General features: G+C 35.4%; 7 protein-coding genes across 17 annotated transcripts in view; 3 read left to right on the forward strand and 4 right to left on the reverse strand.

Annotated features, from left to right (window-relative positions):
- The first annotated feature begins 14458 nt into the window (after nucleotides 1-14458).
- Nucleotides 14459-16908, forward strand: LOC112282948 (putative galacturonosyltransferase-like 6). 4 transcript variants are annotated; one of them, XM_024521172.3, is made up of 2 exons: nucleotides 14459-14963; nucleotides 15143-16908. In XM_024521172.3, the coding sequence occupies exon 2, from the start codon at nucleotides 15279-15281 to the stop codon at nucleotides 16401-16403; it is 1125 nt and encodes a 374-aa protein (XP_024376940.1). In that variant the 5' UTR covers nucleotides 14459-14963; nucleotides 15143-15278; the 3' UTR covers nucleotides 16404-16908. The 4 variants fall into 4 exon arrangements, with proteins under 4 accessions (XP_024376940.1, XP_024376942.1, XP_024376941.1 ...); XM_024521174.3 differs by having other exon boundaries at nucleotides 14532-14988; nucleotides 15152-16908; XM_024521173.3 differs by having other exon boundaries at nucleotides 14649-14988.
- Nucleotides 16909-18320: 1412 nt separating this feature from the next.
- Nucleotides 18321-20614, forward strand: LOC112282177 (H/ACA ribonucleoprotein complex subunit 1-like protein 2). The gene is made up of 5 exons (XM_024519525.3): nucleotides 18321-18692; nucleotides 19008-19156; nucleotides 19482-19597; nucleotides 19748-19797; nucleotides 20006-20614. The coding sequence occupies exons 1-5, from the start codon at nucleotides 18545-18547 to the stop codon at nucleotides 20182-20184; spliced, it is 642 nt and encodes a 213-aa protein (XP_024375293.1). The 5' UTR covers nucleotides 18321-18544; the 3' UTR covers nucleotides 20185-20614.
- A 1493-nt stretch (nucleotides 20615-22107) lies between these two features.
- LOC112282178 (uncharacterized) lies at nucleotides 22108-25566 on the forward strand. The gene is made up of 6 exons (XM_024519526.3): nucleotides 22108-22598; nucleotides 23468-23624; nucleotides 23963-24013; nucleotides 24259-24351; nucleotides 24656-24715; nucleotides 25412-25566. The coding sequence occupies exons 1-6, from the start codon at nucleotides 22438-22440 to the stop codon at nucleotides 25433-25435; spliced, it is 546 nt and encodes a 181-aa protein (XP_024375294.1). The 5' UTR covers nucleotides 22108-22437; the 3' UTR covers nucleotides 25436-25566.
- Nucleotides 25567-25892: 326 nt separating this feature from the next.
- LOC112282176 (COP9 signalosome complex subunit 4) lies at nucleotides 25893-30772 on the reverse strand. Of its 4 annotated transcripts, none has more exons than XM_024519523.3 (15): nucleotides 30577-30772; nucleotides 30005-30096; nucleotides 29720-29870; nucleotides 29228-29379; nucleotides 28992-29095; nucleotides 28574-28634; nucleotides 28358-28450; nucleotides 28024-28233; nucleotides 27712-27756; nucleotides 27369-27437; nucleotides 27083-27174; nucleotides 26922-26964; nucleotides 26721-26780; nucleotides 26457-26516; nucleotides 25893-26248 (listed from the first exon to the last, which is right to left on the reverse strand). In XM_024519523.3, exons 3-15 carry the CDS (start codon nucleotides 29859-29861, stop codon nucleotides 26174-26176), a joined length of 1206 nt encoding a protein of 401 aa, XP_024375291.1. In that variant the 5' UTR covers nucleotides 29862-29870; nucleotides 30005-30096; nucleotides 30577-30772; the 3' UTR covers nucleotides 25893-26173. The 4 variants fall into 4 exon arrangements, with proteins under 4 accessions (XP_024375291.1, XP_073390303.1, XP_024375289.1 ...); XM_073534202.2 differs by having other exon boundaries at nucleotides 30380-30772; XM_024519521.3 differs by lacking the exon at nucleotides 30005-30096.
- A 14965-nt stretch (nucleotides 30773-45737) lies between these two features.
- LOC112282557 (uncharacterized) lies at nucleotides 45738-46481 on the reverse strand. The gene is made up of 2 exons (XM_024520294.3): nucleotides 46302-46481; nucleotides 45738-46134 (listed from the first exon to the last, which is right to left on the reverse strand). Exons 1-2 carry the CDS (start codon nucleotides 46453-46455, stop codon nucleotides 45902-45904), a joined length of 387 nt encoding a protein of 128 aa, XP_024376062.1. The 5' UTR covers nucleotides 46456-46481; the 3' UTR covers nucleotides 45738-45901.
- A 927-nt stretch (nucleotides 46482-47408) lies between these two features.
- Nucleotides 47409-50267, reverse strand: LOC112282556 (acyl-coenzyme A thioesterase 2, chloroplastic). Of its 2 annotated transcripts, XM_024520292.3 has the most exons (7): nucleotides 50170-50267; nucleotides 49508-49900; nucleotides 49185-49362; nucleotides 48714-48958; nucleotides 48362-48595; nucleotides 48114-48242; nucleotides 47409-47961 (listed from the first exon to the last, which is right to left on the reverse strand). In XM_024520292.3, exons 2-7 carry the CDS (start codon nucleotides 49862-49864, stop codon nucleotides 47797-47799), a joined length of 1308 nt encoding a protein of 435 aa, XP_024376060.1. In that variant the 5' UTR covers nucleotides 49865-49900; nucleotides 50170-50267; the 3' UTR covers nucleotides 47409-47796. The 2 variants fall into 2 exon arrangements, with proteins under 2 accessions (XP_024376060.1, XP_024376061.1); XM_024520293.3 differs by lacking the exon at nucleotides 48362-48595.
- Nucleotides 50268-68031: 17764 nt separating this feature from the next.
- LOC112282017 (uncharacterized) overlaps nucleotides 68032-70981 on the reverse strand; it is a 13677-nt gene continuing 10727 nt past the window's right edge. For 3 of the 4 annotated variants that reach the window (XM_024519120.3, XM_024519121.3, XM_024519124.3), the window contains 2 exons: nucleotides 70268-70809; nucleotides 68032-70074 (listed from right to left, as the gene is read on the reverse strand). In XM_024519120.3, coding sequence (XP_024374888.1) covers nucleotides 68329-70074; nucleotides 70268-70809 — 2288 coding nt within the window. In that variant the 3' untranslated portion in view covers nucleotides 68032-68328. The remainder of the gene's footprint in view (nucleotides 70075-70267; nucleotides 70810-70981) is intronic. The other variant, XM_024519123.3, reaches the window with a different exon arrangement.

Raw genomic sequence — 70981 nt, forward strand, 5'->3', positions numbered from 1 at the left:
GCCAACTTATTGACCACGTTTCAAATCCAAAAAGTCAATTAAAAAGACCTATGAAGTCAAATGAGCATCTAGAAAGTTTCTAGGAAGCTTCCATATTAAATACTATAGAATTAACTTACTTTTACCTACTTTTACTTACTTCTACCTATTTCTATATGTAATTATTAGCTTACATGATTATGGCCATGTCATCACCCCCCCTTCTAGGGACGAGTTCCACAGGGAGCGGTCATCATATGTTGAGAAAATCTATGATGCGATGCATTGTATTCTCCACATACTCTAATCTCTGTTCTCTTCGAAGATGATTGATAAGGCCTCTCAACCATCGGTAGTATCCCATACCAGGGCGGGAAGACCACCCAGTTATTTGATCATTGTTGAGGCCTTCGTAACTTCCTTCGAATAGAATATTTGGAACACTATCAGGAGTTGTTCCTACTTCTAGCAAAATCACCAAACATCGGGAGTTCCTTCCCAAATCGTGATACCAAACGCGTTGTATCTCACCATCTATTCGAGGAAAACCATCTCATTCTTGAGGATATTCATCCCGATTGCATCGTCTTGAAGGTTGTGACAATCGTAATGTCTCATCCGACAGGTCAGCAAATAAAGGCTCTAGAATTGAATTCGCTGGTTGTTGGTTCTCCATCTCCTGAGCGCCACTATTACAACGAAGCTACGAACAAGAATTGAAAGTAGAATGTTATCTTGCCTAGATGTTGTTTCTTTTATAAAGAAGATTTTCATCTTGTTTTTGATGGATATCGTCGATGAAAAGCCTCCACCGCCTTTGCTGCATTTATAATATTCTTTATTGGCTCCTATGTGTATTCACTAATATTATATCCGTGCCAATGGATAAGATATTCTAATTTATTTTGCCGTCTCCTTGAATCTAAGACTCCTTCCTCTTCAAACTCTTCATTATTGTCCACTTCTATAGGAGGAGGTGGAGCTTGTCATCTTCTTGATATGTCTACTATCTTGTATGGTTCAAGAAGAGACACGTGGAATACAAGATAGATTTTCATTGACTCTGGTAGATGTAAACGATATGCAACTGGATTGATTTGTGCAGAAATAGAAAATGGTCCCAGCCTTTGATAGTCCAACTTGTCACAAGGACGAGTGGTCTTGATATTGCGATGAAGTAGCCATACCTTATCACCCAAGATGAATGATGGTTGTTCCTTTCGATAGACATCCGCATTGGCCTTTTGTAGTTCTTGAGCCTCTTTTAACTATGTCGTTATCGTTGCATATAGCTTTGATAAATGAATTGTCAAATCTTTCGCAGCAGGATTATCAACTTTTGAAAAGTCAAAAGTAACAAGTCGTGGATGATAACCATAATAAGCAAAAAAAGGTGTTTGTTTTGTAGAAGAGTGTACTGTGTTATTGTAAGCAAACTCTGCCAATGGCAAAAGAGTTGTCCAATCATCTTGTTGGTAATTAATGGTACATCTTAAATATTGATCCAAAACTTGATTAACACGCTCCGTTTGTCCATCAGTTTGAGGATGGAATGTCGAAGATAGTTTTATATCCACTTTAAGAATCTTAAAAAGAGTCCGCCAAAAACTTGATACAAATTGAGTTCCCCTATCTAATATAATATCATTGGGTAATCCATGATAGCGATAGATATTGTCAAGAAAGAGCTTAGCTGTTTCTTCACCTGTGATAGTTTTTGTACATGGTACAAAATATGCCATCTTGATAAAACGATCTACTATAACGAATATAAAGTCATAAGAACCTGAGATTGAAAGATCCATGATGAAGTCCATAGAAACAAAAGACCATAGTTGTTCTGGAATGGGTAATAGCTGAAGAAGTTCAAAAGGTTGATGACGAGGAGTTTTCGATCTTGAGCAAACATCACATGATTGTACAAAATCTTTAACTGCCTTCCACATTTCAGGCCACCAAAAATCCCTAGATATCAGCTCCAAAGTCTTATTATATCCAAAATGTCCTGCTGCTCGGAAGTCGTGATGAGCTTGAAGAACACGTAAACATGCTTCTCCTTCTGGAACATATAGGCGTCCTTCGAAATAGAGTAGGTTGTTTTTGAATTCAAATTTAGATAGATTATGAGATTTGAAAGAATTATTCTTGATATCATGAACAAGAGAGTCTGAAGACATACTTAACTGGACTTGCTTAAGAAAAGTTAAATCAACAATCAATGTTGATTTTATTACTTGAAGATGAAATTATTCCGGCTTCAAGAGAAACGTTCTTTGATGCTCAAAAGCTACATCTCCTTCTTATGGTGCAAGATAAGAACGTCTAGACAAGGCATCGGATAAACCTTGTTGTTTTCCTAGCCAATAAGTGATGATGAACTCGAATCTTGATAAAGACATACTCCAACGAGCTTGACAACGATTTAATATGTGTGTTGACATAAAATACTCGAGGTTCTTGTGATCAGTATATATGGTGACTGTTTTGGAAGCGCCTTCTAGATAATGATGCCATTCTTGAAAAGAATCTATAATTGTAAGAAGTTCTTTGTCATGGATCTCATAATTGATTTCTGCTGCTGAGAATTTTCTTGAATAAAAGGCTACTGGATGAAGTTTGTCATCTACTCCCATTTGTGATAAAACCGCACCCAAAGCCAAGTGTGATGCATCTATTTCCATAAAGAATGTCTTGGAAAAATCAACACGATACAAGATTGGTGCACAAACAAACGCTGTCTTCAAAGATTCAAAAGCAACTTCCGCTTCTTGATTCCACTAGAGTTTGTCTTTTCAAGTCAAACGTATAAGTGGAGCTGCAACTCGAGAGAAGTCTTTGATGAAAATCCGATAGTAGTTGGCAAATCTCAAAAAACATTGGACATCTCTTACCGTTTTTGGGATCTTCCAGTCTATAATAGTTTGAATTTTCTTAGGATCCATCATAAGTCCATCATTTGAAATGATGTAACCTAAGAAATCGACTTGAGTAGTGTAGAATACACACTTTTCTATCTTGGCATAGAGTCCTGCATCTCTTAATTTTTGTAACACATGACAAACATGAAGTTCATGTTCTTTTGGATTCTTAGAATAGATCAAGATGTCGTCTAGATAACATACCACAAAATCGTCTAAAAACTCTCGAAAAACATCATTCATTAGATGTTGAAAAGCTGCTGGTACATTTGTAAGTCCAAAAGGCATGATGTTGTATTCAAAATGTCCATACCTAGTTCAAAACGCAGTCATCCATTCACCTCCTTCTTTGATGCGTACTAGATTGTATGCTCCCCAAAGATCTATTTTTGTATAGATCTTAGCTTGATTCAACTGATCAAGAAGTCTGGATATTAAAAGTAGTGGATACTTATTTTTGATGGTAATCTTGTTGAGTCCTCGATAATCAACATACATCCGCAATGATTCATCTTTCTTCTTCACAAATAGGATTGGAGCTCCTGCCAGAGATTTAGAATGGTGTATGAAATTCTTGGCTAGATTTTCTTCAATATACTCCTTGAGTTCAGCCAACTCATTTTGTGATGAACTATAGATTGGTCCAAATGGCGGTTGTGCTTCTTCTTGAAGGACAATTGAACAATCATAGGGACGATGTTCCAGGAGTGTATCCGCATTCTTTTTTTCAAATACATCTTAAAATTCATGATATTGGCTTGGAATGCCACTTGAAGTCTTTTCACCAGTAGAAACGAGTGTAGCATAAATAATATATGGTGATTCTTTCATAGCAGCATGCAAGAAAGCTTTTGCACCTATAAATATAGATTTAATTCAACTAGACTTATGACTCTCTACTTGTTTAACTACACTGTTAGTTATACTTTTAGAGAAAGTAAGAATTCGAGAAATCCAATCTATTTGAGGGTTGTATTTTTCTAACCACGATAAATCTAAAATGACTAGATTAGAGGGAGATCTAATGATATTAAATACTACAAAACTATTATGACCATTGATTATTACTTCTATAAGAAGGGTTTTGTGAGTAATATCTCCAAAAGATAATGGACGACCATCTATGACTTCTACATGAACAGGTTTAGTTTTCTTTACTAAAGATATGCTATGTCTTTTAGTAAATTCTTCATCTAAAAAATACGCTGAGGCTCCTGAATCTAACAAGGTAGAGACTTTTTAATGTTTAGGTCCTAAAATAATATTTAATGTAAAACAAGGAAAGGGCTCTGAAGAGAGAATAGGACCTTTATTAGAAGTTGTGCAAGGTTCCAGCCGCATGGTCCCTATTGTAGATGGACAAACTCGTTTTTTGACATATTATCTTCTTTCACAGCCATACTCCTCATTTTGTGATTGCGTCATTTCTTTGGACAATGTTGAGCAGTGTGCTTTGGTTCTCCACAATATAAACATAATCTTTCTTGACGACGACAAGTCTTTTCTTGCTCAATAAGAGGTTTGAAATGTATTGCATCAATTTGCATATCCTCTACTTTCGAATGTATGTGTTGAAGAGGTGTTGGTGTTGCCATTGAATTATAGTAACGTTGAGGTCCACTTATACTGTTCTCAGATCGGAATTCAAAAAATCAATTGTCGGACTTCACAGCAAAGTCAATTGCTTGACTCAATGTTTGAGGATCGGATAAGTTGAACATTAATTTTTTTACCTCATATTATAATCCGTAGAAAAATTGGCTAATAAATGCAGCATTATCCCACTTGATATCAGTTACAAGTTGTCGAAATTGTGAAGCATATAACGTTACTGATCGATTGCCTTGTCGTAAAATACGGATCTTATTGGTTGCAATACGAATTGCATCATGTTCTCCATACATGGATCGAAACTCTGCCAAAAAAGCCTCTAGATTATCCAATATTGGATCTCGTCGTTCAAGAAAAGATGAAAACCATGATAGTGCCGAACCTGAAAGAAGTGTACCAATGAATCTAACTTGTGATCCTGGAGTTGGATAGCTTTGGGGTTGAAGTTCAATCACAAGTTGTACTTGATTGATAAATCCTTGAAACTTGGATCTGGTGCCATCAAACTTCTCGAGTAGGGTAATTCTTGGTTCTCTAACATTGGAAGGGCATTCCACCATAAGAAAAAGGACATGGTTTGGTGCAGATGTTGAAGCAGCTCCAACCATTTCTATATCTTCACTTCTTGCCAATCTTGTTGCTCCTTGTAGTGGTAAATTGAGTTGATGCATTGCAAGCATTAACTCCCTCAATTGCTCTTGTATTTGTGCCATTGCACTCTTCATTTCAAGAAGTTCTGCCATGATAATATTTAGAAGAGAGAAGATGTCTTAATATCGCTCAAGACAAATAGAAGAGAGGACTTGCGGACAAAGAAAATACTAAGGACAATATCAGTTTAGAAGAAGGTAATCCGTAACTTCTAATACGCTTATATCTTATAAAAAAAAAAGGAATAATCCACTCTTAATCAAGATTAGACAAAGCTCTGATATTGTAGGTGTACTCTTGTCAATCTGTCAAGGACAAGAACTCGATGAAAAAATAATTCAGACAAGTGAGCCTTCACTCAAAGAAAGGCAACAAAATATAATTAAATAAGTATGTATATTGAAAGAAAAACTGGAATGGCTATTGTGAAAAGACAAGAAAATTAGAGATCCTTGAAACTAGACTGGAAGCAAGAAAGGAGTTGACAAGAGTGAAGAAGCCTTCACTCTTGTCTCTATATATATTCTCTAACTAGGGGCTACGTGGCGACGTTCTATTGGACCTCCAATATGTGTTGACTTTGTAGGGCACATGCCTTGACTTACAAGGCAAGTTTTTCTACGTATACGCCACATAGTTAGCTTGATCTTCAAGCTAACAACATGTGTGGCACATGGCCAACTTGTTGACCACGTTTCTAATCCAAAAAATCAATTAAAAATACCTATGAAATCAAAGCAGCATCTAGGAAGTTTCTAGGAAGCTTTCATATTAAATATTATAGAATTAACTTACTTTTACTTATTTTTACTTACTTCTACCTATTTGTATATGTAATTATTAGCTTACATGATTATGGCCGTGACACGCGATCAGCATCTTCTAAGAAATATTCATCTTTCAATGCATGTGAAAAAACCTCCCATGAATTTCCATTACGATCCCTAATCGATGTAATATGGTCTCTTATCTCCGATATTGTGGCAAGTCCAAATAATTCAACCATTTTCTTCTCAAAAACTCGATTTAATTCCATTTCACGAACATAACATCTTAAATACCTTGAAATATTCCTTCCATCAAATTGACCAATTTTATTGACCACTGCTTGTAATGCTTTGGTTCCCAAAGCTTCTTTTTGATCATTGCTTTATTGTTGCTGCATTGATAATGAGAAGGCTTAAAACATACTAGCAATAGACGGATCCATGTGCATACCTTGTCCTTTAAAAGAATCCCCATCAGAAACTCCTCCAAAAGATCCTTCAAAAATTTTATTTTCGTTCTCCATAAAATAAAATTAAACAAAATCCAATACCTTCTACATCAAGCTTTCATGTCGAGTTCACCACTTATATCGTATTACGTCCTATCTTACTTGAGAATGTGCCAGGCATTTGGCTATAGGAGGTAGTATGGTGTTTCGCTAGTATTCAAGCACTCTATCGTGTTCTTGACTACCCAAATACAATCTATATCAGATTGCAATGTAAAAGCTTAATTCCAATATAAAACGCCTAGAGACCCTATATAACTTCAATCTCTTTTGTTATTTTTATTTTATTTTATTTATTTTTTATTTTTTATTTTATCTTTATCGTTAATTATCTTAATCCTAGACCGTGAACTTCAGCAAGCTGTGATCCTCAATCTATCCTTCCGACTTATTGTGAAATATCTATCGCTAGTGTCCCAGCAAGCCCTTTCGAATGCTCAAGAAGTTCTAGTTCAACCCCGCTTATAGATTATGAGGCTATGCTATAATCTGCATCGATGTCCCTTGGCCGCTCACCAATATTCCTCTTATCCCTATCGGTAGGTCCCCAGTTATCATAGAAATCCTAAACAACCCCCCAATTTACCAACTTCCAATACCTCTTTAAACTGTTAGCAGATATCCTCTATCCGTACAGTCAGATTAACACAACCACACATGCATTCAACATACTCAACCTTCTAGACAACTCTGAATTTCAACCACAGAAGTATCTCCCATTTCATCAACAATCAAGAGTACCAATCTTTCCTCTCTTACAAAAAAAAATCCAGTTCACCAATATAACACTCACTTTCAGCAATAGTGGCCTCAGTCTTTCCAAAACCCTATGAAGAAAAAAAAATCCCAATTCTCTATCTTTTTCGAAGCATGAAGCTAGCTCTCGGATCCTTAAAACCCTGATTCTCTCATTTCCATTTCTTAACCTATCCTCCCTTTTAACCTTGAGAAGATCCTATTCTTCTGCCTTGGACTCTCCGAATTGGAACAGCCGATGGAGCTTTCTTCCTCATTTTTGCCTTTAAGAGATCTTTTTACCGAAAAGATGTTCCCGGAATGGTACAAAGAACAGAACAACCTGAAACGAAATCGAAGCCCGTAATCAGACCACATTGGGTTGCCCGACCAAGTCAGGTCTCATATTGGATAAGAGGCCCATAATAGGACCTGGATTAGAGGTCTTTTGAAATTGGATTTAATTGGCTCTTCGAACCAGGCTCACCCGTCGTTGAATTGGTCCTCACCCTTTCTGTTGATTCCCATTATTGAAATCGAACGGAGCATTTCGTTACTGGTGAGTATGCCTCGACTGACTATAACGAGGTGGCTGAACCTGACATCTCAGTATTTGTACTGGAATTGGCCATCGCTTCTAACACCCAAGGTGACTAAATATTAATAAATCTTCTTCATTTATATTTTCATCATATAGACGTGTTACAACATGACAGCGCTACTTGCTCTCCTGCGATTGCTTCATCCAGGTCCTGAATTAGATTCTTGTCTTTTTGTTGGCCTCTGGTAAGTACTACGTTCACCACCTCGACATGATGTACTAGTGAGTCTCGTTGAACAAGACCTTTATCCTCCACCAATTGGCTTATTTGCATTTGTTGATCCAAGTTATTATAATTAAAAGGTGCATTGCACCGCTGATAAGTGTGACCAGACTGCTTATAATTTCTACATTTTGAAGTATAGTCATCACTGGCCCTTGGATTAGGACATTCACTCGTATAATATCCAATTTGTCTACAACGATAGCAACGAAGTGGTCTCCTGCCAGCTCCTTCAGGGATATTGGGTGTCTCTACTGGAATATAACGGCTAGGTCTATTCCATGTTGGATGAATAAAGGATCCTAATTGACTTATTATTACTATAGATTCTAGCATTGGCTTCGTCATGGGTGGATATTGATGGTATCTTGGTTGGTTCATCGCCAATCCGTGAGTATTGGATACACCTTCTTGGTGAAATTTAGAGTTTCAGAAATTGGAATAATTCTTGTTTTGTTTATTTGCTCGATTTCCATTTCAGCCAAACTTATTATTCGTTTGTACTTGATTGACATCCCATGAAGTTGGTTGAGTCATTATTTGTTACTGAGTTGTTGTTGCTTCCATAAATTCTAACAGTTGGTGGTAATATATTTACCCTCACAAAAGGTACATTGTACAGTCATTTGGGGTGGTGAACGACATTCTGTTATTAAATGAACTTGCCCCTTATAACTGCTGCACCAGACATTGGAACGCATATTGGTTGGTTTATGCCTTTTTTCTTTATCCTTGGCCAGATTCACAGCCAATTCATCCATTTTTTTTGTCAATGTTAATAGCAATGACTCATTGGGATCCCTTGATATCAATACATTTGACAATTCCTTCATAGGTATTGATTTTTGATATGTAGAATAAGGTACATACGGGTGTGATGATGATGGTAGTACAGCCTACAATGGAATGACATCCGCTATTCCTTATGGAACTGTACCATAATCATTCTTTTCCAGATAACTTTCCGATGCATCATTCCAATTTGTCATTTGATAACCTCCTTGAGATGGAATCATTGTGGCTCCAACTATTAAGTTCTGGTCATAGTGACATTCTTTCCATACTTTTGTTCGCTCAAGAGATGATGCAATGGTGGTTGATTGGGCCTCCTTTACAAACATCTTCAATTCTAGTGGATGTAGTCCATTAACCAATATGGACAACACAAACAATTCCAGTATTTGGTTATTTGGCCATTTTTGAAGTATATCTGCTACACGACCATAATATGATTGTACTGCTTTCCTTGATACTATTTTGCTGTTAATTAATTTTTCTCTAAGACGTTCTTCAAAACCAATTAGTCAAAAATGGATTAAAAATATATTTTTTAATGCCTCCCAATTGATAAATTGTTCCACATGTTGGCAGTTATACCACTCAAACGCTATGTCTTTCAATGTCGCTGGTAGCCATCTTAATCAAATATCTTCTATTCTTCCATTATTGGCTACACATGTCGACAAGAATTGAGACAAATGTTGATTTGGATCCACACTTGGTAAACTCCAAAAAAATAGGTAATAGTGTGATGCTAGTTGTTCGATCACCAACTGCATCCATTTGAATTGCAATCAAAATTACTAGTCCTCTGGACGCCATTAAAGATGTCGATGTTCTGCTCAATTCCTTATTAAAATAAAAACTATTCTCGCAAAAGTCTTTTTCAGACTTCCAGGCATTCTCGATTGACTATTATTATCCTCAAATAATTTTACTAGTTGAATAGGAGGTGAAAATGACAAGTTTTGATATACTCTGAATTGGTCTTTATTAGCAAGTGATTTATGCCAATCTTCAGAACCAGTCTTGTTAGAATCAAACATATCTCCAATTAGAAAAATACCCAATGGGATATCTAATTCCTCTATGCCTTCTTCGCTTTCCGTTAACGACTTTGAGAGGTATGCTGGACTATTAGCAGCGCTCCACGTGAGTGCTCTTGGTAATTTCTTTAATGGTATGTACTTCTGAAATATTAGAGGCTGATTGTCTTCTGGGTACGATTGAATATACTGACAGGCATGCAACCACGGCTTAATCCAACTTTGTCAATGTTTCTTTTTCAATTTATGATCTCACTCATTATGCAACAAATTTCTTACTTGCGATCTCTTTGTTCTTTCCTTTGATTGCTTTATTCTCTTTGTTGTTAAATTCTCATTCTTAATACCCATATTCTTTCATTATTTCTATTGAGTTTGCTTTCGAATCTCCTTTACTACTTCGGCAATTAATTCCTAATACTCAATAATGTTCTCAATCTTCGGCAGTGGCACCAAAATTTAATTGTCGTTTTATTTATTTTGGAAGAAACCTCCCAGAATAAACTTGTATAGGGGAATTCGAACAAAAGAAAAGACCATGTATATGAGCTCGAATTTTTAGGGTCACACAATTAACCGCTACTACTGAATGTTTACCATACCGAAGAACACTTAATTTTTCTTCCTACTGTCTATTGTCTCATATCAATACGATAACAACCACGACATCGATTTCAGTATCCTATATAATTCACAAATATATAAGCATAATCCAAACCCTGGAACAAACAACTTCCTATCCACAGAATCCGATCGAGACAATTCTTTTGATTATAATTCCTCTCCACTGAACTTAAAACCTTGCGATAAACAGTGACTGGAAACTTCCATACATCATCAATCTTTGACAACAATAGATAAATAGTGATCCATAAATAACTTCGTAAATCAAACATTGATTCACTAAATCAATTTTCTTCACTAGAATCAACACTAACACAAAAGAAACAAGAAAATTAAGAAGAAGAGATAGCACCAAGCTTATCCCCGACTCATGACTATCACAGTTTGGCATTTTCTTCCTTTCCCATCCTCTTTATATTACTCCAAGATACCAACTCATATACTATGGATGATAACTACTTTTTCTGACTATTCATCCATTTTACCTACTAAACCACCTTTTCAGCAGTTATCTATCCATGTTTACACTATACACTAGATATCTACATTTTAAAAATAACTACTTATTCTATAGCTTGGAATGCCACTTCAAGTCTTTCCACTAGTAGAAACAGGTGTGGCATAAATGACACAAGGTAATCCTTCTTTTGTAGCATGCAAGAAAGCACTTGTACCTACAAATATAGATTTAAAAATATAGATTTAATTATACTAGATTTATGACTTTCTACTTGATTAACTATACTCTTAGTTATACTTTCAGAAAAGTCAAGACTATGAGAAGTCCAATCTATTTTAGGATTATATTTTTCTAGCCATGATAAATCTAAAATGATTGGATTAGAATGAGATCTAATAATATTAAATATTATAAAGTTAATATGACTATTAGTTGCTATTTCTATAGGAAGAGTTTCATGAGTAACATACCCTAAAGACAACGGACGACCATCTCTGACTTCTACATGAACAGGTTTAGTTTTCTTTACTAAAAATATATTGTGTCTTTTAGCAAATTTTTCATCTAAAAAACATGTTAAGGATCGTGAATCTAACAAGGCAGAGGCTTTGAGATATTTAGGTCCTAGAATAACATTTATTGTAAAACATGGAGAAGATTTTGAGGAGAAGATAGGACCTTCACTAGGCGTTGTACAAGGTTCCAGCCGCACGGTCCCTATTGTAGTTGGATAAATTCGTTTTCTGACATGCTATCTTCTTTGATTGTTGTATGCCTCATTTTATAATTGCGTCGCTTCTTTGGTCAATATTTAGTAGTGTGCTTAGGTTCTCCACAATATAAGCACAATCCTTCTTGATAATGATGAGTCTTTTCTTACTCAGCAAGAGGTTTGAAACGTACTGCATCAATTTATATATCCTCTAATTCTGAATGTGTGTTGAAAAGATGTTGGTGTTGCTATTGAATTATAGTTACGTTGAGGTCCACTTGTACGGTTCTCATATTGGAATTCAATAAGGCGATTGTTGCACTTCACAGCAAAGTTAATTGCTTGACTCAATGTTTGATGATCAACTAAGTTGAGCATTAATTTTTTTACTTCATATTGTAATCCGTAGAGAAATTGGCTAATAAGTGCAGCATCATTCTACTTGATATCTGTTGCAAGTTGTCAAAATTAAGAAACATATAATATTATTGATCGATTATCTTGTCGTAAAATATGGATCTTATTGATTGCAACACAAATTGTATCATGTTCTCTATACATGGATCGAAATTCCACCAAAAAAACTCTAGATTATCCAATATTGGATCTCGTCATTCAAGTAAAGATGAAAACCATGATAATACTGAACTTGAAAGAAGCATACCAATGAATCTAACTTGTGATCTTGAAGTTGGATAGCTCTGGGATTGAAGTTCAATCAGAAGTTGTACTTGTTTGATAAATCCTCGAAATTTTGATCTGGTGCCATCAAACTTGTCGAGTAAGATAATTCTTGATTCTCTAACATTGGAAGAACATTCCACCATAGGAAAAAGAACATGATTTGGTACAAATGTTGGAGCAGCTCCAATCATTTCTATATCTTCACTTCCTACCAATCTTGTTACTCCCTGTGGCGGTAAATTGAGTCGATGCATCACAAGCATTAACTCCCTCAATTGTTCTTGCATTTGTATCATTGCATTCTTCATTTCAGCAAGTTCTGCCATGATAATACTTAGAAAAGAGAAGATGTCTAATATTGCTCAAGACAAATAGAAGAGAGGACTTGAGAACAAAGAAAATACTAAAGACAATATCAGTTTAGAAGAGGGTAATCTGCAACTTCTAATATGCTTGTGTCTTATCAAGAAAAAGAAATAATCCACTCTTAATCAAGATTAGACAAAGCTCTGATATTGTAAGTGTAGTCTTGTCAATCTATCAAGGACAAGAACATCATAAAGATAAATAAACAAGTGAGACTTCTCTCAAAAAAAAGATGAAAAAATATAAATAATTTAATATATATATTAAGAAAGAAACTGGAATGGCTATTGCCAAAAGAAAAGAAAACTAGAGACCCTTGAAACTAGACTAGAAGCAAGAAAGGAGTTGAAAAGAGTGAAGACGGCTTCACTCTTGTTTCTATATATACTATCTAACTAGGGGCTATGTGGCGACGTTCTATAGGACCTTCAATATGTGTTGACTTTGTAGGACACATGCCTTGACTTACAAGGCAAGTTTTTCTATATGTGGGCCACATAGTTAGCTTGGTCTTCAACCTAACAACATGTGTGGCACATGGCCAACTTGTTGACCACGTTTTTAATCCAAAAAGTCAATTAAAGATACTTATAAAGTCAAAGTAGCGTCTATAAAGCTTGTAGGAAGCTTCCATACCAAATATTATAGAATTAACTTACTTTTACTTACTTTTACTTACTTCTACCTATTTATACATGTAATTATTGGATTACATGTGTATGTCTGTGATACCTCCAACATTAAAACTTAAATTGGTGCTATCATCTTTGGAAGGCGTAAAAAGAGTATTACAATCTAAGAATTTAGTAACATAGTATGAATCTTGAGAATCAGCCTTGAAACTGATTTCAACTTAATCGCCACAAGTAACGTCTCTGTTTTTTCTCTCCTCACTCGACTCCTCTTAGCAAAGCATCGAGAGATACCTTGAAGTCACAAACATCAAGACAATAAGAATTAACCAACAAACTATGTCGTATGAAGAATAATTGGAGCATTTGAAAAAAAAAACTCATAATTACAGGCAGAAACACTCCCACAATGAACTCTATAACCTTCATAGAAATAAAATCCTTATGTGTTGTTTTGTTGTCACCCCTCAGGAAAGAGTTGAACAAATTAGTGTAAAATTGGGGCTTACAACATAGTAGATCCCATCGTCAAATCCAAACGGGTGACTTTGTAACAAGGGAGGGTGTTAGAACATTCATCGTACGTAGCCATCTTCATTGACTTCTATCATAGACAAAACTTAGATCCTGGAATCATGGTGGCTTACCCTGTACCCAGTGTGATTGCAAGTGCATTTATATCTATGATTGCTACAGCCGTAGTATGTAAGTCTCGCACCATTTCTATATTATTGTTGTTATTCTTTTTTATCTTGTATTCGCCTCTCAAGGTGGCCATAATTCTTGCTACGTTGAGAACACAGTAGTTGATGAAGGATGCAGTGATGGATGTTCTCAACAGTGCTGCAGTGATCAACTTAATTCTTGATACGTTGAGAACATCGCAGTTGTTCATGGAGGAAGATGCACCACCGACACGGTAGCATCAGGACAACTGACAGCTGGCTGAGGTTGTGGGTGACGTGGAAGGTGACCTGTTCCTCCGCGCGAGGCTTTGCCAGCAGTGCTGAGCTGAAACCGCGTGTCCTGAATTTTCCTTCAACGCCGCTGCATCATCTCTCTCCTCCCCCTCTTTCCCCCTCTCGTCCCTCGTCCGCGTTGCCACCCTGCTTACGTCCATCCGTCCGTCCTTCCTCCCTTCCTTGTTACACCCTTCGCGCGCAGTCACCAGGTCTGCTACATCTGCCGTTTCCTTCCTCTCATGTCCGCGTTGTTTCTGCAAACTGACTTGGCGTATTCGAATAGAACGTGTGCTTCTTTTTGCTTTTTCGCCTGGATAGGTTCACACTGCCGCACAGGCCTACCACTGTTTAAACATCAACAGCATTTCATGTAGTGTAACTTCAATGCATAGAGTTTGGTGAGATCAGTAGCGGCAGAGCGATTGAGTATTGATTGACGTGAGAGTGTGGATTCTTTTTTTTGAGTACGGAGATTTGAATTCTATGTCCGTCGATTGAGGAAGTTTACGGTAGTGGAGTTCGCTACATATTCTTTCAACCTGCCTGTCGACGGAGTTGCTTTTTGTGAGCGGCGTTGTGGGAGGTGGTGCGACCTCCGAGGATTCAGCATTTCATGTTTTAATTGCTGTAGCGAGACTTTAGGAAGAGGCTTACGAATCGCTGGAATGTTGAAGACAGGTTTCACCTAGCGATGAATCGACATGTACGTATTGATCGTGTGATTTGAGGTGAAGGTTTTGGCACGACACTCATTGGGATATAGTTCGTGAGTTATAGGGAAGCTGTTGCATGTTTTGGATTGAGAGCTCGCAAGGTTAATGAGTCGTTAAGCCTAGTTGAGCTGTAGGGAAGAGTTTGGCTAACACGGACTTTGGGTTCTAGTGGCAGCAGACACTATGACGGATTCGAGATATTGAAGAGTACGACCGAGGATATAACTAATTGGAGCTTGTACTTCACTGAGTGTTTTCTCCGTTTCCGATTCTAGCCTACCAATAATTTTAGAGAAATAAAAATCATGGTACATAGACAAGGCAATAGACCACTTCTTACCTGGCCATTAATAATCCTCTCCCTTCTATCGTTAGTTTCTGCCACAAGAGTTTCGCCATTCGACTTTCGGGTGAGGCCTGAGCTGCACTCAGACCGTTCACCTGAACCTCAAGGGCCTCAATCGTACGCTGCGTCAGAGTCGGCATGGCCATCATTCAGAGAAGCACCGGTGTTTCGGAATGGGAGGCGTTGCGCTTTTGTCAACAGAACAGGGAACGACACATGCGATCCAAACTCGGTGCACATTGCGATGACGCTTGATGTAGAATATTTGCGAGGCTCAATAGCTGCCATCTTCTCTATCTTGAAGCATACAGCGTGCCCAGAGAATGTTATTTTTCACTTCTTCGCCGCGAATCGAGATGAGGAACTGCGATTTCTCGTTTGTTCTATTTTCCCTTTCTTGAGATTCAAGGTGTATCACTTCGACGAGGCGCTGGTGAACTCTAGAATTTCGCCGTCCGTGCGACCGGCGTTGGATCATCCTTTGAATTATGCGCGGAGCTACATGTCAGATATTCTAGAGCCCTGCATACAGCGAGTTATTTATCTGGACTCGGATCTCATCGTGGTGGACGACATTGTGAAGCTCTGGGGAACCAAGTTAGGACCTCATGCCATCGGCGCTCCAGAGTACTGCCATACCAATATGACGAAATATTTCACCGACGCATTCTGGGCAAACAGAACCTTATCTCGCATTTTCGATGGGAAGAAGCCTTGCTATTTTAATACCGGAGTTATGGTGATGGACATGACGAAGTGGAGAATTGCGAATTATCGTGCGGAGATCGAGCATTGGATGGGAGTTCAAAGCAGGACTAGGATTTATGAGTTAGGTTCACTTCCCCCGTTTTTGCTTGTTTTCGGAGGATTGGTGGAGCCAATTGACCACAGATGGAATCAACACGGCCTTGGTGGGGACAATTTGGAGGGGAAGTGCAGATCGCTTCATCCCGGTCCCGTGAGTTTGTTGCATTGGAGCGGTAAGGGGAAACCATGGATTCGAATTGACCAGAAAAAGACATGCCCTGTGGATAGCCTTTGGGTGCCTTATGACCTTCTCCTTTCCCCGTTGTCTTACCAATAAGAGGACATTTGAGGAATGAAAAGAAGTGAAGGAAACGCTAACACCAATTGCAGCGAAGGTTCTTATGTTGTAGATGTACAATATTATAGAGTTGATGAGGGCATAGAGTATTGACCGATTCGTCTATCTTATACAAAAAAAAATTGATTCTAACACCAGTTTAACAATTAAACCAGTGAACACTGCTCCGCACTAACTGTAGGGCATCATTCACGTAAGTGAGATTGCTTCCTCGAGAACATGATCTGGTAGGGATAGTGAGAACATGTACAAACACTTGAGAAGATTTTGTATTTCGTGCGAAAGTTTTGTTCAGCATAGCTAGAGGTGATTCGTGCGGAGGGTCTGCAAAGTATGAGCCGTTCGATCGCTAGTAATCGTGTTTGCAGATTTCTTGTAGCTGGAAGCTTTGGATTCTAGATCACTATTGCGCTGCTGAGCTTCTTAAGTATTGTGGCACAAATGTAATAAGTTATGATGCGGCAACTGACAAAAACTTTGCCTACTCATTGTCGCTCTGTTATCTATCCAGGGTTCAATTCTCGAATGTATACATTCATATGGTGAGTGTTCCAAATTGCCCCGTAATACCTGCTCGTTGCAACTCGGGCCTTAGAATCAACCAGTGCAATTCAGAATTGTGATATTCTTGTGTTTGTTTTATCTTCTCCTGTCCTGACCAGACTTTGGCAGCAGTGGGCGGACAGGAGAAGATAAAATAGTCGGACAAATGCAATGTGGTTGACACGATGCCCAAGTTACTTCTCATGCATTGCTATTAGTATTATTTCAAACAGTAACTACTACAGACTTTGCTTTGCATGTTTCATACACCACCGATGCAAGAGTGTGCATGATAGAAAGAGGATAAACTTGACATAAAGAGATCACAATGACGAGAAAAAAAAAAAAAAAAAAAAAAAAAAAATTGTCAGTTTGATGTTAAATACATAAAGAAATCAACAAAACAATATGTGTGTATATATCTATATACATAACAAATCTAATATTGAAGAATCATTTATTTCAAGTTAGTGAACAATTCAAAGTTACCAAAGATAGTGGAAACTTAGGTCAAGAAGGTGGCATAACTTCCCATACATTAGCATCTTTATCTTGTATTTTTGAATTGAACTAATGTATGAAGTATTTTTATTTATATTACAAGTAGAAAATATGTAATTAGATTAATATATTCAAATGATTTATGGTATTTTTAATCTAAATGAATAAGGTGTTATTTAAAAAAGACGATTGATACTTCAAAGACTTTCAAAAATATTAAATGATTTTATTTTAAAATAAATAAAAACTTCTATTTTATTTAAAGAAAAGAGAGTGTATTCAATTTTTAATTGCTAAAGAAAGAAAAAAAAGAAAAAAAGAGGACGTTTCAAAGTGTGAGAGTGATACAAAAATAAATAAAAATAAATACATACATATGTTGCATGCACATTAATAAATACATACATATCAAGCTTCCAAATAGCAGTTATGAAATTATGACTTACTCAATTTTTGTATTTACTGAACAATACTTGATTTGTCCAATGCAACAAATAACAAACCACTCACCAATAAAATCAAACAGGTACCATCAATCAGTTTTTTTCATATAAATGTATATGCATGATGTAAATTATAAAGAGAACTCAAATTGATTGTGTTACCTATTGAATTCATGGATAGTATAATTATACGAATACGATTCTATACATAGAACCTCTTGTACATGAGTGATGCACGGATTTTATGGATGATGAACAGCTATTGTGGACGAAATGACATTTGGATGAAAGATATTGGGAGCCGCAAACCCTAAAACGTTCATCTTTCTCTCTCTCTCTCTCTCTCTCTGTCTCTCCCGGGAGCTCCCTAAACCGGAAGGATTGAGACCCTAAACCCTGTCTCTCCCCACCCACTCTCTCGCGCTCGCCCTCTTTCTCGTTCCCCCACTCACTGCTTGCTACCTCCTTCGCAGCAGCAGCAGCAGCAACGCTCAAACTTACACAGACCAAGAGGGGACAGCCTGCGTGCCATTCTTCCTCGCAACGCTCCTCCCACTCCCTCCTCATTCCCCTCTCACCTCCCCGTTTTTCCCCTCCTCCTAGCACATCCTCTCTAACCCTGTATCACCCGTCATGAGGCCGCCTCTGCGTGGAGGTCGCGGCGGGGGCGGAGGTTTCCGTGGTGGAGGCGCTCGAGGAGGAGGCCGCGGAGGCTTTGGAGGCCGCGGTGGCTTTGGAGGTCGTGGTGGTTACGATGAAGGGCCTCCAGAAGAAGTCGTCGGTACAGTTGCTTTCCATTTGCAGTTTGATGTTTTCGAATTCCTGCCTTACTCTGGCTTGGCCATCACTAGGTTTGTATAGGAAGTTTGTGTGTTCCACAATGTAATCGTCTGAAGCTGTTTTCACTTAGAGATTAAGCCCTCGGTGGGAAGATTATTGCTGGTACTATTGTGTTGTACTCTCCCTATCCCCACAGACCTTGTCCTTCTTGACCGGGCAATTCAGTTTCTTACATTATTGATAATGTGACGTTGGAGAGGCTGTAAGTTATTGAGAAGCCCTGAATTGGTTAGCGTCTTGGTTTTTATAATTGCAGAGGTTGCCTCATACCTGCATGCTTGCGAAGGAGAAGCAGTCACGAAGCTGACGAACGAGAAAATTCCCTACTTCAATGCTCCCATTTACTTAGAAAATAAGTCCCAAATTGGGAAGGTGGAAGAGATATTTGGTCCTATCAATGAGGCTGTAAGTATTGGCCTACAATGGCTGACTGCATGGACGTACGTCTGTATATTAATGTGCATGCAACATTCTGTTCCGGAAAGTGAACTTTGCACTTGGAATTTGTTTGAATGCTAGCGAACTATTTTTCTTTCATTTCTCCGGGCAACCCAAGTGAAGTTGGTGTCTCATGTGTTATATACTACTTGACACTTGGCCTAGCTGTTGCAGCAGGGTTTAAGAGTCCTCAAGTCATTTTACCTTCGAAATGAAGGTTTCTTGGCGTTTGAACGACAAATCTACTGTGCAGGAATCTGAGTTGGATGTTCGTTGGCTCCCTGGTGTGCAGATGTTTTCTGTGAAGATGCAAGAGGGAATTATTGCAACTTCCTATAAGCCCGGTGACAAGTTCTATATCGACCCTGCCAAATTGCTCCCACTGACTCGGTTTTTACCTCAGCCTAAGTAAGTACTCCAATCTTCAACCGTGGTTTGATTTTTCTGTTTATATTTATATGCCGGTTCTGATATTTTGCCATGTCTCGAACGACAGCAATACTTCGTGTTTCGCCAATACCTCAATGTGTGCTCATCTATCATTTTTATGCATTGCAGGGGATCAACTCCTGGAGGGGGCAGGGGCGGTAGAGGTGGAGGTCGTGGAGGTACCGAAACATTCCTTTTTCTTTTTACATTTCTTCTTCTGTCTCTGTCCTTTTTTTTACTCTCCCAGCTGTTCCACGAACTTTTCTGTGAAAATTACGGGAAGTTAGATCTTGGTTGAATGCATGAATTAATTCTTCACTACTAGCTTGCCCAAATTGATCTGTGTCCTTTTATTAAGTTTTCCATGTCTTGCTTGTGAAATTCCAGGGCGAGGTGGAGCAAGGGGTGGCGGTCGCGGAGGATTTGGTGGACGTGGTGGAGGAGGATTTCGGGGTGCTCGAGGTGGCGGTGGTGGTAGAGGTGGTTTTGGAGGTGGGGGCGGCGGTAGAGGTGGCGGTTTTGGAGGTCGGAGTGGTGGGGGCTTCAGAGGAAGAGGTCGTTCGTAGTTTTGACCAAGTGCATATCTCAATCCGTCCTTTTAGATCTCTGGTCAACGAGTCTAAGTAGGTTCTATACGTTTGGGTTGGTGATGGATTTGCCACATCTCTTAATTATTTCATGCAAATTGAGCACAAATTTTGACCATTCTGTAGAACCCACTACCATATAATTGCATTACCACTCACGCTAGGGAATCTAAATTCTAATGAGTGTATTCTGGTATTCCGAGATTTGAGCTCTTGCCAGAAAGCCGGTAGGGTTGACACTAAAAGGGTGGACCTGTGAGTTCATATCGAGCACTTTTCGCAAGTTCACGGTGTGCATACAGATCTGGTTGGCCGCATACTCCTCAGATCGTAATTCGAACGGCCATCTCTGCGTATGTCAATTATGGCATCTTCCGCAAGGAGGGCTAATATCACTCTATTTTACGCAGATTTTGAAATGTCATTGCTGTTTTGTTACTGATTCACGCAAAGTCTAATGGCTATAATGTCGTATTTTATGTATGCCTCTACATTATATAACCCTTTGCCTCAATTCTTGGTTCTGAATCGGAAAAACGTGTTAAAAGATTAATTTGTGAGTAAATGGAACGCAAATTTCGTAACTTGCTTCTCATTTAGTTGGCCATCGTGGGAAGTGGCAACACATAGTGTAAGATGGAGAAAGTTACCCCGAACCCCTAGCAGAGGTGGTCAGATAGCCAGGTCTACTAGTACAAATTCATGTGAGGTTTTTTTCAGTCAGTGCTGCAGAACCACCGCTGACGTACAAATTCATGTGACTGATTTTTTCAGTCAGTGCTCGCTTATCTTTTCTTATTCTTGGCTTTCTTGCCTTTGCACGCTATGACTTTATGTAAATACCTTATGGTGTACAATTTCAATCGACGTCCTTTTCCACACTGAATAAGTACTTGAAGTTTGGTTCCACTGCAAATGTGTCATCGTTTATGATGTCAATTTGCAACTAACGATGCATGTATATGTACCTAAATCTGCATCATAGTAATTCCACTTATCAAGCCGGTAACCAAGATTCGATAAAAGGTATTGATTTAGCATGCGCCGATGATTGCTCCTCATTAAGTTTTCGCGTATTGCTGATATTTAGCAAATGTGCACAATCGACGAGTAATATTTTTTAATATAAATTTAAAAGCTAACACACGAATATCTAACGTGATTCTCATCTTGCGCTGCTCATTACTCTCCAATCGACGAGTAATATTTTTTAATATAAATTTAAAAGCTAACACACGAATATCTAACGTGATTGTCATCTTGCGCTGCTCATTACTCTCTTCGCCAACATTTCAGAAGTACCTCTAACCCCCTTCTCAGAACATTCTTCTTCAACGAGTCATACAACCCTGAACAAAAACACGAGAACATAAAAGAATAAGAAGTTCAGAAAGAAAGAGAGAAATAAACGAATAAGCAGGGGTTTCAACTGTGCAATCCGCATCTTCATCAATTGCGGGAATCAATGCTTAATGGATAATATCTTCTCAGTGTTTTTTCTTTTGAAAACTCTAACGCACAAGACGAGTTAGAATAATGATATACACGGAGTTTCTTGTGAGGTCGGGTTGTCATGAGACGGGAGGGGTATTTTCATGCGGGGCAATGAGAGGGGATAGAACGAAGTGCCAAACAGCATGAGTTTGTAGGGAACTGGAATGCGTTTCTCAAAACACGGCGTCAGGGAAAGTCCAAATTAAACCTAAACGGAAGGCGAGTTTCCCGCGTCTGACGTTAGACTCAGGGTTTACATGCGAGATCCAAGCACCATTACAAATTGGATGGATATCATCTACTATGAGCACCTTTTATAATTCGTACATCCACCTTTGCTTAACCACGGCCGCCGTGGACTGAAGAAGTCGGAGACTTGTGTCCACAGCCTCTTCATTGCTCGTTTGTGAGATCCCTGGCCCCCAGATTCCATTGCGCACTGGCTGATTTATTTACGCCAGTCCGCTTCCATTTCTTTCTGCACAACATACGTTTCTAATTTCGGAATAGGGGTTTGGGAGTTTCCTCACGGCGCGAATTAGATCTGGACATCAATATTTTATTATGAGGGTTTGGCTGGGTTCCAGCCTTGCTCTGGTGCGTCCTTTGGGGATGGAATAGGTGGCAACGTGCACTCAAGTATCCATTGGAGCGGGTGCGTGTGAGTAAAGAAGAAGAAAGCCAAGGAGCGGGCGACGGATTCGAAAGAGATTGTGAAAGCAGGTTACGGATCCAGCCATGAGGATGGAGAGGTTGCTGGCCGGAGACATGGCCATGGCCTCCGGAGATGTGGCAGCGAACCTAGTTAATGCTCAGTACGATGGATTCACAAACTTCCCTATTGTGGCTGCGTTCCTTTCATTTTTCGTGGCGCAATCGCTTAAAGTGTTGACTACCTGGTATTTTCACTTGCGCCACTATTTTTTCGTATCTCCACTCGTCCTGTTGCTCTCTCATTTCAGTCTTATCTTTGCGTTTGTGACACTAACGTACTTCCTTGGGACTTTCAACATTTGACCTTCCCTATTCCTGATCGTTGTTGTTTTTTTGATATACTAAGCTAGGGCTTTCTTATATTTACTCCTACCTCCCCTTTCAGTTCATATCTAGCGTCCATCGTTGGCTGATCGGTTTGGTCTCTGCTTTAATCATGCACTATTCGGTATTCTCGAAGAATGATTCGTGTTTGAACCGGACTTGGTTTGAATGTTGTATATGGAGCGAAACTTGAAGCTTTTCGCTTAGTCAATTCTTTTCGAAAATTTAAATTTAGGTTTTTTTTTTTTTTTTTTTTTTTTTAATAATTGTAAAGTCTAGCCATTAGGGTGTGAAAGCGATTATGCTTTCTAATGAAATGCTTTTTTGTTGAATGTAAGCCGAAACGATTTTGCTGTTGCTAACTTGAGTATTAGGGAGCAGTTTGTTAAGCTTTTCTATCAGCGTGTGCATTTCAAAGGTAGTTTTTCATAAAGCTTTGCATGGAATGCCCTAAGTTGGCCGTACTTTTTTTCAAAAATGTTGTATGTATTTCACGTCTGGATTTGCGGATACTCTCTGGGAATTGTGGTAGTATCCTTACCGAGGATGAAAGATGTTTCGGAATGTGATTTGGGAGTTCATTGTGAAATAGTAGTGCTTGTTTTGCTATAGCATTTATAATATTATTGCTCAATTTTTCAAGCATCCAAAGATTTCTGGTTAGCGTTTGTCATGTCTTTGCACCAAGGGCTCTTTTTATTTACAAATCTACCTTAGGGTAGGTGAGCAGGTACAAGGAGAACAGGTGGGATGTGAAACGCTTGTATGGTTCAGGCGGTATGCCTTCTTCTCACTCTGCAACGGTGACAGGGCTCGCGTGTGCTATCGGCCTTCGTGAAGGTCTTGGTGGACCTCTCTTTGCAATCGCCTTTGTGCTGGCCTGCATTGTATGTGCTCTAAACTTTGGCTGGGTGCCACCGTATGACAAACTTATTAATCTTGAACCATTTTGTATGTGACATTCAAATGTAATTGAATCCGATTTTATTAGTACCTGGTTTTGTCCAAATATCATGTTTAATCAGCACCCACTTATTGTGTCGTTTCCTTCTTAATAAGCAATCTCGAATAGATTTTGTAATTACACTGCGAGCTCATTTTGCATGTCTGTTTTGTATACACAAATCATTCAACCTGTTGTGTGTAAGCAACGAGTTAATATGAAGGTTGTGAACTGAGGATAATTGCTCGTTCTTAATTTTTTCTTATCCTTTGCTCGCTTCAGGTTATGTATGATGCGTCAGGTGTTAGACTTCAAGCTGGTCGTCAGGCCGAGGTTTGCAGTTGCTTTTCTTTTCCTTCTCTGCACAATGATGACGGAACTAACTTCTTTTGTTTTTGTCTATATCAATGTCTTGCGTAGCTGTCTCATTTGAACAATTGATCTGACTTTCATTGATTTGATCATAAATGGTACATGCTTAGCAGATAGCGAAATCAGAATCACTAGTGTTTAGATGCGTAGATACATTCTATGTCAGGTTCATACTTACTTGGCTTTGAAGCTTGGTCTATTTGCAGGTGTTGAATCAAATAGTGTTCGAGCTTCCGCCAGAGCATCCTCTATCGGATTCTAGGCCGTTAAAAGAATTTCTTGGACATACTCCTCCGCAGGTGTGACTTGCTTTATTCATATGTTTGCATTCACACAGTTCTTCTTTTTCAAATTGGGAATTTCCGTGTGGTCTCTCTGTACCTCTTCTTTTCTTTTCTTTTTTTCTTTATATCTGCTAATTGCGTTTGCTAGAATCATTTTAAGCAACACTTGAGTTCTTGCTCTTGCTCTCGCTTGATGCGTTGATTCCACCTATTCTTGTTCTAATCTCTTATCCTTGAGCTGCAGTTATTTGATGAAGATGCTCTTTAGCAAGCAGCTTCAGGCATGCTAGTGTAACTGTGATGTGGTTTTGATTCCCAGGTAGCTGCAGGTGCCATGCTGGGGTGCTTGATAGCCTACACACTACACCTGCTTTCACTAGTAGGACCCTCAACCTAGTTCTTTCTGTAGTTAGCCGCAGAAAAATCGAACATTATCTTCGCTAATGAAAGCAAACTTGGGTTTGTATGTGGTATTAGTAACTCACCATTTTTTAGAGTTAGCTTGCTTTCCAGTGGGAAGCGTCAGCCAAGTATTGTCATATAGTCTACAATTAGCTGATGACTCGGGTTATATTCCGTTAGTGCTTTTGAGTGCTTGTGGATTAGCATGTGTCATGTTCTGAACACTGTAAGAATTAAGATAATTTAATTTACAAACAGTGTTGGGCTGTTGCTTGATGGCTTCCTGGCTTTGGTCAGGTATGGTCAAATATACGTTGTATTGTTTGAATTGTCTTGAGCTTACAGTTCGCTCAATTGAGTACGATAGTTTTTTTTACTGATTACTGATTTGCGTGAATAGTTGCTAAATTGTATCTTCAAGATTAGTATATTGTTATTTGTAGAAGTTCAGAATAGATTTGTGAAGTAAATGAACACTGTTTGGAGTGGGACAATTGATAGGTCACAATTATTTGGATGTTGCGGTGTAACGAAACGCTTTTAGAATTGATGTCAAATTCACAGCCTTCGTTGAAGTTTCACGAGCTGGGGTTTGGACGAGCTTATAATTTAAGGATAGTGGACTGATTCTGTAAACAAGTGTACCTCTGACAATTTTATTTGATGCTGACAGATTCAAGCGGGTGGTGATAAATAAAAATCTAGGTTACTAGCGCACCTAATCTAAAATAAGTTGACCTTGTTGGATCAACACATTTGCGTGATATGAAGGACAAAATGTGCTTTTCAACCTGGAGTTCTTATAATGCACACGAGATTGCAGTTAAATTGTCCGTACCTTTTGGTGAAGAAAAAGGTTTTCATTATAGGAGATTCACATGTCTACATCTCCTCATTTGTGGTACCTGAATTGTTGCCGGTGCCCATCGCCTCAATCGCTGCAAGATTCTCGACGTTGATTTATCCCTTCTCAAACTTCTTTCGACTCTGCTTAATTCTTGAATTTTTATAACGCAAAAATATTTTTTACAATTTTAAAATGAAAAGTAATAAGAGCGTTCCAAAGATATGGCAATTCAGCCTCTAAATGTACGAAAATGAATGGGGAATACTTCACATTGACATGTAATGTTATTTTGCACATTACACCAAAATTTGTGACAAATTACATATTGGATTGATAATGGAAGGAAACAATATTTGCATGAATTTGCAGGACAGTAGGAAAGGAAAAGAACATTCTCTCCACACAAAAATTTAGCTATTATTCGAGCTTTGAATAGAAAATAAGCTCGAACAATACACCAAAGACCTACTCCACTTTGGAAATACATACTACATCCATTACTGCCAACGAGGTCTCTGACAGCTTTGCAATAGCCACACAATTGAACCATTTCATGGGCAAGGAATCCTCGATTGTAATGGTGACTAGCTAAACAGCAACTGCCACACTCTTCTTCACCATACTATCCAAAACATCATTCAGCGCTTGACAAATGCTCACAATCTGCGAGAGGACAATTGCATGCTCTTGAGACACAGCAGAAAGTGCATATTAAAGCAATAAGACAATCGCCATCATCCTTGACAATACACTTACAATGATACACAATGTCAAGGAACAGCAGGTAAAGTAGAATTCTTCGTGGAGAAGGCAATTACATCGAAATTCAGAAAAGAAGAAAATTGATTGAAAGGAAAAGGCGGAAATATACCTGATGGTCCCACTGCTGCAATTCTTCAATGTCATTCTCAAAATGAATGACTCCTTCGACCTGAACAGCAAAAACTAATTTCAAAGAAGACTACAAATCTTGACTTCATCTTTGAAAAAGATGAAATTCACTGACTCAACTGCAGTCATTTAAGAGTCTCTCCACTGGTATAGCCCTCAATCCGTGTTACGTTCTAAAGGTAAGATAGCATATTTCCATATCAAAACTAGTAACTCGCAGATAAGTGACTGAAACAAAACTTACTTGATCGATCGAGCCACGCATACGATCCTCGGAGATCATCCGGGCGGCAATCTTCTCAGCCTGCCATCCAAACCCATTTTCAAGACTTAAGAGCATGTTCAAACATCATGAGAAAGAAGACTAAAAGCAGGGCTCCAAGTTGGCGTAGTACAACAAATATAAGGAGTTTCCTACGCGAATAATATACGTATGATTGATCACCTTTTGAGGGCCAATACCAAGCAGTGCTCCTAACTCTTCGAAACTGCAAAATATGTATTGCACAAGTTAGGACAGGGTCAGCAGAGTGAAAAAAGAAAGTATCACATACAATGACAGGAGTAAGCTAAATGCGAATGCATAATCTGCAATCTGAAAAGTACCTGATATTGGTGTACAGTTTACTTGCACTCAAAAGATTGTGTTCGATCATGGCCCGATCCAGCACAGTTGAATTGTCTGGCAAAAGTGCTTTCTACAAAAACAAAATAAACAATGAGCATCAAGCAACAGCATGCTAACACTGGGTCGCCTACTTGACAGATTGAATCCTGTTTAACTACAAGCTACGACACAAAACTACTATTTATTGAATTTTTTCTAAATTTAAATACAGGGGTGGTGAAGGAGATGGATTTCCATTTGAACAAAACTTAAGATAATCTTTACCTGGTGAGGTTTCAGCTCCTCAGCGAAAGCATCAACCTCAGGTTTTCGCAAGATCCTCTCCAAGTACACCTTAAGCATAGAAACATTATCGTCATTTCAACCACTTAACATGTCAATCTGAAAATTCAACACAACGAAAAGCATACTGCAAAAGACCAAGTAGGGGAAGAGTTTGATTCGTCATCAACTTTCTCCTTTTCATGAGATTCCCAACGAATTGGATGCAAACAATGCTTCCACTAATGGTGTCATTTGGTACGTTCACAACTGAAAAGTGCGACACACACAACACAATAGCAGAAAATCTGCAAGAGTACCAACATGGCGTTGATAGACCACAAACCTTTTGCAAGATGGAGTATATTTTCAGCTTTGAGCATCTTTCATCCTGAAACAGAATAGAACAAAGAACGTCAAGACAAGACAAAGGTACTACTGTCAAGACTGTCCTCTGGAGTTTGCATTTAATCAAATACCCCATCAACGTCTAGTAAGACTACACAAAATGTTTGACAATATTATCTTATGTCATAATGTGTGAGAGAAAAGACGATTGGCCATGTATACCAACGGTCATAATCTGATAGGTTATTGAACGAATAATTCAACAATCATTAAATACCGCAAACGATAGTTTAAACAGATGCACTGGTACCTTGTAAAGAGTTGCCAGCACCCTTGAACGTTGGGGTCCTGCTGCAGCCAAAATGGTGCACGTGACCGCCGCACTAAGTGCTTGCTGCAATTCATCTTCATCTACTCGCCTACCACTAATTTCCCGTTTTTCTAATTGTGATAATTCGTAATAACGAAGTGCTGCCTCCAAGAACTTGCGCTTTGAGTCCAGAATACGAGCATAGCATACCTGCCACCGAGAATAACCACATCACATTTTTCTCTCCACGTTTTAAGTTCCATACTCTTGACACAGGGATTGATGTAACCTTCTTCTTGCAAAGGATATGACAAATTGACAAAGACAATCGAACCTTGTACTGAAGATTCAAAGCTTCGTCCTTGCAATTGTTAACCAAGAATGAGGCTTTCTTGATAAAAATTTCGGCATTTATTGCATCATCATCCTGCACGATAACAATTGAACTCTTCAGTAAAAGAGGTGCATACGTCAGCAATGAGGAGGACAGTAAATGACTGCTTAACTCTGTATAATGTGGCCAAATCCAGGAAAGAAAGAGGCAATTTACCTCAAGATACAACAACGCAATTTTCACACACTTCTCCAACTTATAAGCATCGTCTAGCATCCTGCACAAAGGTTCGATTAAGCAGAAAATTATGTACAAGACCGCATCGAAATTCGATCAATAATTTAAATAAGACCCATACAGCCTACAGCCCGGCAGTTTAATGAAGTCATTAAAACAAAGTGCTGGCGTGTCATGTGTAGCGACCCAAGATTATCATCAAAATAAAAATAAAGTACATGGCACATAACCTAATCCAAGTAGTTCAGAATAAACTACCCACCAGATAGCATAACCAAGTAATCACAAGAAGAAAAGGAAAGAATGAAAAGAAAAAGAAAAAACACCAAGTAAGTTTTATTCACATCTTTCTAGATTCCCAACACTTGTGAATGATACGGAACAATCAAAATCATACCTTTGTCCAGATTCAAGATCGATACCACTAAGCATTTGAGCAGCCTTGGACCATTGCTCTTCATTTTCATACATCTCAGCAAGCCCCTCTCGTATGATGGACACCTGTAGCAAACGTATGTTGAGCCTTGCAACCCACAGAGGGAGTACAATCCACTTTTGTGAATACAAACCAAGAAAATGAATGCGAGCACAGTGTCATAACCAGCTGAGACTACAGTTGAAATGCAACTGCACCTGTTCTTCAAAAGACACCATCCGGGGCTGAATCTGAGCCAGTGCATACAGTGCAATTTCTTTATGGGCTTCAGGCTCCAACTTATTAAGCTCCTGTGCAAAGATTTGTAGCAGAAGACGAGACGCCACTAACGGAACCTCGTCAGTAACCACTGGAATAAGAAAACAAGCCATGTCAGCTTCAACACACGAAAGGATTTCCAAACCTCCTAATAATACCTGAGTGGTTCAACAACACGGTGAGCCAAACGTGCAAAATGGCGAAAATTGATTGACACTGCGTCTAAGAACCCGGCCACAATCGAGAAAACGGACTGAACTCTAGATAATGCAGGTTTTAAAATGAAGAATAAAGATTACTTAAGATTGATACTGAACCTGAATAGCGAAAACCTACATATGATGCGACCGTATGAATATTCTTCATATTACTGTCATCAGCAAGCTGAAAACTGAGTTCAAGAAGAGAGGATCTGCAAAGGTAAAACTTACTATGATCAATGAATGCCCTAGCATGTGCAACATTGTTGTTACACATGATGGACGACAAAAGAATCTTGTATTGGTCAATCTTCTGCTTCTGGTCGGCGATACCAGCAGCATTCTGCAGGGCGCCTTGTATGTCGCTCGCCATATTCCTTGGCTGATGCACAAACCTCATGCGTCAGAACTACTCAAGGTCTTGCGACAATCTAGTTCAATCAAAACAAGATTATCTTATTATGTCTACAGAAAACCCTCCTGGACAAGAATTCAGAGCAAGGACTTAAATTTCACCGTAAGGGTCACACTGTAAGAAGATGCAATAAGATTATTCTTTCCATAATGGTATAAGCTGCAAGGTGTCGGTTGCCCCTTCTCCAGAGTCCCTTTGCAAACCCAAAACCATGACAGTAGATGAAAGAAAAATTATTCACGTGTTCCTTCCTCTTGTTACCGTCAATCTTAACTTTCTTTAATATCAACCTGTATCTCAATTCTTTTCAAATCCCCACATCCAAACTATGTAAACTCAATCACTGGTCTGCCTCGAATTAAACAAAAACTGTCAAAACTTCACCAAGCCTGCAATAAAATATCATCGTAAAGAATTTCTAACAAACAGAGTTCGGCCGTGAACAAAAAATTCACATGCGGAATTAAAACTATTACCTCCGCCTACTGGATTGCGTAATCATGTATCCTTTTGAATTTATTCGGCCACTTGACAAATCGATCACGTGAAACAGAAATACAGAACTACAACAAGAAACCCTAAAATTCACTGCAAAGTTCTGCAAAGAGATCAAGTCTGCAAGCATGACCTAGGGCAAAAGCAACGAGCATCAGCAACAATCCAAGAATCGTACCAAAATGGAGCCCTAGCAATGATTAGGCAGAGGAGATACTCTCCTTCCCAGCGGAAAACAAAAGAGAGCAATTCTGCAGCTGGAGTGAACCCTAGGGGAGTAGAAGTAAGTTCAATCAACTGAAACTCGCAAACGCACAATGGAATTTCGGAGGAGGAAGAAGAGGACAAGGGCGAGGAGGAAGCGAGGAACGACGACGACGAGCAGCAGAAACGGGAGGGAGACGGTGCGGGAGGAGCAAGGGTCTCTCCCACGGTCAAAATGGATGAACGAACAACATGGCAGACAGACATGCACGAAATCTATGTACCAATAAATGTTTCCATCACTAGCCAATTACAATCATAACGGTTGCTAATTCATTTAGTTATTCACATGTTGAATCCACAATATTATGTCATTATCTTTAAAAATCTTGACACAATCACTTTGGCACCTGATCAAAATACTGCTTTACATTGTATGTACTTGTCAATCTTCAATATCAAGAAATGATTATTGTAATGTATGTTTGTCTAATGTCTGAATACTACTACTTTAAATTTATCTGTAGTCCAGATTTGTGTATTATCTGACCCCATTAGTTTAAGTCTAATACCTAGTTAATCAAGTCAATTAACATTGATTATATTTCAAAGGTTACCACATGTTCAGTTCTTTTCAAAGTTACATCTTTCTTGTTATCTTGATAAAATCACATAAAATATGTAAAGAGATTTCTATCTATGAGTTGTCTTTTTTAGTTTGCATCTTTGATGAAGGATTCATGACTTATTTCTAGAAGGATTTATGGCCACATTTGTATACAGCAATAAAAACAAATGGTAGTATAAACAAAACTCTAGTCTTTATAACAAGTTTTGCATTCAACTATTATCTATATTATCAAGTTCAAACAACTTATTTGCAACATGGATTAAAACAATAAGATTCTTATTAATTAATTTTAATATAATTTAAAAGATAATATCAAATATCTATTGTTGAGAATATTGAAAGTATATTTATTCAAAGAATTCATGAAATGGAATTAAATTCTCTCTAAGATCTAAAATCCTTCCAATCTACAAGAACATAAATTCCATCTCAATATAAGATAAAGTAGACTACAACAAAACTAAACTAAACTAAACAAAATGGAATAATGAAAGGAAAAATAGAGCAAAAGAAAATAGAAGAAAAAAATATAAATCAAACTTAATTGAGAGAAAAGGACCAAAGTCATACCTAACCAAATACCTAAATAGCCTCAACTAGTTGTATTTATACTTTGTACAACCATCTTGGAACTTTTTAAAATGTCTATAATGTGGATCTTGCCAAGATAACTACCTTTTTTAGAAGGTTCTAGAAGTTAGCTCCACGTAGATAACCACCATAAGTCTTTTTAGAATATTCCATGGTAGATCATACATAGACCACTAACCTAGCCCTAATTCTAAAAACTTTCCAAAAACGGCCCCAACTACCTATTTCTATGTGTCCATAATACAAATGCCCCATTACAAATAATCTCCTTCTACTAATACAAAACATCATTATTTTTCTCTTGATGGTGTTTCCAAACTATGTCTTAACAATAGGTGAGGTTCTAAGCAGATTCTCATGTTGCATCATTGATGGGATAACCTTTCTAGAGGACTTTGTACTGAAGTTGTAATTATCTATTGCTACAACAAAAGTGGCAGTGCTCCAAAATGTTATCTACTTCATACCCCTATTGGTCATCAATCTTAATTGGTGGTAGTGGTAGTTGGTACTGATTAGAAAAGTACCTTGGTTTAGTATAAAATTCCTTGAGCTGCAAAATATGAAAGATCAGATGGATCCAAAGATGTGGCAAAAGCTTGAGGTGGCATACAACAAGTTTAGTTATCGGATATTAATTGATGTTAAGAAAGAATGGTGAATGATTCCTACTTGTGTCACGGACACAAAATACAGAATTGAAATCTAACAAGAAGTTCAAGAAGAAGTGGCAGAACTAGATTAAACAGATGAGTACAAGAACAACACCAGAAAGGTGAGCTAGAACTCCAAGAGATGTGTTGTCGAGACTGAAGAACTCTTCAGCCTCGATCCCTATATATACTCCTACTTAGGAAGCTTCTCGAGCTACTTCTATTAACTAGGAAGCTTCTAGAAAGTTCCAAGGGATTCCTTTCTAGAAGCTTCTAGAAACTTCTCTTCTAGAAGGTTCCAAAGACTTCCTTTCTAGAAGCTTCTAGAAACTTCTCTCTAAAAGGTTCCAGAGGCTTCTCTTCTAGAAGGTTCCAGAGGCTTGTTTTCTAGAAGGTTCTAGAAACTTCTCTCTAGAAAGTTCTAAGGAATATGTCCCTAACATCACCCCCTCCTTTAGCTTCGAGGTCTCTGAGAAGCAATATTATTGATCAGTACCAACGCAAGAAAATGAAGATCTGTCGCATAACTTCTGCTATGAACTCCAACTGTTGTTCACGAGGCAAGTGGTTCATCGACCCTTGAAGCCAACGATAGTGGCCCACGCCTTCGACTTCTGACCAAGCATGAACTTCCGTGTCCTCATTGTGAAATTGTCCTGCAAACACGCCTTCTAGTTGACCATCGTAAGCAGGCTCGATCTCAAATACGATCACCAGTGATCGGTTACTCGGTATCCTCCGTCGTCATCGTGGTATATGTAGTTCTTCATCTCGGGGTCGCCTTCGTGAGCTACTCGGTTGCGATACTCTGACTGGCATAGTATCTATCTCTTGGCTATCCATATCAAAAGACCAAACTACGATCTATCTTGGAGAAAATAACTACATCAACTATGAATTTTGCTGGTGCTCTCCCCTTTTCTTATATTATTGGGAGAACAAGCTTCAGAAAGAAGCTATCATCGAATTGATTTAGGTTTATCGGGATGTCGTTGATGAAACTCCTGTACTTTTTGTGGCGCATTCGCAAGATTTTCAGCTGGCTTCCACGTTCGCTCATTAATGTCATAGCCGCACCAATGAACAAGATATTCTAACTTTCCGCACCTTCGCCATGAATCCAATACCTTTTCAACCTCGTATTCTTCGTGGTTCTCGATTTCAATACTAGGTGGCGGACATTGCACTCTTCCAAGAAAAGATGACTCTTGATAAGGTTCCAACAGAGAAACATGAAAGACTGGATGTACCTTCATAGAAGCCGGTAACTCCAGCCGGTATGCCACTGGATTAATTTGCTTCTGGATGATAAATGGTCCCAATCTTCGATAGTCCAACTTATCACATGGTCGCTTGGTCTTGATATTTCATCGAAGAAGCCAGACTTTGTCTCCAACTTTGAAAGTAAGTGCTGGATTCTGAAATCTATCTGCAGACGTCTTATAGGATTCTTGAGCGGATTGTAATTGAAGCTTCAACATAGTTTGAAGCTCTGATAGTTGCTTCGCAAATCCTTCAGCTGCTGGATTGTTATTTGTTGATGGACTCAATAAATCAAGCTTCGGATGATACCCATAGTTAGAAAAGAATGGTGTTTATTGAGTCGACGCATGGAGGGTGTTGTTATATGCAAACTTGGCTAGCGGTAGATATACAGTCCAATCGTCTTGCTGATAGTTGATGCTGCATCGTAAGTACTGCTCCAAGACTTGGTTCACCCGTTCCGTTTGGCCATCAGTTTGAGGATGAAAAGCTGAAGAAAGCTTGATATCCACCTTCAATATCCCAAAGAGAGATCTCCAAAACTTTGACACGAACTGGATACCTCGATCTAATATGATATCATCTGGTAGTCTATGATATCGATACACATTATCGAGAAAGAGTCTTGCTGTGACTTCACTGGACGATGTCTTCTTACAAGGAACAAAGTGTGCCATCTTCGTAAGCCGATCTACCACGACAAAGATGCTGTCAAATGAGTTTGATGATGGCAAGTCCGTGATGAAGTCCATAGAAATTGAAGACCATGGTCGACGTAGAATTGGCAATGGCTGTAGAAGTCCATAAGGGCGATGCCGAGGATTCTTAGATCTTGAACAGATGTCACAAGAGAGGACAAAATCTTTCACATCCTTCCACATTTGGGGCCACCAAAAATCTCGGGAAATAAGCTCCAAGGTCTTGTTGAATCCAAAATGTCCCGCAGTTGGAAAATCATGGCGAGATTGAAGAACTCGGAGTCGTGCTAGTCCTTTTGGAATGTACAATCGCTCTTCAAAGTATAAAAGATCTCCCTCCACCTTGAACTTGTCGTCATTGGTACGTTGCTTGATATCAATGGCTACTGAATCTTTAATGGTCATAGCACGTACCTGGTTTAGGAAGTCAGCATCAAATGATACAATAGTAGCACAAAGTTGAAATCTCTCTGGCTTCAATAACGTTGTACATTGTTGATCAAACGCTGCTTCTCCAGCCTTTGGTGCAAGATACGATCTCCTTGATAAAGCATCGGATAGTCCTTGCTGCCTTCCAGGTCGATAAGTGATAACAAAATCGAATCTAGATAGCGACATATTCCACCGAGCTTGACGCTGATTTAAAACTCGAGCCGTCATGAAATACTCCAAATTCTTGTGATCCATATATACGGTTACTGGATGTGCAACTCCTTCAAGAAAGTGACGCCATTCTTCGAAAGAATCCACTATAGCAAGAAGTTCCTTATCGTGGATCTCATAATTGATTTCAGCAGCAGAGAACTTCCGAGAATAGAATGCAACTGGATGGAGCTTCTTATCTTCACTCATTTGTGAAAGTACAGCTCCCAAAGCAAAATTTGAAGCATCAGTTTCTAAATAGAAGGCCTTTGTAAAGTCTGGATGTACCAAAATTGGAGCTGTAGTAAATGCTGTCTTCAAATCTTGAAACGCCTTCTCTGCCAAAGGTCCCCATTCCAACTTATCCTTGCATGTTAATCGAGTGAGAGGAGCAACAACTTGAGAATAATTCTTGATGAAGATCCGATAGAAGTTAGCAAAACCAAGAAAGCATTGTATGTCTCTAACCGTCTTCGGAACCTCCCAAGACATGATTGCTTCTACTTTCTTGGGGTCCATCTTCAAACCTTCTGTAGTCGCAATGAACCCCAAAAATTCCATCTCCGTCTGGTGAAATAAACACTTTTCTAATTTGGCATATAGTCCTTGCTTGCGTAGTTTCTCCAAGACCAAACGAACATGCTCCTCATGCTCTTTCTCGTTTTTAGAAAATATTAGAATATCGTCCAAGTAGATGACAACAAAATCGTCGAGGTGTTCTCGAAAGATGTCATTCATCATATGTTGGAAAACCGCTAGAGCATTGGTAAGACCAAAAGGCATGACATTATATTCGAAATGACCATACCTTGTACGGAATGCTGTCTTCCACTCATCTCCTTCCTTGATTCGTACGAGATTATAAGCTCTCCTTAGATCAATTTTTGTAAAGATCTTCGCACGTCCAAGTTGTTTTAAGAGACTAGAAATCAAGGGTAATGGGTAACGATTTTTCTTTGTTACCTTGTTGAGGCCTCGATAGTCCACACACATCCGTAATGATCCATCTTTCTTCTTCATAAATAAGATGGGTGCTCCAGTTGATGATTTTGAATGACGAATGAAGTTCTTGGCTAGATTCTCGTCGATGTACTTTCGCAACTCTGCCAACTCTGTTTGCGATAGATTGTAGATTGGGCCAAAAGGTGGTTGTGCTCCTTCTTGCAAGTCTATGGCACAATCATATGGTCGGTGTTCCGGTAGTATGTCGGCGTTCTTCTTTTGAAATACGTCTTCAAAATCCTTATATTGCTCCGGTATACTTGTTGTTGAGATCTTCTCCTCGGTAGTTGGAGCCACATAAATGACAAATGGAGTGCCTTCCTTAGATGATCTTATAAACGCTCTTGCTCCAATGAATAAGGATTTCTTTTTTCGACGTTTTTTACTAGGTTTTTTCTTGGGTGGTTTTGTGGGAAAAGTCATCTTCCGCAACCTCCAATCTATCAATGGATTATGTTTTTCCAACCAAGAAAGACCAAGAATAATAGGATTTGATGGGGTTCTAATAATATTAAAAATAATATGACTACTATGGTCTTTAAACGTTACTTCTATAGGTTTTGATTCATGGGTGATGCTACCAGACAATAAAGGTCGCCCATCTATGACCTCAACATGAACAGGTTTTGATTTTTGTACTAAAGGGATCTTATGACGCTTTGCAAATTCTTCGTCTAAAAAACAAGCAGATGCTTCTGAGTCTAGTAGTGCTAAGGTTCTCAGTTTTTGAGGGCCGATAAACAGAGGGATTGTAAAACAAAGTGCAGGTTGGGCAGAAAGAAAGGAACCTGATTGTTGTTGGGATATTTCATTGTCCAGCCGCACGGTTCCTATTGTGGCTGGGCATCCTCGTTTTCCTGAACAAATACTCACCTAGTCTTGACTATGCCTCGATTTTGCTTTTTGGGGCAGTTTCCGACTTTGTGGCCTTCTCCACCGCAATACAAGCATAAATTTTCCTCCATACGTCGCTTTTTTTCTTCTATAGTAAGAGATTTGATACGTACCACATCAATTTGCATGTCTTCCACCTCTGAATGCGAATTCACACCGCTTGCCGACATAGTTGGAGTATGGCAAATTGTATGTTGTCTTGAGCGTTGATCTTGGCGACGTTGGAATAGGCGATTATCGCACTTCATAGCTTGGCTAATGGCTTCATTGAGCGTTCGTGGATCAGGAAGAGTTAATAGCAAATCCTTCACATCATCTCTTAAATCCCAATAGAATTGACTCATCAACGCTTCTTCATCCCAATTGATGTCGCATACTAATTGCCTGAAATCCGAAGCATAGACTGATGTAGAACGCATCCCTTGTCGTAGCGACCGGATCTTTGTTGTAGCCCATCGAACCTTATCATGTTCACCAAATGCTTCCGCAAATGCTTCCAAAAAGGTTTCGAAGTTGTTTAATATGGATGATCGTTTTTCAAACAAAGGAGCAAACCATGATAGAGCTTGTCTCGTAAGTAAGGTTCCAACAAGCCCAACACGTGACTCCTCTGTTGGATATCGTTCGGGCTGTAAAACTGTTATCAACCTGATTTGATTGACGAATCCTCGAAACTTGGAATGTGTTCCATCAAACTTATCTGGAAGGCTAACTCGAGGCTCCTTATGTTGTAGAACTAGTGGTTCTTGTCGAACCTGAGGTAAAGTTGTTTCTCCAAGTGCCGAAATTTGAGGCTGGTGTAGTTTAGATTGTGCTATCCCAGATACTCCATCATTATGAAGCCTTGCCACCACTCCTTCAATCTGTGCAGTTCTTTGTGATAACGTAGCGAGGGCATTCATAATAGCATCTAACTTAGACTCCAAACTTTCTGTCATACTAATGTCTTGACCTCCGGCCATTCTAAAAGAAGGACAAAAATGACCCTATAAGAGATAATATTGGTTTATAGGAGGGTAATCCACAACCTATAAAATGCCTTAAGAATTTCAAGAAGAGGGGTAATCCACTCTCTTCAAGAAGAATAAGACTCCAATATTGTAACAAAAGAAGTATCAGTTTAGAGGAGGGTAACCCGCAACCTCTAAAAAATACTAGTATACCTTCAAGTAGAGGGGTAATCCACACTCTACAAAGAAAGAACTAGCTCTGATATCTCAAGTTAGTGTAGTCTCGATAAACTGTCACGGACACAAAATACAGACTTGAAATCTAACAAGAAGTTCAAGAAGAAGTAACAGAACTAGATTAAACAGATGAGTACAAGAACAATACCAGAAAGGTGAGCTATAACTCCAAGAGATGTGTTGTCGAGACTGAAGAACTCTTCAGCCTCGATCCCTATATATACTCCTATTAAGGAAGCTTCTCGAGCTACTTCTATTAACTAGGAAGCTTCTAAAAAGTTCCAGAGGATTCTTTTCTAGAAGCTTCTAGAAACTTCTCTTCTAGAAGGTTCCAAAGACTTCCTTTCTAGAAGCTTCTAGAAACTTCTCTCTAAAAGGTTCCAGAGGCTTCTCTTCTAGAAGGTTCCAGAGGCTTGTTTTCTAGAAGGTTCTAGAAACTTCTCTCTAGAAAGTTCTAAGGAATATGTCCCTAACAACTTGCTTGAATACTATTATTATAAGCAAATTGCAAAGGCATTAAATATTCATCTCAATCATTGTAATAAACCACCACAAATGCCTATAGCATATCTTCCAAGATTCAATTTGCATGCTCCATTTATCTCTCTGTTTGAGGATAGAATGCTATGGACATGGCAAAGCATGTACTTAGTAGCTTAAACAAAGTATGCCAAAAAATCATTGTGAAGTACAAACATCAATTTGAAACAATGACACAAGATAATCTATGGTGACAAAAGACAATATCAAAGAAGATTCATGTAAGTATTACATCATCAATATTAGAGTGTACCATAGGTAAATAAAGTTGCTTTGAGAGTTAATTTACAAAGACATCAGCCACAGTGTGATTGTGAGGCATTTGTGGCAAATACATAATGAGATCTATAATTGCTTATTTCTATCATAGAGATGGAAGGCCATGGACATAACAAGTTGTGTGTCCAATAGTTATACAAGGCATGCCAAAAACTTCTCATGAAACATGGATCTCGATCTAAAATGATGACACAAGGTAACTTATGGTGATAAAAGATAATATCAAAGAAGACTTGAGTAAGTGCTAGGATATTAATATCCGAGTGGATCGTGGCCAAGTGAAGATGCTTTGAGAGTCGATCTACAAAGACAATAATTATAATGTGATTGTGAGGAATATGCAGCAAATACATAATAAGATCCATAGTCATCTACTCCCATCATGCTGTAGATAATAGAATCAGTTGCAATAGTCCAAAAGATATTGTATTGCATGCTTTGTTATATTGGCATGACTTGCAAGAGCGCATAAAAGCTCAAACATCATAATCCAAACCTATCTAAAATCATGTTCTTGAAATTTGTTCTAAAATCTTCTCACACCTTAGATATTTAAATATTGGGATGTCATGTCCTTTTTGAAGTAAGTGCATCGAGAGTATAGCATTTTTAGGTATATAAATCCACTTTTTAAAATAAAACAAGCCATGAATAAGATTATAATATTAATACTATATTTTTCTACCTTTGACTGATTCCTAATCATCTTGAAATAATCATCTTGATGCATAGCTTCTTTCCATTCTGCCTCTTTGGTTAGATTTGAAATGAGACTACTAATGGTAGTGATTCCTACCTTCTTTTTTAATTTAACCTTTAAATCCAATCTCTGCAATAAGTTGTCTAGCACAACATGTTATTACTCTTGCTTGTATTCAAGTTGAATGTCAAAAAGCTGCAAGTGTTCTTCTCAACAATAATAATGTGATTTCAAATTTTTTGGATGCAAATCATTTAATAGGAATTGATAGTCAATTTGAACAATCACTGGCTTCTACAATACATAGGGTTGTCATATCTTTTTAGCATATATAATCACTAATTGTTCTTCATTACATGTAGAATAATTGCACTTTATTCTTTTGAGCTTGTGTAATTCATATGCTATGAGTTGAATGCCCCCACCAAAGTCTTCTTGAAGGTCCCATCCAATAGCAAAGTCAAAAGCATCAATGTCAAGTATACATAGAAGGTTGGAATCATATGGTTATAATATTGGAGGAGTAATGAGTGTCTCTTTCAATCTATCAAAGGTACTTTGTTCTTCTAGTTTCCATTCAAATAGGACACCTTTCTCCAATAGGCTTATTAATGAGGCAATAATGTGTGCAAATTGCTAAACAAAATGGTAATAATATCCAATAAGGCCTAAAAAAGAGCGGACTTCAAAAGTATCCTTAGATGTTGATCAATCTTCTACTACTTTTATCTTATCTTATTCCATACGCATGCCTTTGGAGGACACCATATGCCCCAAAAAAGTGACCTATGACTTTCAAAGTTTACACTTTGATTGCTTGTAATAGAAACAACTATCTTATAATCAATGCAATACTTTTCATAGATATTGCTTATACTCTTCAAAGATATTACCATACACTAGGATATCATCAATGAAGACAATTATATACTTGTTCAAAAGATCCCAAAATAATCTGTTTATATAACCATGAAAGAGGCTAGAACATTGGTGAGGCCAAAAGATAAAATAAGCCATTCAAAATATCCATAATACAGACAAAATACCATCTTTTTTATATCCTCTCTTCCAATAGGTATCTATTTATAGCCAATCTGAAGGTCCAATTTGCTAAAGATGATTGCATTTCAAAGTTGGTCAAGAAAATCATCTACGTGTGGAAGTAGATATGCATTCTTAATAGTCTGCTTATTGAGGGATAATTGAAGCAAAGCCAAAGTCCACCATCCTTCTTGAGTGCAAAGAATATAGATGCTTCCCATAGTGATGTGCTTTCTTAAATGAGACCCTTCTCAAAGAATTTTTCCAATATCTTTTGTTGCTCTTCAAGTTCATTTGGTGTTAGGCAATAAATTAGCCAACTTGCCAGTTTGGTCTCAGATAATAGTTCTATCTAGAAGGAGGCACCTCGATTAAGAGACATACTATGAGGTAGGTCAACTAGAAAGACATCCTAATACTTCCATATGAGTTATTCTATCCATTCTATTCTATTTTATGTCTTTTTCACCACTAATGCAAGATTTGGAACTACCATATATATTGATTGCTTATGCTATATTTGCTTCTTCATAAAGATCATTCCTACAAATAAGTCTTTAGCTGCAGATTGTTTTTCTACCTCACTCCATGTGAAGGTACAAAGAATCATCTTGTGTCTACTATCTTTAAAGGAGATTCTCCTTGTTAGCCAATCAACTTACTTATTTTCCATCTTTAGCTATTGTATATTAAAGATAACATCATATCTTTGCTTTATTACCTTGAACTTTTCTCTTCAAACATATTTGTCACTCAACCTGAAGATTTCTTCTTCACATGTCTCATTCAATTTATTTTCTGTCATGTGTAAGGTATATATTTCCTCTTTTAATTATCTTGGTTTTAATTTCAATTTATTTGGCAATTTCAGTCAAGATGCAATTTTTTGTAGAGCCGCAATTAGCAAGCATTCCATAGGAATGTCCTCTAAGTCATCTTGTTAGATATACCAATCGATCCTTTGTATAATTGTCCAAGGCCATGTCGTATGTCTTTGAAAGACAACATCTATCTCCAGTAGTTGCACTCAGTACTTTTATAAGGGAGTTTTATTTCCCTGTTCTATTTTATTATCGACTTAGTGAATCTTAAGATTGTAAATCCTCTTTAATTTATTGATGCTTGAATTTTGATGTTTCAAACAACCTCCAATCTCATGGCTTGGCTCTCAATAATAAAAATATAATTCCTTTTATGCTAATATTTTTTGTCTTTGTAGTATCAATAATCATTGCAAGGCATCAATTTCTATTGGAATTGGTTGTTTTGCCATAGTATTAGATAGCAACATAGGACTTTGTACTATAAGTTGAGCTTTATGATTTCTGAAATCTATAGCATCGACCTTCTTTGCAATCCTAATTGCCTCTTTAAATGTTTGTGGATCCCTTAGTTCTACTTTTTCCTAGATTTCAAGTTTCAATTCTCGTAGAGACAAATCCATCATCTCTCTCTCTAAAACATTGTTAATTTCGAGACATAAGGACTTGAATTGGAATATATACTCTTGTATCGACCTAGATTGTATTAAATTTGCCAATTAATTACGTGATATCTTCTTAGCATGATAGGTCAAAATTAATTCCTAAACTTGGTCTCAAATACTTTTTAAGCACAAAATCTACTTTAAGCTTTATAGCTTTGAACTTGATGTCACAATCAAATAATTGTCCCATCTTTCAAATAGTTGACTGCATACATAATTCCTTCAATGGTATTTGTCCCAAATAGTTGGAAGTATTGTTGCATGCTAAAGAATCATTGGCATACATCTTCTTACCTTGAAGTTCCAAAGTATGTATCAGACTTACTCAATTTCAATTTAACACATGTCGATTCTTTTATCTTAGAGGCTCCTATTTATCCTTGTAAAGTAGCTATCTGACCTAAGAGGTGTTATATCTGAGCCTCCATTTGGGATTGCTCCACTATATCTTCCATACTACAATTTCCTTGCTGGACTCTACTATTATAATTCCTTCTCTTCTTTCAATTGACTTCTTAAGAGTAGCTCATAGTAGCCTCAATACAGTACATAGTATAACCACAACAATTAATCTTAAACTAGATGTTGGCTATTAATACTCTATCAAAGAATAATCTATCACTTGCTCTAATATCAATAAAACGGGACCGGACTATCTCAAAAATCTAAGGCCCTTCTAATCCACAACAACATAAATCCTATTACAAAGTAAGATAAAATGGACAACAATAAAATAGAATATAATTAAACAAATTAGGACATAAAAGATAAAATTGAGCAAAATGAAATAGAACAAAATAAAACTGAATAGGAAGATGCAAAACCAAACTTTACTAAGAGAAAGGATCCAAAGTCATACCTAACCAAATATCCAAATGACCTTAGCTATTTCTATTTATACTTTGTCCAACTATCTTGAAACTTCTTAGAATGTTCTTAATAGTGGACCTTACATAGATATCTTAAGTTCTTTTTAGAATGTTCCATGGTAGGCTCCATCTAATAATTGCCTTAAGTTCTTTTAGAATGTTCCATGGCAGATCCTACATAATCCACTAACTTAGCGTCAATTTTAGAAACTTCTATAAACTTTGTAAATATGGCTCCAACTATCTATCTCTATGTGTCAACAATACAAATATCTTATCTATACCTCCTTACATCTGTTTTCTTGCTCCTCTTTTATATTAACTTCATGAACTTTAAGATTGTGATTCCACCTTGATTTGTTGGTGCTTGAATTTTGATATTTTGAACAATCTCCAAACTAATGGCTTAGCTCTTAGTAGTAGAAATACAATCCCTTTTGTACTAATATTTGTTATTTTTGTAGTGTTAGTGGTCCTTGTAGGGCATAAATCTCTATCAACATTGGTTGTTGTGCCATAGTATTGAATAGTGGCATATGACTCCACGCTATAGGTTGTCCTCCATGATTTTTGAAATCTATAGCATCAACCCTCTCTGCAATCCTAATTGCCTCTTCAAATGTTTATTGATCCTTGAATTCTATTTATTAATAAACTATATGTTTCAATCCTTGTACATATTGATCTATCATTTCCACCTTTGAAATATTGTTAATTTGAAAACATTATCATTGTTGAATCAGGAGACATAATCTTATATTAATCTAAATTGTGTAAGGTTAGTCAATTAATTGTGAATTAACTTCTCCACATTAATAGGCCAAAATTGACTCCTAAGCTTGATGTCAAATTCCTCTCAATCATAAAATCTACCTTTAGCTCTATAGTTTTGAGCTCGATATTGCCACCAAATGGCTGCCGCACTTCTTAAATAGTTGGTTGCATATATAATTCTTTTGGTGGTATTTGCTTCATATAGCTGGAGGTATTGTCGCATGCTAAAGAGCCATTGATATACATCTTCTTGCCATGAAGTCTCAAAATATGTATCGAGCTTGCTCAATTTCAACTTAACAAATGTCAATTTCCTTGTCCTAAAGGCTTCTAATTGCCATTGTTGAGTAGCTATGTAGTGTAGGACATGTTATATTTAAACCTCCATCTAGGATTGCTTCACCATATCTCCCATGGTCCAATTTTCTTGCATGACTCTACTACCATAATGCCTTCTCTCTTTCCAACTGACTTCAACCCTAATACTAGTTTGTTGTTGTATTAACACGATTAATAATGTTATTATATCAACATGATAACTTAATGTATATATGTAAAAAATCTACAAAGAATAAAATATAAAAATGATTATATTTCTTATCTGTATGGTTTAAATGTCACTATAACTCTTATTATTTATTTATGTTCAGAGATGCACATGGCTTTTCTCTCAGCAATAATGCCACAAGCCAGTTTATTTGAATGCAAACTACGTTGTATTCTGCATTGGGCTAAGTTTTGGTGCAATTCGATTTTAGTGTGCAGAATGCGTATTTAGAAATTGGTATAGGTAGATGTAATCATGTAAAGAATTATAGTCTGCTGGATTTGTTTCATTTAAGAGAAATATGAAATATGTCAGTTGCAAAACATTGAGATTCAAATGTTTGAACCAATAGTGATGAACTTCACCCCCGTTTTCGTTTGATATTATAAACTGGGTTGTTCCCTCGTTTCATCAACATAAAGCGCCTTCTAATGGTGAAAAACGATACTGTTCTCATGTAAAACGCACACACGTTCTTAAGTGTTCAGATTTCTTTTCAAGATTGAGGTACTATGTCATTGTACTATTTAGGTCAACAACTTCAAACGGATATGACCCTACACTTCCAACATACATTCTAGTTAGAAGACAGCGGAGAAAGGTCATGACCGATTCATTCATTACGGCCCGTGGTCTCCGCTGATGAACAAATGCATTGCAATGCACATCGTCTTACATCCACGTAGTCGTTCTCAACTGCAAAGGTGAGCTTTTGAAAGACATTGCACCAATCTTGGCTGCAGTGCACCATCTAGAACTAAACCGTAGTGATACTACGGTCATAATAACAAGAGGGAAATTCTTCACACCAACTTTCCTTTCGATTACAGGTGTATCAACTGACACAGTTTGTCACATCCAATAATCGACGCTAATTAATGTTGTTCATGCAAAGATAATATGTATTTCTCTTTTACAGGAACCCACATACATATGAAGACCAGGATTGAGCACGGGCCATATGTTGATCACTGCCAAGTGACTTGACTATGTCTTTGACCTTCTTTAATGGTCATCCTTGATGTAAAGGTGACACTGAACACCGCACAAAAAATGTCCCAGGTTGTAAACAAAACATACACCCGGAGCGAGTTCACTACTGTTTTCGGGCTGCATTCTTATGGTCAAGATTCACTACATGCAAATCTCAGCAGTGTCATTTGTTCCCAAGTCAGCTCGTGCACATCACAGATAAAATAATGAAGATTTGACTAATAAACATGTATTTTACGAACTTTTTCTCTGCGTGTCGAATTTATAGACATCAAGTTTGGTCATGTCATTGGTCTCGAAACATGTTGCTGGGATAGAACTTACAAAACAGCCTTGGACAATAGATAGACAAAGAGGACTTCATTATTGCCTCGGATTTCATTACACGCTCAATCTACTTTGCTAAGCAAACAACCACTAGATATCAATTTTTTTTGTTTGAGTACGTGTTCAAAAAGTGCTACCAACTCAAGAGTTTTCCAAGAGAATGGAGAAGAATCGATACTAACCTAGTAGTCAGCCAAATTGATACCTGCCTTCTTGGCCATAGCCTGCAGGCCATTCTTCTCAATCGTCTTCAAAGCCTTCGTTGAAATTCGAAGCTTCACGAAGCGTTTGCCCTCCTCCCACCAGAGCCGCTTGTACTGCAAATTCGGTTGCTGCAAATGTTTAGTTCTATGGTTGGAAAACGAAACCTTGTACCCATTATTAGCCTTCTTGCCTGTCAAGTCGCACCGCCGACCTAGCACATTTCCAATTCCCGAGAAACCATGTGACAACAAATATAATGCAAGTACTCCTCTGGTCACGGTTTAAATGCAAGCACGTATGTAAAAATAATGGTGAAAATAAACCCAAAGACGAAACTCAGAGGCGCAAAGAAGATGGGACCATGATGGACAAACTTACTGGCACGGATTTGCACCAGCATAGGGCCGGCTGCAGAAGCAGTAGACTGCTGAGAGGAGCATGCAAAGGAGCTGCCCGACAGTTGGGCCTGACGCGAGGCAAGTGCCTGGGGTGCTACGGAGGCAGAAAGCGAGGACGCCAAAACAGTTTCCATGGCGAGGACGCGGCAAGCAATTCTTCACTCGCAAAAAGTGATTCTGATGCGCTCTGACCCTCCTCCTTGTTGCCGGAGAGAGAGCACAGCATTTGTCCACACAGGATAAGGCACTTCTGCTTACTGGGTACCATCCGGATATCAACCTTCCTCACTGTTGCGCCTTGCCTTTGTGAAACGCACGAACCTGAGGCTGTGGACCAGCACATCTAGCTTATGCCTTATCCGGTCCCTGTCTCAAATTACTATAAAGTACTAAATGTACTTTAAAATTGTCTCGGATGATGCCAATCCGGGTACGTTGAAGTTCAGACCTGATATCAATCCTGAATGTGGTATCTGCGACCTTCATGGAAGGAATTTGAAGATTGCGATGGAAGGCTGGTGGTTTTAGAACGAAAAACTCTCGGCGTTTTCTTATGAACATGGTGATTCAGATTCTTTGCAGGTTGTGACCGATTTCTCGAGCTTATCTTTCACCTTGAGCACTCACAATTGCTTGAAAGTTCCGGAAGTAAAGTGCGAAATAAGGCGGCCGTAGTTTTCGTCTGCGCTCAGATCAGATTAAGACCGTAATACATGGCCACTAACATCATAGTTCGTGAGGGTGGCGTGGTGATCTGCCAATTCCATGCTCTCTGCCCTTCTTTTCGCCTGCTGAGCACAGTTTGACCTGTGTACACGATCTGTCTCTTACCTCAGAACATTTGTTTCGGGAGCTCTGTTATAATTTTTGTTCTGTAATCCATTCTGAGTATACTGGGATAAGACGTAGTTAGGATACTTAACGGGCTCATGTGCATCTTTTTATTCAAGTGACACTGCCATAGACCTATCTAGTTTCTGATCAGCTATTGTGTTGTGTTTTGCTTTCATAATGCTGCAATAGCTTCAAGAATGTATATTATATCAGCCTTGCAGAGTTTAGTGGAGGCAGAAAGACATTTGATCGATTACATTGAAAGAGATATACCTAGGTTTAAAAATTAGCAGAGTTAATCACCGGACAAATGTCTGCAGAAGGTTTCCACAATCAGGATCTAGTGGCAATTTAACACATTAATAAAAACACGGAAATGGAGGCAATTATCTCTCACACACGTTCTTCAATCTATCACTGACTGCTTGAAGACAGAGCTAAGTGAGATATTAACCACTAGGTTTATAGCTAATAGTAACCAACTGGTTGTGACAATATTTTCCTTCCTTCGAAAAACAATTGTATCCAACAACGGGCTTTTTTCAGAATCTGAAAAAGAGCAGCACAAACAACCGAAGTTCTGAATCCGGCATAACTTACACCACTCAGAACTACCAGGATGCCATTTGATGAACTTTTCATCACATCTGCCCCGATGGAAGTACAATATGATCAGCCTTGTAACGTGCAAGGTAGGTGCGTGCCTCTTCTTCAGTAGCAGGAAGAACACGGCGCACCGTCCGATCCACACCAGGTGCTTGGCACTCGGGATCTAATGAGAATGTGAAATAAAATGTATTCGACACCTGCGAACAGGGGCACAACAATTTAGTGGAGTGATTATAGATATCCTCAAATCTGGAAAAAATCATTCAGAATTACCAAAGCATCGACACTACAACTTGTAGTAAATTCTATATAATATTTTTCCCTATAAAACGAGAGGCTAAGGCTATACCTCGCTAGACTTCAGTTCCGGTTGGGTGACATGGGCTATAACTTCCACGTGGATGCGTGGTTGCTCGACGTTCTCTGTTTCCGTGTACAGCACACAAGATTTCAGCCGAACAAAATCCCCCACGTCCACCTGCACATAAAACCCAATTACAATCGACGCATGATAAAAACAAGGTGCGCAAAGCAATCACTTGAATTCTAAAATGCCAAAGCTGAAAGAAAGGAAAATTTCGTGGAGATGGAACACACTGGGCGTCTGAAATCCACATGATCAACTTCCAAAAACAGAGGCCGGATACCGCCGAAGACATATGCTGTGGAGAAAGCAATCTCAAAAGCTCTACGCATTAAAAATCCACCAAAAATACGGCCATGGATGTTTCGTTGTTGGGGTTGGCATATGATGGCGTTCTCTAACCTCGTATCTCGCATCAGAATACTGTTCCGATCGCCTAATGCTGGCATTTCACACAGCACCCGTCCCTATTATTCCAACTAAGGCGTATGAGAATTGTGGCTTGCGCTGTAGACCATAGCCAAGCATATTCACAGTGAAAATAGTAATGCAAACATGATTTGGATGCGTCGATATTAGGCACACCTCTCTTAAGATTTGCGTGAGACGGTCGTTGTACTCCTTCGCAAAAGGAGACGTGGAGGATAATTGGTTTCCCATCCGAAGCTTCTTGCGGTGAGCATCCCGAGCAGCGCCCATCGCGAACAGTTGCTTCTCTTCTTCAGTTTGAGGTACCAAATGGTTAACAGGAGCAGCTTTTTGTGTTCTCCAATCCCTAGCGACAAATGTAAAATTCGCTATGAGCGCCACGTCGTCCTTCTCCCGCAACTCTGTTTGCATGCACACATCTCGTTATCTCTACGAAATAGTTTCGTCGGTTCACTGTCAAGGCAACATTACGTCACCAAGATTCATTTACGAAACGAATTGTCGCAAACACATGCAAGGCTGTTTGCAGCACTTTGAGGAGCAAGAGAAATTCCAGCTATTTCATCAAATTCATTTCTTGACGACTTGAAAACTTCATGAACAAGCACAGGATCGCTTGAAACGCGCCTCGAACTGGTTGAATAACTTCCATGCGAATCTCCATAGACGATCGGCCCACCCAAGTTACGGACCCGGCTAATTCAAGATCCACATCAACACGAAGGCGCTTCTTCGTGCTGATCTTGTCCACTGAGGCAGTTACCAATAACAGTGGCCTTGTCGTGTGGTCACTGTCAGAGCAGTGCTGCCATGGCGACGACAATTTTAGCATCAGGTCACTCAGACGAAGACATCTAGCACAGACAAGACTAAATAAGAGCGATTTAAAGCCGCAAACCATAAAGAGGAAGAATTTCTGCCAAAGGGCATTCAGGACATTGAGCAATTACCTTTACGGCAATAGTTCCTGCTAGAGCATCCAGATCCTCCAAGAGCTTTCCGATACGAAACAGATTCCAGGGGTTACGATATTCTTCTCGAAGACTGGTGTCGGAAGAAAATTTGTAGACGACGCTCGTGCGATTCTCCTCGGGAGTCTTGCTCTGCAGAGTAATCTGTGCGGGGCTATCCATTGATACATTTCGAGCCCTCTGAGCGAAACTGGAGCTGGCGTGCCATAAAGCGGCAGTCACAGGTGAATGATACTTCCCTGGCCATAGAGTGAAAGGCTTCTCCTCTGGCACTGGCACGTTGACCGTGAGCTCCTTCTTCCTTTGCGTTTCACTCTCCCCCGAGGTACCCTCCATCGCAACTAACGTCCCAATAATCCCAAATTCGAAACCCTGGCACAACGAAATTAAGTCACCGATAACTTCCACAATGCAACCACAAAAAAATACTGTTATCCAATTCCAAACTACAAAAATTCAAAACTTTAAAAGACAAGAAAAAAAATTAAAAAAACAAAATCACCATAACAACTTCGCCAGAGTCCTGCTGTGCAACCTCAAGGCTCGCATTCGAGGCCATAATTTTCAAATTTTGACAGCCACAATAAAACATATCTATGTATATTTATATATATCCACACACAGATCATCGAAACACTCACAACATTCGGCGAAGCCTAAGTCGTGCTGCAACTGAGAAGCTCACACATTTCCGTGACAGTCTCCTTGCCTGCTACTTCAGAAGCTGCAACTACAAATGGTAAGCCACATTGAACGAAAGGAGGGGGGGAAAAGCAAAGCAAAGCAAAGGGGGACGGGGAGACAGACAGTGGACCAGGAGCGGAAGGCCGCGGGTCGCCCAAACTGGTCCCTGTCTCCCCCCCCCCCCCCCCCCCCCCCATACCCGTCCTCCCCCTGCATGATTGGCTGGCCAGGCTTTGGGCATGATGCCACTCGCACTCGGGGTCCCCTTCTCGCGGCGGGGGTTGTATGGTACGACTTCCGGTCGTTGACTTGTCTCACGGCGTTGACCGCTTTCTGGATGAACTATGCCTCGGATGGCACTCATTTTGCAGTTACTTTCAACTTCTGTGCACACTTTACTTTAAAGTTACTTCTCTGAAAAAGACGTTATTTAATGCTGCACACGAATAGGTTCTTATCCAATGTCATGGTAATTTTTCTTTTTTTATTCATGAGAGAAATTTTGGGCAATTTTAACAATTTTTCATATGCTTACCCTTGTCCACACTTGCTATCAAAATTCAGAAGTGAGGGCCAAGGGAGTAGAGGTCAAGGGGCCTTGGCAAGAGCCAGAAGAGGACTAAGGCGAAGTGCTGAGGAGAAGCGATTAAGTATTGAGAGGAGAAATTAAGGCACAAATATAGCATTAGTAGAAAATTGAGACCATCTTGTAATTTAGAGTTAGAAGTGAATTTTACCTTCATAACAGATCAAAAAAAATTGGAACTTTAACAAAAAAAATTCAAGATATTGACTTTAGTATCAACTTATGTTAGATTTAAATTTTTTTTGGATATGACAAATGCAATTGCCTAAAATATTTTTGAGAAGATTCTTTCTATCTTTCCAGTCTTGCTTTTTATTTTTTATTTTTTTAAATTTATTTTTAGAAAAATTAAAATTAAAAAGACTTTTACATGTAATAATGTTTTTTGATGACATACTTAACATGCATATGTTTTGTTTTTAAAAACTTAATAATGTGCACCAAGATTTTGAGCAACAAGACATTTTAGATATAACAACAATTTAAAGCTTATTTCAAGAGATTTTTGGTGGCTTCAAATATGATAATTTATCTAAATATTTATTTAATCTTCTAATTCTTTTTTTAAAGCAAATAATACATATTATAGATCCTATAGACTTCTTCAAAATTGAAATAAAATATGTGAATCAAATATTAGATCAATGTTTGTAATGCACTATTAACTATTGCTATGTTAATTAGTCAAATAACAACTAGGAACTTGACTAATTATCTTAGTAATATTTAATAAAGTAGATAAAGATTGAAATTCAAGATGAAAGTAAAATAAATTAGAATATCTTGTATATTGGCATGGATATGATATTAAGTAATTGCATATAGAAGCCATTTAAGAAACATAAATACATCAAAATTTGTTACTTTTTTTCAACTACATCTATTCAAATCAAAGACTAAAAATTAACAAAAGCTGATAAAAATTAAGTAAAAATAAGTTTAAGAATAAAATTATAGATTTTTTTAAAAATAGAAAATTAATAGTTAAAAAATATATTTTAAGATTTATTACTTATAAATTTTAAAAATAAAAGCCTTAAATTGTCATAATCTATACAATATTGAAAATATAATGAAGAACTTTAGAAGATACATGTTTTTTTTAAATAGACAAAAAAATACAAGAAATTTGTACTATGATTTTGAAAGTGACTTTTGATTTTTAGTCATACAATTAAATATGGATATTATATTTAATGGAATATAAAGTATATTGTTTGAAGGTACCTATAAAGGCCTTAATATTTATCAAATATTAAAGTGGTCCTTATGCCATGATATAAGATACTATTGATGGATAAATAGACTTACCAACTACCTTTTTATAGAATTTATTTATTTTATTTATTTTTTTTATTAATACCATTCAACAAATTTTAGACTTCATTAACTTAAAAAGAAATTTCACTACTTCTTGTGAGACTTATCTTTAGAACAAGGGATAATGTAATACATGGCTATATTATTCAAAGAAAGAGAAATAGGTAATAATATGTAGAAGTATATTAATTTGATAATATCTTCTTTAAGTAGCATCCTAAATATTTCTTAGATGTGGTTTAAATCTATAACCATCATAAGGTGTTGTTGATATTAGATATATGTTTTGATAAGTTGGTCACATATTGTACAAATTGGCAACTTGTTTCAATAACCACATGATCTTTAGAAAGCCACTACGCAATAGTACATACATATTACGACCATTCTTAATCATGCTAATTTTTTTTAAGTTATATTTTTTTGGCTTTTAAGTCTTTATATTTCTTAGAAATAACTATTTATTTATTCTATTTTATTCTAATGTATCTTCTTTGTATCTTAGTCTTCTTTGCATAATACCATCCTTTTGTGATTAAGACTCAAAGTTTTGTCTTTGACACCTTTAATGAAAATTTTATGTTTTATGATATAAAATTTGATTCTATATTATTATTTTTTTAACATATGAAAATAATTATGTAATCTAAAAACCACTTTTTTATATATATTCAAAGAAAAAAGAATAGATCAAATATTAATGACATTGATTTAAAAGAAATTAATGACTTCTCTATTACTTGTATTTAATTGTTTTAATATGTATTTTTGAATAATTTAACATATTATTTTAACTTATTCATATTTTAAAAATTTAACAATCAATTTTTATAAACTCTTTTTTTATTAAGTTTATTTTTTTAAAATTCTTTATTTAATTTTTTATTCATTGGATTAATAATTTTATTTTATTATTTATTATTCATGGATTATATTGCAATCTTTTAAAATTTTGAATTTTATATTTCTTATTTTTTCTTATTATAATTTTTAATCATCTTTTTTTGAAATAATATATTTTAGATATACTATTATTATTATTATTATATCTAAATCAAACCTTCTTATTTAAGCTAATAATATGTAAATCTTATTAATTAAATTTTGTCTTTAAAGAAAAACACTTTTTTTTGGAATATAATATAATATAATTTAATTTAATATAGAAATTATATTTAAATAATAATAATTATTAATTTTTTTATATTTAATTAAAATTTGGTTTTAAAAAATTACATATCTTTATTTGGCTATTAAGTCTAGTTAGAATCTTAATTTAAGATCTTTAACAATGCAAATATATGAAACAATAGTGCTCATCTTGTAAGCCATATAGCTTACAAAATTACAGCATGGATGAAAGAAATAGAAAAAGGTTGGAAAAAGATTGCTCAATTGGTGACAACTAAACAAACCACTAAGACAAAACAACAATTTCATTGAGTGCATGCATATCTTTGTTTTCATCAATCCAAATACTTCCATCAAAAAAACGTGAAATGGAGTTTAAAAAATATGAATAATATATTTGCTGAAGTTTATAAAACCTCAAAAGGAGTTTACAAAATATTGTCGTATTTTGTGAAGTTTGCTTGAGAATGCACCAGGCACTAGACTATAGAAGATAAAATGGAATTTGCAACAAGGTCCTAATAATTCTATTAGAATCCTAAATAAACTTCAATTAAATCTTAAAATTTTTAATCAATCTTTGATCAAATTCAAAAGAAGCCTTAAAAAAAATTATAATTAATTTTTAAAAAATAAAATAAAGAAATTTTAATAATAATAATAATAATAATAATAATAATAATAAATCTAAGAAAATCTAGAAAAAATATTATAAAATATTAATATTAAAAACTCTAAAAGAATCCCAATAAAATTTTAATATAATTTTAATAAAATCTTAAATCAATCTTAATTAAATCCTAATTAAATTTTAAATCCTAAAAAAATATTAATAAAATATTAAATCCTAAATCAATCTTTAATCAAATCTTAAAATAATCCTAAAAAAATTCTAAATTCTAAACCAAATCCTAATCAAATCGTAAATAAATCCTAATAATTCCTAAATCAATCATAAATCCTAAATTAAATCCTAAATCCTAAATCAAATCTTAAATAAATCCTTAAAAAATTCTAATAAAATCTTTATCAAATCCTAAATCTTAAAAAAAAAAAAAAAAAACTTAAATAAATCTTAACTAATTCTTGTAGCTATTTTATAATCTCAATAACTATAAATTGAATTGTTAATCTCAAGTAAAACTTCATCCATATTTCAATCTACAAGCAAATAAAGAGCACAAAAAATTTAGAAAAAAATTAAATTCACTAATTGAGAGAATAAGCTCTTAAAATTTTTGAATGTTGACTAGCTTCCTATCATAGTCATACATATTTATCTAGATAAAAAGTTCTAAGTAGAAGATAAATTTAGATAGATTTGATATTATCTTTTGGTAAAGGTTTTTAGAAGCTTTATAGACTCATATTTGATTTTATACATGTTTATAGTTGATTGATAGATTAAAAACTTTGCCAACAAGTTAGCTATGTATTACACAAATGAATAGCTTGTAATATAAGCTAACAATATGGCATACATATAAGAAAGTTGCTTTACAAGTTAAGACATATGTCTTGCAAATTTGACATGTGTTAGAAGTCTTATAGAACAGTGCTACATAGCTCTTGATTAGATAGTATATATGGAAGCAAGAGTAAAACCTTCTTTATTCTTGTCAACTCCTTTCTAGTTCTTAGTCTTATTTCAAGACTTTTTAATCTTCTTTTCTTCATAAATAGCTATTTTAATTTAATATTATATTATCTTTAAATGATTCTTAAGTCTTTTCAAGTGACATAAGAATATATCAATCTTTTATTTTCTTGAGAGTTATGTCCCAGATAGTTTGATAAGAATGCTAATTTATTGTTTTGTTTTGTATTAGAAGTGAATGGATTATTCTACTTCTATTGTTGTGTTTTGAAGGTTGTAGATTACCAATTTATAAACTCATTTTTAAGTTTTCAACATTGATTATTTTCCTTATAGAGAGTAGACTACTTTTCTTTGTAGAAAATTTTATTTGATATTACAAGTTGTGGATTATCTTTGTCTAATTTGACTTTTAGATTTGTTTGAGTTATCTATAAAAGGAAAAAATTATAGATGCAATTCTTGATAGAACTTAGAATAGATATGTAACTATTATAGATCTTCATAAGTTTGTTAATATTCTAAGGGTGGAAATTTTACATATTTCTAACGTTAACTATGGAGGTAGTATTTTGATATCTATAGAAGATATCAACAATGAAATTTAAAGTTTAGGCTAAGAAATCGTGTAATTAAGAAAATCAAGTAAATCAAGCTCTCAACTAAATCCATGAAGTTTTACTATTCTAAGTATGAAAGATGCAAAGATAAACATGCTCAAGAAATTTAATGGAATAAGATTAAAATTTTAAGGATTTTTACAACAAATAAAGTTCTATCTAAGATTGTATCTTTTTTAATATCTTGATAGATTTACTCAAGTTAGATTTATAGATGAATTTTTTTCTAGGAATACTCTCTCTTGATTTGTACTTTTGATAGAAAAAGATTTACGTCTTTTTTATGATTTGACTTCATTCTTAGAAGTGTTTATTGGCACTTTTTAAAAAGTAATTAAAAAAGAATAACAAAGATAAAATTTTTATCTTTACAATATAAATCACACTTAACTACTATATATATTGTAGAATTCTAAAATCTTGCTTATGATATAGATTGGAATGACAAAGCTCTTATCAATAAATTTTGATATGGTTTAAAAGATAATATCAAAGATTTACTATTAGCAATGCCAATAGTAAATCTTATTAGAAGAATTTATTACTTAAGTCATTGCATACAATAATCATTTCTTTGAAAGATATTAAAAACAAAAATTTGATTATAAAGGTACAAATCAAGCTATGGCAACATCTTCTATATTCACATAAGCTTATTTAATAAGACCAAAACCTATACAAATTGATATGGTACATTTCAAGCTTCTAATTGAGCAATAAAAAACTTGACACTATTAATAATATTTATGGTAATATTATAAAAAATCTAAAGGAGTAATATAACCACAAAATGAGGAGCATGATTTTCAAAGAGAAAAATGTATTGGAAAATAAGTTTTTTTTAACTACAATGAAACTATATAGCTAAAATCTTACATAACATGTAATAAAGGTCATATTCACTTTTTAGATCCCTTACCTTGTTTTATTATAGAAGTTTGTTTAGAAAAAAAAATCACAAAGTCTTTGCCTTCCTAATTCAAGAGCCTAAATTTTTTTTACAGATGAAACTTTTGTTAAAAAATAAGAAATATCTTTAATCAAGAAAAATAAACCTATACATCTATAAGTCACAAATGTTCATTTGTTGTCCTCTAGAGATATTATGTATGAAACAATTCTTTTAGATGTAACAACTAAAGTTTATAATAGCTTAATAATATTTAATATTATTAAATTTCTATCTAACCTAATTATTTTAGGATTATTGTGGCTAAAAAAGTACAATCTTCAAATAGACTAGACCTCTTATAATTTTAATTTTTCCTATAGTTTACTCTAGAATCTTGGTAGTCAAATAGAAATCCATAAGTCCAATACAACCAAAATGCATATTGATAGATGTAAGGACTTTTATGCATGTAATAAAAAAAAAATCAACTTTTTCTACATATTTCACATCTATTTTTGATAAAAAAAGATTTAAAATGGCATTCTAGCTAGTACTAAGATTATCAAGACATTTTTAAGAAGTACAATGCAAATAATCTTCTAGAGCATTATCTTATGATTGTTCAATTTATTTTTAAGATGGAGCTCAACTATTATTTGAATCAATCTATAATTTATTAAAAAATATGTTGATTGACAATAACTTGGCTAAAAACTTCATACATCATTCAAAATTTCTAACAGGGGCTTCTATCTTATTTGTAAAGAAATAAAATGGATCTTTGCAAATGTATGTAGACTATCAAGGATTCAATAAGATTACCATCAAGAATAGATATCCTCTACCTTTTATTTTAGAAATTTTTAATTAACTCAATCTAATAAAGATCTATACAAAAATAGATTTATTAAGAGCATACAACTTGGTATATATAAAAAATAGAAATGAATAGAGGACTACATCATATAATAAATATGGATATTTTGAATATAATGTCATGCTTTTAGGACTCATGAATGCATCAATTACGCTTTAATATCTAATAAATGATGTCTTTTGTAAATTTCTTGATGACTTTGTCATTTGTTATCTAGATAATATTTTAATCCATTCTAAGAATACAAAAGAGCAAGAATTTTATATTTGTCATGTATTATAAAAACTAAGAGATGTAGAATTATATGCCAAGTTTGAAAAGTATATATTTTATACTACTTCAGTTAAATTTTTAAGATAAATCATTTCAAATGATGGTCTTATGATGGATTCTAATTAAGAAGATTTAAACTATCATAAATTAAAAGATTTTAAAAATAATTAGAAATATACAATGATTTTAAAAAAAATTAATTATTACTAGATCTTCATCAAAAATTATTTCAAGTTATAGCTCTTCTCATATGTTTGATATGTGAATAAAAATTTAGATAGAACAAACAAGCTAAAGCATCTTTTCAAGCTCTCAAGATAATATTTATTTTTGTACCAATCTTATATCAAATTGACTTTTTTAAGGTATTTTTTTATAAAAATAGATGCATCAGATTTTATTATGGATGTAGTGTTATTACAAATTGAAGTAGATAATAAGTTCTACCTAGTAGCTTTCTATTCCAAAAAATTTTTAATAGCCAATAATAACTATAAAATCTATAATAAAGTATTTTTTATAATTATAGATTCATTTTAAAAATAGTATCATTATCCAAAAGATGCTTCTAGTCTAATCATCATATATATGGATTACAAGAATCTTAAGTACTTCATGTCAACTTATGTTTTGAATCATCGCCAAATTCATTAGAGTATGTCTTTATCAAGATTTGATTTCAAGATTATTTATTGATCTAAAAAAGAACAAGGTTTATTAAATCTCCTTTTAAGATATTTTTATTTAGCATTCAAAGAAGAAGATATAGCTTTTAATTAACAAAAAACAATTTTCTTGAAGTTAGAGCAATTTCATCTTTGAGCAATGAAATCAATATTGACTATTAATTCAACTTTTCCACAAGTAAGTTCAATCAACTTGTTTCTAATCTTCTTGTTTGTGATATTAAGAATAATTATTTTGAGTTTCATAATACTTCTAATTTTTAATTAAAAAATAATCTATTCTATTTTAAAGAATAATTATAAATTTTAAAAAATAATGCATAATTATATTTTTTTCAAGTTCATTACAATTTTTTTAACAACTAAATATTTTAAATATAATAAGACTTTGGAGCTAATATCAAGAGATTTTTAGTGGATTCAAATATAAAAGGCAATCAAAGACTTTGTACAATAATATGACATTTTTTCAAAATTAAAAACTCCTTATCATTAATTTTATAGACTTTTTTAGCTATTACTTATATTCAACAACTATAATCTTTTAATTTTAGGAATTTTAACATAGATCTTTTAGTCTCAAGTTCTTATGATTTTATATTTGTGATAATAGATTGTTTTGCTAAGATGCATATTTTGTACCATATACAAAATCTATTATAAGTAAATAAACATCTAATTTTTTTTTCACAATATTTGTTGTCATCATGGATTGTTCAAGGATATTATATTAAATAGGAGGACTCAATTTGTATCAATATTTTAAAAAATACTTTTAAGATTATAAAAGTAGATATAAAGCTATCTTTGGTTTTTTATCTTTAAATTGATGGACAAACATAGCATGTAAATTAAGTTTTGGAGTAGTATTTAAGGTTTATTATCAATTATCAATAAGATGATTGGACAAATCTTTTATCATTAACAAAGTTTGCTTATTATAACATGGTACATCCTTCTATATAACAAATATCTTTTTTTTTTTTTTTTTTTTTATTAATTATGGTTATCATCCATAATTTGATGTTTTAAAATTTGTAAAAGTTGATAATCTTGCAACAAAAGATATAGAAAATTGTTTATTTGAGCTATATATAATAATAAAAGTACAATTAAAAGAAGCTTAAGAACCACAAAAAATAACATGGATGCTTATCGCAAGAAACAACTTCTATTTCATATTGACAACAAAGTATGGTTATTTTATTACAATATTAAAATTAATTGCTTTTATGACAAGGTGAATTATTGTAGGTTTAGATTATTTTTTATTTGTGAGTAAATCAATCCAATTGCTTATTATTTTCATCTATTAAAATCTATGAAGATCCATCTTATATTCTATATATATTTTTTTTGAGCCATATAAGACAATGAATATCTTGAGAAGAAGAAAAATGCCACTTCTTCTTATAGAAGTAGATAATAATAAAAAATTCAAGGTAGAAGAAGTCTTAGACTCAAAGCAATGCCAAAATACGTTGAAATATTTTTCTAATTGGTGTAGATATGATATTAATAAATATATATAAGAGTCAATTAAGAATTATACAAATGCAATAAAGAAAGTTGATGTTTTTTTTTGACAAAATTCATCAAAACTAAGATAAATAATAGCAAATATTTGTAATAAAAAAATACAATTCAAGAAAGATTATATTTTATGTTCTATCTTTCTTTATAGTTTATATGTATTTGTCACATTAAGGAGATGGAGAATCAATAAACCAACAAATTCAACTTTAGAGCTATTATTTTGCTGACTTATTAGATAAGACATTGTAATTGTCACAACCTTTAAGATGATGTAAAAGAGATGAAGACCTTCAAAAACAAAAAGTCCTTCTTTGAATGGATGGCAAGATACAATGTATTTAATATCACGACTTTGGAAAAGATTCTTAATGTTTGGTGATTTTATTAGAAGTAGAAATGACTCCTAATGGTTTTACAAGTATTTTTCTTAAATAAAGTTATAAAGGCCTTAACAATGATCAAATAATAGGATTTTTTTTCCCCTGGAATAAAATATTATTGATAGATGGGAGAACATATCAACTACCTTTGAAATAAATAAAGTTTAGAATATGTAGCAAATTTAATTTGCCGCATCTTAGATTTTTTGAAGATATGATAACCACTCCTTATAGAAGTTGTCTCTAGAAGAAGAGGTAATGTCATGGACATACATATTCACCTATATAATAAGTACCAAGTAGAAGATAAATATAGGTAGATTTGATATTATTTTATGGCAAAGCTTCTTAAAAGCTTCATAGATGCGTATTTGATTTTATACATGTTTATAGTTGATTTATAGATTAGAAACTTTGCCAACAAATTAACCATGAGTTATACGAGTGGATAGCTTATAATACAAGCTAACAATATGGTGCACGTATAAGAAACTTGGTTTTCAAGTTAAGATATGTATCTTGTAAATTTGACACATGATAGAAGTCTTATAGAACATTGCAAAGTAACTCCTAGTTAGATAATATATTTAGAAGCAAGAGTGAAGTCTTCACTCTTGTCAACATCTCTCTAGTCCTAAATCTTATTTTAAGTCTTTCTAGTCTTCTTATTATTAGCAAGAGCTATTCTAATTTAATATTATATTATTTTTGAATGATTTTCAATCTTTTTAAGTAATATAAGAGTGTATTGATCTTTCAGTTCTTTGAAACTTATGTTCCTAATACCTCCTTCTCCAAGTTAAATGCTAATATTTCAGCAATGATTATTCCTTGATAAACCATTTAATTGCTTTATAAATTGATTAATATATAAAAAACCTAAGTCAAAATTGCTCTCAATAAGTTTAGCTTCAATCAAATTGATTTTTTTTTTAGGATTGCAAAAACTTTCACTAATCCTAAATTTTATAAATTTAAGATCTTATTTCAATAAAATTATTTTATTTTTTAATCTAATTATTTGATTTCCATCAAATTTATTATACATATTCAAAACAAGCATAATGACAAATCCACAAGATTTAACCAATAAATTTGCCTCAATATTCATACAATCATCAAATTTGTAAACCTCTTTTTATTTCTTAAAATCAAAAACCACTAAATATATCTTTTATTTTGAAAAGCCATCACAAATCTTATGGGTATTCAAATTACTTGAAACCAATGCTCAAACAATCATTCTAAATTCTTCCTAATTACATTCTTTGATTAATAAAAGAACCTCTAAATTATTGTAGGTGCACCATTTTGTATCTAAGGATATGATTTCAACCCAAGTTCATATTCAATCCTCTTTGGGTATCAATTCTTGATTTTCTAAGGTAATTTTTCTAAAAAATACTAATAATTTTTTCTTAAAGATTTTTATATTAATTATTTATTCTTATTTTTTTCATTTATGGCTCTATTAAATAAGTAGAAATCTCTTCTACAAGAAGATATTATTAATACTTATTGATTTTTATTCCTTCTATTTTTATTTTTTATATTTATAAATAAATAAATAATTTTTTTTATTTAAGTTTTCTTTAATATAATATTTTTTTTCTTTTTTTTATCTAATAGCTGTGTTATAATACAACAACATGAATAATATATTTTCTGAAATTCATGTTTCTTTGTTTTTATCAAAAAAAATCAATTTATGAATTATATATGTGTAGCATATTGTAAACTTCACAATCTCAACAAAGTTATAATTCATTTGCAACTTAGTAGAATGTGCTTGTTGCATATATGTGTTTTTTTTTTTTATTTTTTTTATTGATGAAAATAAAGACACATGCATGAAACAAATATATTTTGTATCTTTTTTTAAATATATGCACCCAAGAAGTGCTGAGCAAGAGCTTGAGTATGCAAAACAATCTATTTAAAATTATGCTAGGCCATATTTCAAATTATGCTTTTAAAATTATATATTTGTTCTATTGATTCTTTTGTTTTTATATTGTATATAGAGACTTTGAGCATGGATTGAAAGAATCAATATTGTGTAGGTAGTTGCCATCATTTGTAGAGGCTATTTTGATGCTCAATTTGTAAAACTTCATACTATTTTTATAATTATAGTTTGACTTACCTTACCTTAACAAAATTGTCACAAGAGTGCAAAAATCAATATAATCCTTAGAGTGAAAGTACATGTTAATTTATTTATTTTTGCTTAAGAAGATACTTGCATATTGAATACAATAATGATCTTTACTGAAGAAGTGATTATACCTATTTATGTCTTTATTCACAAATATTTATCACATCTTTACTCAAAGAACATATTTTATATATATATATTTTTTAAATTGTGATTTTCAAACAATATTGTAACAATGCCATCTTAGATTAGAGTGTGCTAGAACATGGACTTTGGTCTTTCATAGAAAAGAAGGTAGAATCAAATCCACAAAAAAGTATAGAATTAAATGAAGATATTGCTTACAAATTTTTTTGTGTTGTTGAATATCTAAGAGTTCCTAAAAAAGCATGCCATTAAGCTTCTAAGGACTCTATTACAAACATCTGATTGAAGTACCTCATTTCTATTGCAAGTTATAAAATTTATATGTATATATTATTGAATCAATATATAAATCATTGTTAGCCACAAACCATGTAAGAAAGAAGATTCATTGATATCATTATTCAAACTATAAGTCAAGTACAGAATGTTTTTTAAATATATAAATTTTTTGTTAATACTTTTGTTGTTTTTAAATGATTTGTGATTAATCTATTAGATGGTATTTGAACAGGACAAGAAGCTCTTTATTCTTGCCTTTTCCTTGAAACTATTAATTGATAGTATAAAAGTGCCTTACCTTATTTAAAAGCAAGCCAAAGGCGAGTAGTGTACATGAGTAATAATATCAAGTATAAATATATGAGTATCAATATTAAAAAATAGTAACTTGACAAAAAAAAAAGGTAATTAAAATTTACACAAGAATATAGAAGTAATTTATATTCTTATAATTAGAACAAAGATTAATTTGAGAAATTATAAGAATTTCATTTCTTGACTTCATGTAAAATTTTCTATGTACAACTTCATATGTATAAATATATAAATAAGTATCAACATCAAGTATCAAATTCATAAGTATTAATATTAAAAAATTATAATCTAATAAAAAAATAGAGCAATTAAAATCTATATAATAATATAAAAGTAATTTATATTTTTATAGTTGAAAAAAATATCGATTAAAAAAATTGTAAGAATTTTATTTTTTATTTTTATTCAATACAATTTTATTAGAATTTTATTGAAGTAGAAATTTGTACAAGTTCACTTTGTTTATTTGGTTGAACTTGTGCCACTACCAATGATTTAGTTTTAACAAGAAATGAAATTAATCAAAGAGTAAATCCTTAGCAACAATGTAAGAAACATGAAAAAATACAAAGAGAAGCTAAAATAATTAGAACTTAGGGCAAAAGTGCTTATGTCAAAGGTCATGTCCAACAAAGTCAAAGAAATTGAGAGAGAAATCAAAGAGATGGTGTAACTATTGTTAATTTTTATAGAAGAATAATTAATTAATAATATTAAATAAATTGTAAGAGAGATGAGGAAGAATAAGATGATATTAATCATCAAAATTGCAAAAAGGTGTAGCTGCAACAAAAGAGAAATTATGAAGAACTTGCATAGACAAGGATTAAAGCCATGCATAATTTAGACATGATATATATTTTGTCTCTCCATTGTAATGCATTGTATTAGTTTAATGAATATTTAGTCCAATTGTCTAAGAAATTGGTAATATTTGGACAATGTTATCGTCAAAGTAAGATTTTTCTATCATCTCTACCTTTTGCATCTTTGCTTTTGAAAGGCTTATTTGAAGACCAAGATACAAGAGCATAGGAGTTTTGAAACAATATCCATTAATACCATGATGTACATATATTTCCATCCGTAGATGCAAATATTGATTGATTTGTGCTTTAAGAAAATGCTCCATACAATTTTAGAGTAAATGAAGAATTGCACTATTTTGCAAGAGCTTCATTGCTAAAAGAAAGTATTGACTCAACTTATGCACAACTCTATATCCATGACATGGCATTTGAATAAGATAGAAGGATGAGATGTAATCATAATTTATCAAGCTAAACTTTGTGAGAAATTGGAAAAGTTTTGAAAGAAAATAACTTATTTATTAGATTATATAGAAAAGTATATAAAATACTATCTTAGGCGTGGAATAAAGGAGTAGTAGAAGTAGATGTTATTGTTTCTTTGTACTTCATGAATGAAACCAATAGATGTTGATATAATCTTTTTACTACTTTTGAAGAAATTTCTATTATATTGCTTAGAAATGGATTGGAGCCGAATGCAATTTATAATATTATTATTTGCCTACATAATTGTAGACTATTAGAAAGGATTTATGAGACTTATCTTGCTTATTTTTCCTTCATTATATTCTTTTCTTTCCACATGGAACCTTTAGATGGCATCTTTGGCCTAAAGATGCAAAATATAAATGGATATTACTAAAGAAAAAAAAGATATTAAATAAGAAGATTAGAAAGGCAACAAGCTGAAATAGATGGATTATTTTGCTTATTGACTTTTTTTAAGGCCTACCAAGTATTATACAATATTATGCAAAGAAAGGCTATTACAAGAATTTACCATTGACAAATATGCAGCAACTAAGTAATTACATTTGCAATATCTACATTATAATTAAGAAAATCCACATGCCAATTTATACCAAGGATTAGTTGATGCTATTATAAATTATCAAAGTATCATGCTTCAAGAAAACAAATATGAATTAAATAATCTATAATATATAATCTTACTTCTATTATCATACATTAAAAATGAAAGACATGTGATGGAAATATTTTAAGATTCTATGGCAATTATAATAATTTATTAGTATTCCAATACTTTTTTGACAATGACAACAAATCTAAGATGGTCCAAAATCCAAAATGAACTACTTCTAGAACAACAAGCAAGTGACTAGTTAGATTTAGTTGCTTATATATTTGAGCTGAAGAGACATGAAATTATGGAAGATATAAAAAAAATAAGTTGACTTTGGTTATGTTGTTGCATATATTTGTACCATTGAGTTTCAAAATAGAGGTCTATTTCATATGCATATCTTGATTTTTTTGGATAAAGAAAGCAAGATTAGATGTGTTGCAAGTGTTGATTGTTTGGTTTTTGTAAAAAAAATGGATAAAGATAACAACTAAGAGCTCTTTGAAGTTATTCTACAATGCATGATATATGTAGAATGAAGAATCCTTAAGCGCCTTGTATGAAAGAAAGTCATTATATAAAGAGGTCTCTAAAGTTATTTGTAGAAAAAATAACAATGGATAAAGATGAATATTCCCAATATCAATGAAAAAATGATGGAAGAACATTTGAAGTTTGAAGAATGGTTGTCGACAATAGGGATGTTATTCCATTTTGTACAAAATTGTCTTAGAAGTATAATTGTCATATAAATGTCAAGGTATGTGCATCTATTCATATAGTCAAGTATATCTATAAGTACATCTACAAGGGCTATAATTGCACTACAATAAAATTTGAAAATGAGCAAGATGAGATCAAATAATACTTGGATGCAAGATACATTGGAGCTCCAAAGATTGCTTCAAGACTTTTTGGCATGCAAATCTATGAAGAAATACCAAGTGTTGTTTATTTGGCGGTCTATCTTCTAAAAATGCATCAAGTAGTATATGATCTAAATAACAAGATAGTTGCAATTCTAGAATATGTTAAAAGATAAAAGATAAAATTAACTTCTTTTTTTGAGATTTGAGTATTAATAGCAATGGTAAGATAATATATATACCAATATTTTCTACAATATTTTGTTTGACATAAGACAAGGAGAACATGGATATTAAAAAAAAATACAGATTTGCTATTAGAAAGTTATATTTTACAAATCTAACAATGAGAGAAAGATATTATTTGAGGCTTCTATTAATCCACATTAAAAGTATACAATCATTTGACTATTTAAAGACTATTGATGGAATTTCTCATCCAACATTTAAAAGTGCATGTACGGGTGTAGGATTGTTTGAAGATGATAGAAAGTAGCAACAATGTTTAGAGGAGGCATCAAAAATACAAAATTGGATTTTAATTGATGACATTGTTTGTTATTTGTTACTTCACAAAAAATTTGTAAATTCATTAAATCTTTCAAAAAGATTTTGAAAAAGCATCTTGGATGATTTCAATGTCTATTTGCAAAGAAAACATAGAATTAGCAATCCAACAAACGATCAAATTAAGGATTTTGAACCCGTTTTGTTGAATAAGATTTTGTAAGATTCCAAAAAAATACTAGCATAATTTCTTCTAATATCATTACTAAGAAACAATTGGAATATAATAATCAATGGAAATCTATTTACTAAAAAAAGAGTATAAAATATTTAATAATTAGAAGTAAATTTGGAAAAATATATTCTATAATTAAATCTTAAACAAAGGAATGCATATGATGATATTGTGGCTTCTATAATAGAAGAACATAAATACATATTTTTCCTAAACAGACCTACAAGAAGTGGCAAGACATTTTTCTACAACACTTTGGCAATTAAAATTCAATTGATGCAGAGGTTTGTTATATGTGTTGCATCAATAGGAATTATTGTATTATTACTTGATGGATGAAGGACCGCCCATTCTACATTCAAGATTCTATTAGACTATAATAAAGATTCTTTTTATTCAATTAATAAGAATACCAACTATGTTGAATTTATTTACCAAGCTTCACTTATTATTTGGAATGAATTTTTGATACAACATTGTCATAATCTTGAAGCAATTGATTTTTTTTAGAGACATTTGAAATATTAATTTTTCATTTGGAATAGTTGGTGAAGTACGTTGGTTTGGATCTATAAGAGATTTTTTTCATGGTCAACTTTATGTAGCACTTTCTCAATGCATTTCTTCCCGTTCTATTATGATTCTTCTTCTTCCAAACAAGAATTCAAATTCCATATTAAATATTATTTTTTTGGAAGTTTTGATTAGATAATTATTAATATTCCTTTTATTATTTTTTATTCTATTTTATTTATCCATAATTTCAAAAAAATGTCATAACACAATTCTATGTTTTTATTTTTTATTTTTATGCCTTAACAAGTAGTTCCTTGAACAAAATTAACTAATTTTTTGCATAATATCTGTAGCAATGGCATGGGTTCAGCTAACCCACTTTGTAGCAAAAAGTTCCATTGTAGATTTTTTCTTTTTTTCTTTTTTTTCTAAATAAATTGTGAAAATATTTTTTTGCTCACTAACATATCTTCAAAAAAATACTTCATTTGAGTCACATTTTCCATGACAACACAGGTTCATCTAGTCTTTACTATACATATAAAACTCCATGACAACACAGGTTCATCTAATCTTTACTATACATATAAAAACGGTTCTTCAAACCTTAAGAGGGACAGGATCAAAAGTAAGCAAAAATCTGTTATTTCGAATCTCCTAATCACATACGTTTTTGAAATGTAATGATTGGAACAACTACACATATTCTTCTTGCAAACTCACTGTGAACAACTTCAATCACCTAAAATTAGCAATCAAATACAAAGATCAACTGCAATTTAGCCCAATATATAGTACTTAAAATCCAGTAAGCTCACCTGTTCTTTTTCTTTCTCCCTACACAAACCGATGTATACCATGGTAAGCTCACTTCGGTTACAACTTAGCTCCACAAAACACAATTAGTTTCAGAATGCAGAAAAAAGAGAGGAAAAATGAGGGGCTTTATCCTTCTCACACTTGATGCGATGCATATCAAACATGTGTCGAAGACTAACATAATGATTTGTTGGGGTCCCGAAGGCGTTGTTTAAACAGAAAGCAAACCGGTGCTCGTAAAATACATAACATTATCAGTCTGCCACAAGGGTCACCGTCCCAAGTGCTCTGAATTTCGGCATCATCTATCTATCCTATAAGCTATCTACAGGTGATCAAATATACTGTCCCACCTCTGCAAAATTGTGAATCATTGCGGGGACAATGGATACAAATTGGTGACAAACCTCCCAGATTGCTAATAACCTTATTGGCACTTATTTCACATACTATACACAATCAGCAACGCAATCTTGCATGTCACAGGGTCAGAGCGATGTCTACATCCTCTGGGATCAATACACCGCGGTCTTCAACCTGAACCCACGAATTGCCCTCTTTTCTATACTGAGGTACAGCAAGGCTCAATGCTAAGGATGCAGTCACCGCCCCACTATCAATCCCTGGACCCCCCGGCACGTGCGGACACGTCGATAAGCCCACACTTAAGTCTGGGGACTTGGCATGCAAGGCAAAGTCCAGATCAGGGCTAATGGCATGTCCATCTACAAACAAGGGCAGAGGAACTGTACGCTCTAGAGATGGCTCACGACCACCAAGGGCGAGCTCCAGGTCGGGATTGGGATCCGATCTAGACGTATGGAGGAACTGGTACGCGGAGGATCTAGCGGAATACTCCGGGCGTGTACTACTCACTGCAAACTCCCATCTCGCTCTTGCAGATACAGGTTCCGAGTCATGCCGAAAGTTCATCCTGGTGAGGTTGGGCAGCGTGGTTGCTGGGCGAGCTCCAGGGAAAAAAGTCTGCTCAGCAACGGGGCTGACCGCTTCAGGATTCTTAGAAGGCCCAGCTTCATCCGCAGGCAAAAAATCATGAAATGCGACACCAGACTCCACTGAATCCGTGTTAAGGTCTGGTAAAGAAGTGGATGCTGCAGCACCTTCCGCTGAGAAGGCCTCGCTAACGCCTTCGTTCATGTCCAGCACTGGGGTTACTGATCGTGAAATAGGAGCGGTATTTGATTTGCCAACAGTCTTGGAATTGCTGGCCCCTGCACTTCCTGATCGTCTGTCATCTACTGGCCGTGCCTTCCATCGAGATGAAGGTCGGAAACTTTTCTCACCTACATCTTTGTCTGATGCACTTCTCCTCTTTCTCTGCATAACGTCTCTATCTGCCTTCCGGGATCGGCTTACTGCAATCATTTTATCTTGCAGAATCTCCATCGACAGTGAATCCGGGGAGTCAGAACCAGATACCGATTGCCGTCGGTAGTTTGGGTATTTTCGTGACGGTGAAGGAGATCGACTCCTCTGTCGAACAGGTGTTCGAGACCGAGCCTTTCGACTTCCAGCAGCAGGAGACCGTGATATTCCTTTCCTGCGACTCATACTTCTTGACCTTGAGCGAGAGCGAGACCGTCTATATCTGCTGGTTCGGCTGTCTAGATCTTGATCACTGTCTCGAGGCCTATGTTTCCTGTCCTTGCTCCTCTCCAGAAGCCTCTCTCTTTCCCGTTCTCTTTCTCGTTCGCGATCTCGCTCCCGCTCTCGATCCCTCTCTCTTTCCCTTGCTCTGTCCCTTTCTCTAGCCCTGTCTTTGTCTTTCAGTCTTGCTCTATCCCTTTCCTTGGATCTATCCCAGGCTTGTGATCTATCTTTATCTCTCTCATAATCTCTGTCACGCTCCCTATCTCTCTGGTCATCCCAAACCCGCTCTCGAGATCTATCATGCCCACGTTTTGGGTCCCGATCTCTCCTCTCTCGTTCTTTCGCCCTTTCAAACGGCCTATCCCTGCCTTTGTCCCTTTCTTTCTCCTTTGCCCGACTGGGTGAGCGAGATATTGAACGAGATCGTTTGGTTGTCGAGGGGCGCGAGCTGGGCTGGCCGACCTCATTCTCTCTTGGACTTGGTGCAGGAAAAGGTGATGCAGACAGCGTGTTGGAGTCCTTCAAAACCTCCACAGAGCTGGCGCTGTGCCTCAATTTAGGGCCTCCCAACTCTACAATTTCAGCAGCATCTGCAGTGCTCCCCGCTTCGACCTGCTGGACAAAAATTTAAATCTGTGTTAAAGATCGAAAATGCATGTAGGTAGAATAAACAAGACTCTAGATCATCTGCAGATTTAGACGCAACCATAGACATGCAAGCAGAGGAAACAGCAATATTCTAGTATGGAACAGTACGATCAAACACAAGAGATCAATCCAACGAGAAAAATCTAAAAGAATGTGTTACCTGTTTCCGTGCTTCCGTCTTTCCGAATCCAGGAGGTAGAGTCGATCCTGAACTGGGCTCCTCTAGAGCCACTGCAGTAGGAGGTAGAGTTAAAGTTGGAGCAAATCCAGGAGGCAGATCAAGATCCTCTTTAGCCTTATCAACATCTGTATTTAATACAAGACTCTGCAATGTGGAGTCCGTGGCTTTTGAAAGTGCGATTGGTGTTCTGGTGTTTCCTCCTGTTGGAGACAAGGGAGGTGTTAACGGCGGGTTGGTAGTGTCATGCCGTTTAACTGCTTTGTCTGACACACCACACTCTTTGCCCCCCTCCATGTCGACCTCCATGTCTATCTCCCCTGTGTTCTCAACTCCTGAATTCGAGTGCTTCACCTTCAATGCCGTGTCGCACATAGCCGGTGCTCTTGACACAGACCCAGGTAAACTTTGCAAAGCTTCAGTGCCAGGTACTTCCTTGGCCACAAATGATGGAAGCGAGACTAATTTTGCGGCCTGTTTTTTAGCTCGAAATACGCCCCAGAGGAACATGTGGTTATTCCAGCCTGAAAATGCATAAACATCAAAATAAAATTATAATCAAGGCACACATACACAGTTACATTTTGAGTCCCAGAAATTCAACATCTACTCTATGCACGAATCGTTGTTACCATCCTTCCCTAATGCACCTGACGCTTGCCAATCACCATTCGTCATTTCAAGTACATCAAGACT

Source organism: Physcomitrium patens, chromosome 5, assembly GCF_059467195.1.
Source record: "Physcomitrium patens ecotype Gransden chromosome 5, ASM5946719v1, whole genome shotgun sequence".
In the NCBI taxonomy this organism is placed as follows: domain Eukaryota; kingdom Viridiplantae; phylum Streptophyta; class Bryopsida; order Funariales; family Funariaceae; genus Physcomitrium; species Physcomitrium patens.

Excerpts from the sequence above, each read along its gene's own strand:
- LOC112282948 (XM_024521172.3), top strand. The coding sequence starts at position 15,279 with ATGGTACATAGACAAGGCAATAGACCACTTCTTACCTGGCCATTAATA.
- LOC112282177 (XM_024519525.3), top strand. The coding sequence starts at position 18,545 with ATGAGGCCGCCTCTGCGTGGAGGTCGCGGCGGGGGCGGAGGTTTCCGT. Across the intron at positions 19,157-19,481 it reads TTGGTCCTATCAATGAGGCT|ATGTTTTCTGTGAAGATGCA; the intron begins GTAAGTATTGGC and ends CCTGGTGTGCAG. Across the intron at positions 19,798-20,005 it reads TAGAGGTGGAGGTCGTGGAG|GGCGAGGTGGAGCAAGGGGT; the intron begins GTACCGAAACAT and ends GTGAAATTCCAG.
- LOC112282178 (XM_024519526.3), top strand. The coding sequence starts at position 22,438 with ATGAGGATGGAGAGGTTGCTGGCCGGAGACATGGCCATGGCCTCCGGA. Across the intron at positions 23,625-23,962 it reads CCTTTGTGCTGGCCTGCATT|GTTATGTATGATGCGTCAGG; the intron begins GTATGTGCTCTA and ends TGCTCGCTTCAG. Across the intron at positions 24,352-24,655 it reads TTGGACATACTCCTCCGCAG|GTAGCTGCAGGTGCCATGCT; the intron begins GTGTGACTTGCT and ends TTTGATTCCCAG.
- LOC112282176 (XM_024519521.3), bottom strand. The coding sequence starts at position 29,861 with ATGGCGAGCGACATACAAGGCGCCCTGCAGAATGCTGCTGGTATCGCC. Across the intron at positions 28,635-28,991 it reads GATCTTGAATCTGGACAAAG|GATGCTAGACGATGCTTATA; the intron begins GTATGATTTTGA and ends ACCTTTGTGCAG. Across the intron at positions 27,438-27,711 it reads TATACTCCATCTTGCAAAAG|GTGTACTTGGAGAGGATCTT; the intron begins GTTTGTGGTCTA and ends TCTATGCTTAAG.
- LOC112282557 (XM_024520294.3), bottom strand. The coding sequence starts at position 46,455 with ATGGAAACTGTTTTGGCGTCCTCGCTTTCTGCCTCCGTAGCACCCCAG. Across the intron at positions 46,135-46,301 it reads GCTGGTGCAAATCCGTGCCA|GTCGGCGGTGCGACTTGACA; the intron begins GTAAGTTTGTCC and ends GAAATGTGCTAG.
- LOC112282556 (XM_024520292.3), bottom strand. The coding sequence starts at position 49,864 with ATGGAGGGTACCTCGGGGGAGAGTGAAACGCAAAGGAAGAAGGAGCTC. Across the intron at positions 49,363-49,507 it reads CAGGAACTATTGCCGTAAAG|CACTGCTCTGACAGTGACCA; the intron begins GTAATTGCTCAA and ends TCGCCATGGCAG. Across the intron at positions 47,962-48,113 it reads CGGAACTGAAGTCTAGCGAG|GTGTCGAATACATTTTATTT; the intron begins GTATAGCCTTAG and ends CCCTGTTCGCAG.